Genomic DNA, 72,089 nt, shown 5'->3' on the forward strand with positions numbered 1-72,089 from the left:
CAGCTTAAGACATAATAAATTCGGTAGCTATGATAATCTATAAATGCAGCTAAGACAAATTAAAATATGTATTAACTAAGACACATTTAATTTGTCTCAAACTTAGACACATTAAATCAGCTATTAATATGTATTAACTAAGACATATTTAACACTTTAATTAACATGTTCAGATTAGCACATATTTATTAACTTGAGCTGAACTAACTAAATTAACTAAACGCATTTAATCTATTCCAGCAACTAAAAATGCATAAATTAAAAAAAAAAAGAAATAGAATCGAGCTCAATGAGTTGGGATCGAGCTAAATGAGCTCGAATTAGGTTGCAAGGGTTGCTTGGCTTGATTTTCCATGAACTCTTGAAAAACCCTAATGGCATTTCCCAAAGTTCTACGCCAACTCTAAGAGGGTCTCGGGTCGTGGCCGTATCACCGGTATACTTAGCCACCGGTAGGATACGCAAGACCAGCACCCAAATCACATAACATAAAACCCTAGTGACATGTCACTTGTATCCTAATCTATTCCTAACGTTCGATTGGGATTTCTTGCTTTCCAAATCATTGTCAAATGTGTCTGTAAGGTCGATTACACAATTCATGTATAAATTAAGGGCTAGTTTGGCAATGCTTTTGAGAAGTGCTATGGAAAAGTGCTTTTGGGAAGTGCTTTTGAAAAGTTTGGTTTAAAATTTGAGTGTTTGGTATTGCTGTCAAAAAGTGCTTTTGAGAAATAAAATGTCCATTTTAGACATGATATTATAAAGTAACAAATATGTATTTAAATAATGTTCAAATTAGTTAATATTATGATATTTTAGCAATAATATAAAAATAATTTATTATAACTTATTGTTAATATTTTAATATTTAATATTAATTTTAAATAATTCTAAGTAATTAATATTAATTATTTATTAAATTTAATTAGAATATATAAACTATATTTAAATATTTAAATATAATCATTAAATATTTGTAATTAGATATTGACACAATTGTATTATTTTAAAAATGATTTTTTTAATTAATGATTTTAACACATTTGTATCATTTTATTTTAAAATGTAATTTGAATATATAACTCATATTAGATACTAACATAGCATAGAAAACATAAACCTAACAAATTAAAATATTACATAAATACTAAATTAAAATATTACATAAAGTTTCAAAAGGGATAATATTTATATACCAAATATAAATACTAAAAATTTTACTATAGCATTTACAATTTAAAGTGAATTCATTAAACTAAAAGCTATAGCATCTCTTGTTAATTCCATTTCAAAACCACTTGAATTGTTTGATTCACCGTCATCATCACCATCATCGTCATCGTCATCATCATCACTTTCTCGACCATGTGCATTTTCTGAATCAATAATATTATCATATGCCCTGTTAATATCTCCGTATTCCATATAATCTGCATCATTTCAACTGACATGTTTTCGAATAAATTTGTGTATCGTCATTTTAGCAACAACGATCATCGTTTTCTTTTCAAAACTATAACTTGGCGTATCCCTTAAAATGGCCCATTTTTTTTTTCAAAACACTAAAAGCTCGTTCAATCACACTACGTAATAATGAATGTGAATGATTGAATATCTCTTCTATACTGTAACGCCCCAATTTTCGGGAATTCTTTGAATGTTGGCATAGGTTTAATTATGTTAGTGGGCCTCTAAAAGGCCCAAGCTTAAGATAGAACCCGGCAATTTTAGTTAATTTTTGTTCCATAAGAAAAAGGGGGTGAAATTATGAAATAGAACCTATATGAAAATGTTTGAAAATGCTATAGGCTAAATTGAAGTGGCCAAATAAATAGGAGTGCAAAATAGGAGGATTTGCATGACAAACCTCCCATTTTACATGAAGTGGCCAGCCATCATGTTGTTGTAGACAATATGAGCACTTGATATCCATAATTCATGGTACAAATTGATAATGGGTTAGGTAAATGTTCCATGATAATGGATTAGGTAAATATTCCATGATAATGGGTTAGGTAAATGTTCCATGATAATGGTTTAGGTAAATGTTCCATGATGGACATTTCATGTCTTTTGTATTAAAGAATTAAATGGATGAAATATGAAATTTTATTAAAAGAAAAAGGGGTGAAAAGAACAAAGTTTTGTCCATCTTTGTTCATCATAACCGAAAGTTATAGAAGAGAAAGGAGAGGAGAAAGCTCTTGAATGTTTGGTCACTTGGGGAAGAAAATTGAAGGTAAGTTCATGGTAGTTTGCTTCTATCTTGATGTTCATGAGTTCTTCTTGATTCTAACTTAACTCTTGAAGCATATTTTGGTTTTTGGTTGTGTTGTGAGCATTTGGTCATGAATTAAAATGAAGGAAATGGTTGTTGTTTCATGTTCTTTTGATGAAAAATGGAAGATAGGTGAAGTTGAGCCAAACAAATGAACATGCATGTGCCTTAGATGCTAAAGGGAAAAATCGGCTAACATGTTGTGCTTTAAAATGATGAAATGGAGATTATACTTAAGTAAAATCATAGATATGTGATGATTTATTGGTGATATACATGTTTAAATAACATGCATGCAAGTTATGTGTGAAAGAGTGAATTTGGTAATAAATCTGCTTGGGACAGCAGCAGTAATGTGACTTTGGAAAATCACCATAAATTGTGGGAGATGAGTTAGAAGCTGCATAAATTATGTAATTAAAGCTTAATGAGTCTAGTTTCAAATGGAATAAACAAGAACATATTTTGAATTCTGTACAATGAGAAATTTGATTCGTAATAAAGAGTGGTCAGATTAGTCAAACAGTGAAACATGGGAAACTTTAAGAAAAATCTGGTATTGATTGGCCATACCAAAAATTCTGAAAATTTTATGGATAGAATATATATGAGTCTATTTTCAGGGAAAATTAACGGCACTTGATTTGGAGTTTCGTAGCTCCAGTTATAAATGATTTAGTGACTGTTGCTCAGGAAGACAGCTTGCAGTGAAATTATGATTATGTGGTAAACATTGACAAATTTGTTAATGAGTTGCTTATTGATTTCTTATAAACTTACTCTGATCTGTAGGTGTGATTGGCCGAATATTGTAAGGGGTTAATACATAGTTCGTATTTGAATAGTTAGATTAACGTGTTAGTATTCCAATTGTAGGCAATTCGTGTGTGGATCTCATCAGCATATCGTCGTAAACAGGTGTGTAACTGACACCCTCTCATAGACTAGATTGGCAAAAGCCGAAAAGCTGAAATGCCGAAAAGTCGGTATTTTGGGAATTTGCGAGTGTGTGAATGCTCGTAAGATAGTTGGGTTTGTATATTTGGTAATCTAAAGTAATAAACTGCAGTATGCGCGATTTCGTACATTTTGATAATTTGGGCTTAATGGGCCAAAGATCGGGTTCATGGGCCAACGGGCCCAATTCGGTAAGTATGCGCGGTAAGTGTTCTGATAGTACGTAAATAGTTAGGATATGAATGAAAACCATAAAATCAGCTAAATTACTATAATACCCCTATGTATGGAAAATTACTGTTATACCCTTAGGTGTAAAATTACCGTTATACCCCTAGGGTTAATTTTGACTGAAAAGCATGACGATCTGATTTTGTATGATGTATGCCATGATTATATAACTGTTGCATAGGGACATGGGTTATATTATGGAGGAAGCGTCCTGGTGGCTATGCCACAATTATCTGATCTGGTGGCTCTGCCACATATATCTGTCCTGGTGGCTATGCCACAATTATCTGATCTGGTGGCTCTGCCACATATATCTGTTCTGGTGGCTCTTCCACAATATCTGTATCTGGTGACTTCGTCACAATATCTGGCAGCCTCGCTGCGATTTTTGTGGTGTGTAGCGGTTGGGTGGGTCGAGTTGTCTCCCCACACGGTGTAAGGTTGGTACAGGGGTGTATACGGTTGGATATGGTTGGGTTTCTGCATAAACATGTAATATCCGCTCGTTACGTTTCATTATGGGCCTATGGGCTTTATTCTGAATTCTGTTCTGGGCTAAGGCCAACTTATTCTATTTATGTGGTTTGAGCTGATATAGGCTATGGTTGGGTTAATTTACACACTGAGTTTCCCCAAACTCACCCCTTTTATTTTCATCCACGTAGGTAATCCCCAACCATAGTGGGCTTGGAGCTGTGAGGGAATTCGGAGTGGCCACCGCTCGAAATTTTGATTTTCTTACGTGAACTGGACATCCTTTTAATTACGTTTGAGGTTTTGGGCTTTTAAATGTAATAAGGCCGCTTATTTATTTTTGATGGTTTTTATATGTTTTATTAAGATAGGTAATATTTATATTTAACTGTTGAAATTGGATAGCTTTAAGGCGCGTTTTCAAAAACAGTAATTGATTTCAAAATAACACGAAAACAAGCAAAGCTTCCGCAATGAAGATATTTTCCAAAATTAATCACTTTTCCTAAAAAGGACTTAATCAAATCGGTTTCCTAGAAATATACATGACGTTAAGGTATGGCAATGGCGGTTTGAATGTCTAGGATTGGATCCGAAGGGAGTTTGGTACCTAAGCAGTCCGATGGACTCACCTTCTCTTTTCCGGTTTCCTACCTGGTGCATAGCTTCCATTCACTTTAACCTATAATGAAATCATCTTTTAAAACACTCAGTAAGTTTTCTTTCTAGATCGGAAATGTTTTGAATGCTTCGATGTGGCATGTCGGATCCGGCCATAATGTCTAGGCCGAGTTTGGGGTGTTAGATATACTAGATACCGGTCTACCTCTACGAAATTCAAGTAAATGGTTCAAGATAACCTTTCATTTGAGGATATCTAGAATCAACAAGATAATATTTTCCTACATGTCATAATATAATAAACAATTAATTCAAGAATTTGTTTTATAAAAATTATCAATTAAAAACTTATACTTTATTATTTAAAAGAAATAAATAAATGAAATATCTAACCATTTGGTGGGTGAGGAAATTTGTATTTTGGATCTTGAATTGCATCAAGAAATATTCTAGTGTCATGTGTCGATCCTTCCCATCTAGCCATGACAAAGGTGAAACACATATTAAAATCACACACTGCCATAACATTTTGAATCTGGATACCTTTTCTTCCAATATAGGGAATTTGTTCATTTGGTGGAAGAATAGCGGCAATATGAGTACCATCAATTGCACCTATGGAATCCTGAACAACTAATCATATTAGTCTCATGCATATTTTTAGTCGACCAAAAATATTAAAATATAAAAATATAAAATTAAATTTTAACCTTAAAATGCGGAATATATCTAGAATCATTATGTATTTGTTTGGGTAATGAGCTAAAAAAAGGATCTTCGAATGCAATTAGATCAATGGCCATCCTTGAAACTTTTTCAAGCACAATTGCAAAGTATCGACTTATTGTTGATCTAGACCTTTAAAATCTTTCTCGACATTGGGAAACTTTTGCATCCGTGCCCAAGATGTATAAAAAAATTCCCAACATTTCACTAGAAGATATGTTTCTTGAAGTTTGCAAGTTGTATCTTGTCTCCAAAACTCTCAACAAACTTGTGAATACAATTTTAGACATCCTAAATTTAATCATACAATGTGATTCGTGACTGTCAAGGATCTCTCGGATCCATGTCTCACCTGACTGTTTTGAATCCATGCATGGTTGCTTCAATATATACTTCTCGTAATATAATTGCACAGAAGAAAATGCAACAACAAATAATCGGTTAAAACATTCCATGCGCTGTAAAATCTCTTTCTTTTCCCTTTCATCATCTCTTTCATCACCGTTGGAATTCTCAACTATACTCATCACCTGTGAATAAATTCTATATCCAAAATCATATATAAACAACTATTGATAAAACTAATTTAGTATAAATAAGTAGAACATAAATTTAATATCCAAAAATCAAACATAAACAATTATTGATAAAACTAGCCCTAAGCATAAATAATTAGACCATAAATTCAATATCCAAAGACTAAACATAAACAACTATTGATAAAACTAGATTATCCATAATTAAATAGAATATAAATTCAATATTCAAAAACCAAACATAAGCAGCCATTGATAAAACTAGATTACACATAGATAAGTAGAACATAAATTCAATTTCCGAAAACCAAACATAAATAACTATTGATAAAACTAGTTTAGCATTGTTGTTTAATCACATAGTAGATATCCCTGAACCCTAGAAGATCGAAAAGTTTTCAACTATCTTCCATTTCCGTCTTAAGCCACAGAGCTCTAATCTTGGGATTAATTGGTAAAAACATAATTCGCTTGTCCTTATTGAGTAATAATTTAAGTGAGAAAAAGTATAACTGACTAGCTTCTAGAACTTCTTCCGACATGCTATCAAGCACTTTGAATGCTTGTGGAATACCATATGGATCCATAACAGGAGTCAAACTAGATGTGGCTTGACTTATATTGTCAGCTGCATTGCATAATTTTTCTATTTGACTGGACAATCTTGCAGCCCCTCCAATTTGCTTTGAGGATTTTTTTCTTCCAATTTTAAAATGTGAACTTGATATCTCAGGTGTTTTTCTTTTTTGACCGTTTCCATCAATGTGAACATCATTTGAAATGTGATCATTTGAAATCTGAACATCATTTAAAATGTAAATATCATTTCTCACATTTTCTTCCTCATTCTCTTCAGGTATTTCATTGTTAACATCCTCAAAAAAATCACCACGGAGTGTACCAGAAGAAGGTGCCCATGCTTTATCACCTGTTGCAACTATCCCCATGAACATTTGGTCCAACTTCCCTTCGAATTCAGGATAAATGCTCGATGTTCTAAATTTTTGAGCTTCAGGCACACCTGCATATAAAATGATAGTTTAATAACAGTAATTATCAATAACCTCATAAATAAGAAAAAAACAAAAATATTCAGAATTATTAATGTACCTTTAGCCTACTCTCCCACCAATCATCCAATGCATCAACGATTTTTTTATAGGATTCCACCCTAGACCAGTATCTTCGCCTTTAAGTTTATTCTAAGCCTTCTATTCTTTTTTAGGGCATCCCACCTATTTTCAGGTTGTCTTTGTGAATAAGCCTTGCCCGTTTCTTTCTCAAAGTTGGTCATTATTTTCAACCATCCATATTTTGTGAAATGAGTACTAGGCCTATTGTCTTTCAATATCTCTTTAAAACAAATATCACAAAATATTTCTGTCAATCTCTTATCCCACATTGCTTTGACTTTTTCACCACTAACTTCAACCGCCGAAGTACTCATCTATTGTGTATACGAACATATTCGTTTCAGCGAGTAAAGCAATCAAGAAAATCAAATGTCACATAAATATATTTTTTTACATGTGTATCAAAATCAAGATAGGATCCTAAGATTTTTTTTCTCAATCAAAATCAACTTTCCAAGACCGAAATAATAACCAAGGAAGAGAACACAACTAATAATAGCATCAAACACAATTAAAAAGTCAGTATGAAAAATATTTTATCAATTATTATTTTAAAAAATATAATAAAGGTAAAGAAATGTGAGAGATGATATGCATAATCTTTAGTATCTCAGCTTTTAGGGTATAAAATTATGTAGAAAATAAAATGCTAAGAGTTTTGTAATACATAAACTTGAAGTCTGTTTTTTCTAAAGAAAAATAAAAAAAGGAAAGAAAGTATAATACTACTGTTGATGTCTTTTGAATAGTGAAACCGATTGAGTTATTAGGATTGTGATGCAAAGGTCGAAGGTAACATGAAAAAAAGTAGTAGGAGATGTCATAGAGGTACAGAGAATCTGATTTCTAGGGCATGCTCTAATAGTATAAATTTGAGAAAATTTCAAAGACAATGAATAACCTGATTGTAAAAAGCACATGCAGAATATTAAAAAAATATAGCACATGCAGAATATTAAAAAAATACCTTGTATATATTATCTCTTGTTTCCATTACTCGCTAATTATGAACAATTCTAATGGAATTATTTCATAAAAATTCACCGGTGGAAGAAGAAGAAGAAAAGAGAAACTAACTAATTATTTCATAAGGGCATCTTAGGATTATAATTTTAGGGATACACATGGCCTAATTTTCTAACTAAGGGAACCAATGGTAGGATTTTACCAATAATCCCACCAAAATAACAAGTGCTAATTAAAGAAGTAGCCATTTGCAATATGCCTTTCTGAAATGAAACAAATCAATTACTTTGTTAGGATCACTTCTGGCAAACATGTCTAGCATAAAAAATTGAAAACCCACTCAGACTTTCCAATCTATCTTTTGCGATAAGCAACAGAGGGTGTTGAAAAAAATGTTTAAAAGTTTACTTAGTCTTAAACTTCTTTGCTTTGAAGAACCTATTCTTGATTCCTTTATTAAATTTCACTAAATCAATGCACTCATCTTCAATATAATCACAGCTCAGGAATAGAAGACAACCATGCTATGATAAACTGACCTAGAATTTATCCAATATTGTTACATAAGAATTTTAGGAACCTGCCAGTTGATTATTTAGCACCAAATAGGAATAAGAAAATCCTATCTTCTCACTATTAAGTGGACAATCTTGCAATAATACTTAAAGAGGAAGTCTTAATTTTAGCAATCATAGGTGTCTGGAGATTTAACCAGACTGAAGAAAAATTCAGAATCAGAAAACTAATTGATACAAACATGATAAATCAATTTATGGAAAGGATAATGCCCAATGAATCTATTAAACATGAAGGAAGGAAATGAAGAAACGTAATACGCTCACAAACCTAGGATTTACTTTGTCAAGTCCAAGAACCAAGGGTACAAGCAAAAGAGAAAAGCTAAAAAAAAAAGTAAAAGAACTTTTTTTATCTCATAATTATTTCATAAAATCAAACAATCAGAAAATAACTAAAAACTAAAGCATAATGAACAATTAAAGAGAAGAAGAAGAAAAGTGAAACTCATTGGTGGAGAAGAGGAAAAGTAAGGCTCAGACAAAAGAGAAAAAGGGAAAAAAATGGGTCTTCTAACGTTTATTTGGAAGAAGAAAAAGTAAAGTTGAAAAAGTAAATATTAGCCAAAAGCACTTTTGGCTGAGAAAAAGTTAAAAATTTCTGCTTTTTCATCTGTGAAAAAGTACTTATTTTAAGTTGAAAAATTTTCTAAAATGATGTCTGTTCCTTAATACTTTTAAGGGATAAGCACTTTTTTATTGCAAAAGGCCATTTGAAAAGTAAAGAAGAACGGGGCCTAAAGCATATAAAATACATTTAAAGTAAAGCTTATTTAACATACGAACTTACCTCAGTTACAAAAACGACCAAAATGACCTATTCATCAAATACTTTGTTTTCCTCCCAATCTACACCCAAATTTCGTTTTTCTTGATCTATAATACAACATTTAACTTATTTAATCATCATATTATTCAATTTAGCCCAAAAACACATTATGGAAAAATTTACATTTTTGCCCCTAACTTTTCATCATTTTACAATTTAGTTCCTAGGCTCGTAAAATAAATTTCTTTCAATTTCATCACAACCTAAGCCTAGCGATTGTTATTTATACTCATAACAGCCCACATTTTTCATTTATTCACACTTTTCTACACATTTTATAGGCTTTTACAAATAAGTCTCTATTTGACGTTTTTATCGAAAATCACTTTACAAACATTGTTTATGTAACACCCCTAACCCGTATCCGACACCGGAATAGGGTTACGAGGCATTACCATATGATACATCTCATTCACATACGTTTATACATTCATAATCAAAATCCATTCACAATGTCCCATATAAGGCTTTACGAGACCTTAAAACATGTTTAGAAGTGGTTCGGGACTAAACCGATAACATCTGCAAACTTTAAGAAACTTAGAAAATTTTCTTTAATTACAAGGTCACATGCCCGTGTGAACAGGCCGTGCGCCTTACACGGTTACCAGACACGCCCATGTCATAGACCGTGTGAAAACAGGGCATACATAATGACTTGCACCACACGGCCGGAGACACGCCCGTGTGCCTTGTCCGTGTGAAAACTGGAGGGTTTACTGACTTGGGTCACATGGCCAACGACACGCTCATGTGTTTAACTCGTGCACGAGACTGATTTAAATTCGTAGGGCTAACCTAGGGGACACACGGTCATGTAACATAGCCGTGTGTCGCACACGGCCGAGACACACGCCCGTGTCTCTGCCCGTGTGGACAAAAATAGGTTATTTGAAAAGTCAATTTGCCACCTTACAATCATGCATATAAATCAACCTATTTGGTACCATTTCAAGTCATTTATAAGCAACCAAAACCCACCAAAACATACACATAACATACCATATATAATCAACCATTTTAACTAATCATTTCCATATTCAAATTATACCAAATCATTATGCCAAAATCATCACAACTTGCATATATTCCCTATTCATTAATTCATTATAATATCATCTACTTCATATCACAAAACTCATCGTATCATCACCTCAAACTAAACTAATTCATAAAGCATTATATACATTACATATAACACTTACCAAACACGTAATTCAAGGTAACTTAAATGGTTATACATACTACATTTACAAGCCAAATCTCATGGCTAATATCAAGACTCAAAACATACCAAAATAACACTAGCCTATACATGCCATATACCATATATATACAAGCTTCAAAAGTACCAACAAGATGATTGATAGTGTGATGACGTTTCCTGACGATTCTTGAATCCAAGCTAGCTTCGATGATCTATAAAACATAGACAAATAACACACGGTAAGCTTCATAGCTTAGTAAGTTCGTACCAAAAATACTCAACAGTTCATATTATCTAAATCATCAACTAATAGACACTTAGTGGTTATCATATCATCATTCAATTCTAACCCATAACCATTTATCATGTATATACCATTTCATTAAGCTTCTTACACATAGTATCAACTACCACATAGGTATCTTACATACTTGTACTTTCTCGTATTCATTTATTTCATCCTCACTTCTTTGTTCAATACGTTAAATCGTTCGAGAATCTTTCAATGCTTCAAGAACTCGCACACTTAGTGCATTAATGTTTAGCCGTAGTAATAACGATATTGCACACTTAGTGCCATCATATTGAACCGAAGTTATCTCAGCATTACACACTTAGTGCCACATAAAATCGAAACTATTTCAATTCGCACACTAAGTGCTGTATATAGCCGAAGCTATCTTGAAACGTACACTAATTGCCAAACATAGTAGACTTGTCATCGTACACAGTCGTAGTCACAAATATACAATTTATGCATTATTGAAGCATTAAAAACATAATTATAACAAAATTTATCACGTACGAACTTACCTTGTACTCAGAATGGACGAATCAGATCGATTACTCAATAACCTTCGATTTACCTCGATCTAAATCCGAGTTCTTTCTTTCTTGATCTATATGTATTCAAAATTTACCCATTTAATCACCAATTCATTCAATTTAATTCGCAAACACATAAATGGGCATTTTGCACATTAGCCCTCTAAAGTTACACATTTATTCAATTTAGTCCCTATTTCACAAAAAATACAAATTACACAAAATTTATTTACACCCAAGCCTAGCCGAATTTCCTAGGGACCCCTAGTAGCCCAAAAATTTCATTTATTTCACAATTTAACCCCTCAGTTTACACTTTTCTCAATTTAATCCCCAATATGCATTTTTACTCAAAATCACTTTACAAAACATGTATATCAAGCACCAAGCTTTCATAATTCATCATCATCTATCACAAAACTCAAGCATTCATCAATGGCAACTCACAATTTCATCAACCAATTCAAAAATTGAGGCATGGGCTAGCTAGTACTCAAAGCAACGATCACAAAAACATAGAAATCATCAAAAACCAAGCAAAATACATTCCTCAATCAAGCTCAACCATAGCCGAACCCTAAATGAACTTTTATCTTTTCTTTTCTTATGATTTTCAGTGATAGTGATGATAATTAAAGCATATAATGACTTTGTTTTATTTAATATAACATTAATAATCAAATACCAATTTTACCCCTTTATTAAACCATATAAAAATCACTTAATACAAGCCCATTTATGTCCATCCATCATTCAAATGGTCTAATATCATCATAAGGACCTTTGATTATAAAATCCATAACACTTAAGCACTTTTAACATATGGAATGCCATTTTTACAATTTACGCGATTAAGTCATTTTTATCAAATCGAACACACAAACGCTAAAATTAGCACCAGAAAATTTCACACATATAAAATCACATACTGTAAACACATTAAGTAATATTTTTTGACCTTGGATTTGTGGTTCCGAAACCACTGTTCCAACTAGGGTCTAAACCAGACTAGTACAGTTTAACTAACAATGAACATGCATTTTCTACAATCAAACATCAAAATACATGCACATCCAACATGGGTAAGATTTTAGACTTTAACTTTCTTTCAAATTTGTCCTTGAAATAGCTGAATCAAGTTACAATGATCTCAAAAATATAAAAATCATTAAAAATGGGACAAGAACGGACTTACAATCGAGCTTGAAAGCTTGGCCAAACCCTAGCTATGTCTCATATTCTAATTTTTGGCTATGAGGATGAAATTGAAGAAGATGAAATCCTTTATTTAGTTATTTTAGCTTTATTTACCAAATTACCCATTTACCCCTCACTTAAACTTTGAAATTTTACTTATTCCATGTCCATTTTTGTCGATCCTAAAGTATAATGGTCTAATTACCATTTAAGGACCTCTAATTTAGAATTTCATAACAATTTACTACCTTTAGCCTATAGAACTCAAATTTTGCACCTATTGCAATTTAGTCCTTCTAGTCAAATTGAGTACTCAATCGATAAAATTTCTTAACGAAATTTTCATACAATTATTCTATCATGCTGTAAACCTTAAAGAAATAGTAAAACAAATATTTCTACTTCAAATTTATGGTCCTGAAACCAATATTCTGATTTGACCCAAAAATGGGTTGTTACAATAATAACTTTTAAGGGATCTCTTTAGTTTTAGTTTTTAGGTTAATTTGAAGTTTTAGGTTGCTGCAATTTTCCTTAAATTTCTTTTGCAATTTTCTCTTCTTGTTCCATTGATTCTGCACTTTAAATATTAATAGATTTTAGTGATTTCCTTATTCAAAGTTTGCAATCAAACAATCAAAACGAGGAATCTTATGTTCTCACTCCATCAAAATCATCAAATCAGAGCTTCATCAAATCCAAATTCAAGAAATTTCTAAACCTTCTTAATTTTCGTTTTATTTAATTGCTTAAATGAACATGAAAATGATAGGGTTTTGGTTTATTAAGATAATCATGAACTAATTTTCTTAGGTAGTTGGTTAATTGAAATGTTGAATAATTATCTTAAGGTTTATGGACTAAATTGAATAATTAGACTAAACTGAATAAAAACCAAAACTTAAAATTAACGACTCTAGGTGAAAATATTGATAAGGGAGATTGAGAGGAAATCTTATTGTGTAAGAATTCAATTGTCCCTATTTAGTTTAAGTTAGATCAAGAGATAAATCGAACTAAAATGTAAATTGGGTAAATTATAGATCGAGAGATATTAACTAATTCGATTAGAAAATTATTCTACTAAATTTCCTAATCTAAGAGTTAATTATGAACATGGAAATTAACCAGCTACCATTTTGTCTTGATTATCTCTTTTACAAATTTGGATATCTTTACAATTAGGTCCTTAGATATTAGTTTAGCCTCAAACATTCTATTTATTTTTTGTTGTACTATAGGCTGTTTAGTACTAACTATTTAGACTTTCTAGCTTGCATTCTTATTGCCGTGAATTCAATTTTTTTATCGATCTCTTATGGATTCGATCATTAGGATACTCTGTAAGGTGTTTCATTGTATTTTTTATATAAATATTACAAGTAGACTTGTTATACCAGCAATACACTGCACATGTTATATATCTTTATAATTTTCTCTGTTGAATACATGTACGCTGAAGCGTGATTTTGTCATAATTTTAAAGTTCAATAGTTTTTAATTAAATTCATATGATAAAGTTAAGGTGCAATAACAATGAATTTATTAAATTATTATACTTCTATGAAAATTTTGAGACTAAAAATGTTAAAGAAATGAAATTGTAAAAGACAAAATTATATAATAATAACAATATTACATTTTATCAACCAAACATTTAAATCTTATATTCTAGCTAAATGAATCGAAGTAAATTAATTTTACATTCCACTCGTAACCTTGCATTTTTGTCATCTTATTACGAAACGTAATATTTTGTTGAAGGGAACCAAACTTACCATTGGTTGAAGGGATTAAGGCTTCTTGTTGGCACTCGATGACTAAGATTCAAACTTTGTTGATTAATAACTTCCTCAATTTGTAATTAGACTAGTAGAAAAAAGGCACAATGACAAAATGAGCTCTTAATGTTTATAAATTTTATCTATTTGGCCCTTGTTTTTTTTAAGCTAAATTTAACCTTCAATATTTTTAAAAATGGTTGAATTTAACTATCAATTTTTTTAAAAAGCTATCAATCTTTTCGAAAGAGCTAAATTGTTGTTTTTTTAGGAGAAATGCTAACCAAAATATTAAAATTTTAAACATGGTAGCCTATAATGCAATCCGCGTATACTTCATACAATTTTCTTAAATTTTAAATTTTTATTTTTAAATATTTTTATATTATTTGTTAATATGACATATAAGAGAAATAACAATGTGTCAACATCGTATACTTAAAAATTAATGGTTTAGTTAATATTTTGATAAATTTAACTCAATAAAAAAATGAAAATTAAATTTACAAAAATTGTAAATGTTAACCGCTAATTTGTAATTATCCCATAGAAAATTTTTGGCAAAGCTCGGTCCACAATCAGATCCAGTTGCTCTATCGTAAAAGACGCTGTCGTTTCACCACATCACCGTAAGAAAGCTACTAATCATTCCTTTCTTCTCGTCTCCACTCTTCCTTGAACTCAAACCGGTTTCTTTCCCCTTCGAATGGAAATCGATCCACTTCCAAACGGTAGCGGTTCGAATGCCGCAACAAGCCCCGAAACCGCAGCAACGACAACCGCAATTACCGTCGCATCGAACACGGCGCCGTCCTCGAAATTGAGCCATCTGACGGAATCGTTAAAATTAGAGCACCAATTCTTGCGTGTTCCTTTTGAACATTTCAAGAAAACAATCCGAACCAATCACCGAACAGTCGAGAAAGAAGTCTCTGCCGTTATTTCAAGCGTCACTGACGTGGCTGACTCCGACGAAATATCCAAAGACGATGCCATTTTGAGTCTCACTTCCCTTGTTTCCCGTTTGCAAGGCATCAAGCGCAAGGTAAAAGAAGAGATTTTTTCTTTCTTTCTTTTTAAGTTAATTTAATGTGATCTGTATTGGAATTAGCAAAATTATGTTCCTTTTAACTTTTGGAGGTCTAAAAGGCAGAAAGTAGTTTTGGATATTTTGAGTGAAAAATGGCTATGTTTTTATATGATCTAAAATTAATGAATTTTTATGAAAATGAAGAGAATAATTAATTCGATGTAAAAGAGCTGGACTTGTATGAAAGTTGAAATTTTGACAATTTCACTTAAATTTGATAATATGAATTTGTAGAATTAAAGCAAGAATAAATCTAAAACTCGTCAATTTGTATGGAAAGTTGAAATATCGAATAAGTTGAAGAGTTTTGAATCTTATCTTACTGGATTAGGGGATAAATTATGTTTAATTGCAAAACTGTCTAACCTAAATTAAGTAATGGTCTGTAGAAACCCCTGCCAATATTGTTCACTTTTTTGCTTTACATACGCGCGCATACATATATCTGTTTATCAATCGGCATTTTACGTAATTCAATAATTTTTATTCAATTTAACAAGTATAACCTTTGCAGATTAGTTGGTCGCTGTATTTAGTAGTCACGGTAGATTTATTTTTCTTCTTATCTGAGCAACTGGATTGTATTTTGTGTTTTAGTAATTTATTATCCAAAGTACTGAGTAGCCCTTCTTAAGTCGTTAATGCATAGTGATCTACTAAAGTCTATATGTTCTTTATCATCCAGTTGGAAGAGGGGAGTCATGCAGAGAACTTGCAAGCTCATAGGTGTCGTGCTCGTCTTGATCACTTAGATTCAGCTGATGCTGAGAACCTTTCTGAATGGAATAATGTGCGATTGAAGCGGATCCTTGTGGACTATATGTCGCGTATGTCATACTATGACTCTGCAATGAAGCTGGCAGAAAGCAGCAACATACAGGTACTTTACATGCTTGCTTCATTTCATATAGACATGACAATGTTAGACCTGACATGAAGAAATAACAGTAACACAACATATACCATGTCTCCAAACCTATATATATATTATTAAGGTATCAAATTTATATAAATTAAATACCTTGAATGCGATAATAACATGGTGAAATGTATGCACGAATTCTCAATTCTAATTTCATAAGTTTTCTATGGAGTTAGCCACTAAAAGTATGCTCTGCCTTTTTTTATAATCAGAGAATAAGATAGGACTAACAAGCAGAATTACATTGAATCAGGATGGCATTGTATTTTCTTTATATTAATACATGTTTTAACCTTTTGAATTAGAATGTTTTGTCATTCAGCAGTTATCTAGCTTTGGCTGGACAGTTTTTTTTCCTTAAATGCTCATCACTGAAAACATTCTTGTCATCTTTGCCTGTATCTTCACAACATTTTCCAATTAATTCCTCGTATAACTGTGGAGGTCCAATAGAGGCTTTATGCTTGTTTTGGCATACATTTAGAAGTTACGGCTGTTCATAAGTTTCACATCACATGCAACCTCTCTAGAGAACTAGCTTGGTTTAACCAAGATTCTGCTGTTTTCTTTGAATTAAACATGTCTTTATATAAAAATAAATAAAATTATCTTTTCCATCACCATTTGCCTACAAATATGCTTATACTTAATTGAATGTTTTTGTGCCAGGAACTTGTCGATATTGATGTTTTCCAAGAAGCTAAGAAGGTTATTGATGGCCTTAGAAATCAAGAGGTGGGTCCTGCCCTTGCCTGGTGTGCAGATAACAAATCAAGGTTGAAGAAATCCAAGGTATGCATTCATTCATCCAAGGTATGCATTCATTCATTGTGTCTTCTTAGTTATCATGATCGTTTTCCTCTCTTTGTTCCACTTGATGTTTTAACCTCCACGATTCTCTAAGAGTTAAATATACTTGAGCTGTGATTTTGGATTATCAGCATTATGCTATGTTAAATTTCTCTCTTAACTGCATTCATTAAATATAGATTTTTTTTTTTAATACTTGCTATAAAAAATGTGGGCACCCTTAAACATTTCGACCTGATATTTCAGATTGTATCTAGTATTATATCTCAGATTCAATCATTTTTGTTCTTCTTTTATGAAAGAGCAAATTCGAGTTCCAGTTGAGACTTCAGGAATTCATTGAATTGGTACGAGCTGAGAACTACATGCGCGCTATTTCGTACGCTCGAAGGTACCTTTCCCCATGGGGAGCAACTCATTTGAAAGAATTGCAACGAGTCATGGCAACTTTGGCCGTTAGAAGCCACACTGAATGTGCAAAATACCAGGTGAATTTAATCCCTCTTTAAAATAGACTACTGGTTCAAGTTAGTTTATTTGCTTGTTATGCTCAGTGGAATGACTGGTTAGTTTATTTGCTTGTTATGCTCAGTGGAATGACTGGTTTACAATGCTAAAGATGAAAGAACAGGAAGTGATCGAAGCAAAAATCAAGCATATCAATTGCTTGATTTACATCATCAATGACCTTATAAATGTGGCATATTAGTAATATACAGAGCAAAAGAAAATGTGTAAATACCCCTAAATTCCATGTACTATAGGGTTTGGAGCAATTTAGTTCCTCTAATATTAGGAATTGAGCAAATAAGGACTGTTAGTCGGTGTTAATAGTTTCCGTTGGTTTTATATGACATGACAATTAAAAAGAAAGAAAAATCCAACTCTAAAAGAAGAAACACGTGGCGTATGATTGAGCTTTCTTTATTTGATTAATCCATGCCATTTTGTAATAAAAGAAAATGAATAAATTCGTAGATTGGTTACTGGCTAAGGGAGAAGCAAAAAAAGGGAAAAATGAAGAAGTGCTGAGGGTTTCAATTCTGAAAGTTGGGGACTGAAAACACAATTTTGATTTTATGATTTGGAGTCTCCAAAATCATGGGCTTGGGTTTTAGTTTTGAACAAGAAATCGAAAAACAAGGGTTGGTTTAGGGTTTCACGATTTGGGATTTCTAAAACAACTGTTTCCAATTGGGGTTGCTTTGAGTTGCAGTTAGGGTTCGTAATGATGGATTTCAGATTTCTGATCAGATTTCCAGTGGCTTTCAACTTGATTTCGCACAGATTTTGGGTTGTTGATGCCGTTGCTTCAGTTTGGATTGGGGCCATTAATGATGAATTTCAGATTTTGAGCGGCTAATTGGGTTTCACATTGTTGCTACTGAGTTTTTTTTGGGTGGGTTAATGGGTAACCTCGAGATGCCATAACCCTTTTGTTTTGTTGCCAGTGTTGTAAGAACTAGAAGTCGAATTGGTTGGATCTTTGGTTCCTGGTTGAACCAGATGGCTCAGCCACTTTAAAAAATTTTAAAAATAAATTAATAATTAAACAATTCCATAAAAATATTGAAACTTAGAAAAGAAAAAGAAAAATATATTTACAAAAATTGAAGATAAAAATAAAGGAAAACATAGTAAAAAAGATTCAAATTTTTATTAAAAATTAAAAATAAATAAATAATCTGGTTTTTTTGAATTTTTTTTAACCAGTTTTTTTACTGGTTTGAAACGGTTCTACCTATTTCAATTATCTGGTCTGTCTGGTCTAGTTTTGACAATATTGTGTTTTCTTTTGTTTTCTTTTAAGTCTAATTACGTGGATATTAGGGTAACATTCATAAGGAATGATCCTATAACATTTTGACATGTCTTTTAGAGTTGGATTTTTTTAATTGCCACATCAGATAAAACTAACAGAGACTATTAATGTTGCTATTGATTGTTTGTATTTGCTCACATTCTAACAATAATTGACAAACAATCCTTTAAATGTGGAACATTAGTAATAGACAAACAATCTTGTTTTTGGCACTAATTTTTTGTATTTGGATAATGCAGCTAAAATTTTATTATTTTAGAGCATTACATCTTTTCGCCTAATTTTATTCTGCAGCTCAACAATCCTATTGCTTTCTTTCCATGGTATGTTTGTAGGAATGATAGAAAATTGGAAAGAAAAAATAATGTTCTTTCCACCTATTGCTTGATATGATTGAGAAATGAGGAAAGAAAATTGAAAGTATATTATTTTATCATTTTAGCCTCTTTAAGTTAAGATACTATTATAGCCTCTTTCCACCTCTTGCTTGATATGACTGAAAAATGAGAGGAAAGAAAATCTGTTGTTAGCACCTGTACTTTGACAAAACTTGAGATTTAGTCCTTGTACTTAAAAGGGTAAAAATTAAGTTCTCTTACTTTTTTTATTTAAAAATCTTAGTCCAATTAAAATTGTAAGTATTTTCCATCAATTTGGCATGATGCTTAGGCTGCTGTCATTTTGCGTGGTATATGATATTGATAGACAAAAATAAACATGTTAAATTGACATATTTTAACGAAAACTACCAACGATGATAATGATTGAACTAGGATTTTTAAATTGAAAAAGTAGGAGGATTGATTTTTTAACTTTTAAAGTATACGGGTTAAATCTCAAATTCTATAAAAGTACAGGGACTAACAGCGTATTTTAACCTTCTAAAATATGATAGATGAATTCGTAAATATCCAGTAATATGCACATGGCTCGCACCATTCATTTCTTTCATATTTTCTTTCCAATTTGGAGTGATTTGCTTTTGTTATTAGGTTTAAAAAATGACACTGCTTTATATTTTTTCTTCTCCCTTTTCTTTCCTACCAAGCATTCTAAAAATTCATTTTCTTTCACTCTTTTTCTTTTCTTTCTTTTTTTTATTGGTCAAGAAAGGAACTGCTTTCATAAAAAACAACTAAGTCTTTATCTGATACAAAATAACCCCTTTAGCGTTCACTTCAAGTAGCGGAATAACAGTAGTAGGAGGGGAATTACAAATACAAAAGCAAAGAGAAAATTACAATATGAGGGAGAGGATGTTTGAAAATTACTCCCTAGTTGGGCAAGGGCATATACACATCTGTTCCCTTCACGAAAGATGTGACTCAAGCTCCTAGAATTCAAAGTTTGAAAAGTCCGCACATCTTTCCACTTTTCTGCCCTCTAACATCCTCTAACCTTTTCACTCTACCAAGCACAACCTTAAAGCTCCAGTATGATAGTCTTGTGAGAGCTAATAACGCTTGGGGTTGTAACAAAGCTCATACAATTCTTTTAATCAGGTTTTGTTTGAACCTAAGCAGTGGGACTTCCTGGTGGATCAGTTTAAACAAGAATTCTGCAGGTTATATGGCATGACTCTGGAGCCATTGCTGAATATTTATCTACAAGCGGGCTTGTCCGCTTTGAAAACTCCGTATCCTTGCTGTAACTGCAATTACATAACTACCTATTGTTTAACTTATATTATCTGCCAACTTAGCAGCCTCCGTGTCAGCAGAGTACTCATTAAATCAATTTACGGAGAAGATACAGGAATTTTACTTTTTATGTGAAATGCTTTTTCGAACCAAGTTATCCTCTTTAAGTTTTCAGCATCTTTGTACTGAGGCAAACATGATTTTGAAAACTCCGTATCCTTGCTGTAACTGCAATTACATAACTACCTATTGTTTAACTTATATTATCTGCCAACTTAGCAGCCTCCGTGTCAGCAGAGTACTCATTAAATCAATTTACGGAGAAGATACAGGAATTTTACTTTTCATGTGAAATGCTTTTTCCAACCAAGTTATACTCTTTAAGATTTCAGCATCTTTGTACTCAGGCAAACATGATTTTTCGATTGACATATGATTAGATACTGTTATGAAGATGACTGCACCAAGGAGGACCCATTGTCACAGGACAGCTTCCGGAAGTTGGCCATGCCTTTACCGTATTCCAAGCAGCATCACTCAAAGCTTGTTTGCTACATAACCAAAGAGCTGATGGATACTGAAAACCCACCACAAGTCTTACCTAATGGCTATGTCTACAGCACTAAGGTTCATATTTGACCTCAGAACTGTTTACATTTTCTTCACTCATGTTAATCATATTTCTGGGTAATTTACACTCTAGATTATTGAACTTAGCATCAACTTTCATGCAGTTCTCAAACTTTTAATTTCATCACTGAACTTCTATTATTAATAAATTAGGCCACTTTTGTTAATTCTGTTAAGTTTAATAGAAAATCTTAGTATGCATAACGAGGCTTATTCTTTACATCTTATAAAGATAATGCCTAAAATATGTGGCCTGTTCTTAACATCTCATAATTATAGTGCCTAAAATATTTACCAAGTGTGCATGCGTTGGGTTCTTTTTTTACTGACAGAACACTTTGTTTTCCTTTCTAAAATGAAACCAGAATGCACACCTGGTAAAGGAATTACTTAAAATGTTGGTTGGGCATTATCTTGATGACATAAGAATAAGCCACGCATGTATACATTCAAAGTCAGCATTTTTGTTAAATTCACTTAGTGTAAGTGACCTAATTTGTTATAAAAGTTCAGTAATGTGCTTGAATTAAAGTTAGAGAGTATAGATGAAAGTAGATGTTAGGTTTCGTGTCTTGGAATGTAAATTACCTATATCATTCTCAAAAGTCTTATTGTGATGTCACTTGTGTGGTAGGCTCTGAAAGAAATGGCTGAGAAAAACAATGGTAAAATTACATGTCCAAGAACGGGTCTGGTGTGCAGTTATTCTGATCTGGTTAAAGCATATATCTCATAAATTGGCATGGCTGAAGATGGTAAATAATCCATTTTTTATGAGAATTGTTACGTCAAGTTGTTGGTAATTTCTTGGACCTATCTGTAAATAGGTAACATTCAGAAAATTCTGATTTAAGAACTAATGTGCAAGTTCTTCTTGCACCTCAACTTGTTAGGTTTTGAAGAATTTACCTCGTGTAAATATGCAGAAAACGTGTCTGTTTTTAAATTTACTTGTAATTGTTGTTAACTTGTTACCTGTTTAATAATTAGCCAAGAATAAGTTATAAGCATCATTTCCTGTTTGGTGATTATGCAAAAGGTGTTCTATTCTATTTGTTGTGCTGTATTGAGAGGTTAAGGCTTGCTCATGAGCAAGTTTAGTGTCGGATATGGTTACGCAAAAACACTTTTGAGCCATGCAGTTGATTTTATAGATTGCATTACCTGGGCTTGGTTGACTTCCGTTGAACACTTTGTCGTCCCTAAGTTTCCATACTATCTGGTGCTACATACGCATGGATCCTTAATCTGTCCTCGTCAGAACCATTTTCCCTTTGAATACACGATTGTTACTATTGAACTGTCTCTTCCTGTTATTCTTCAGTCCGAACATTCAAATGACAACTGAACCATAATGCTTTTGCAACAAAGCAGTCCTTAAATAAATGATCCAGAGTCTCCTCTTCCAAATTACACATGAGACAAATCATTCACTCTCATAGATCTCTTTTTCAGTTCAGCACCTAAAGGTAAAGCATTCTTGCAACACTTCCAGGGAAAAACACAGATTCATGTTCCATAATTTCGTCAAATTATATCCATTACCTTTAGAGTCGAGTTCCCATATTTTATCTTCCGCAGGTGATGGTATGCGCTTTTTACTGAAAACTTATGCCTCTGCCTTGGTAGAGAGAAAAACTTCGTTTAACCCGCTTCGTCACCCATCCTTCCCCAAGCTCTTGTAGAACACGGTGGAAGTCCCAAGTTTTAAGGGTAGGATCTATGATTTTGTTATTACTCATTCCTTGATTTCCAACCTGGTTATCTGAAAACAAGAGAAAGGAGTTTGCCTCTATCCCAACTCTAATCACCTCTCCAAATTTGCATGTCAACACCATTTCGACGTGCATCTCTGCATTCCTTGGACTCACATTATAAAAATGTTGTCTGAAAATATTTTCCTGAAAGTAGTTGTTGAGCCAAGTTTCTCGGACATGTGAGCAGTCTCCAGTCTTGTTTACCTAACAACACATCATTTGAAACCTCCAGATTCCTAATTCCTAGCCATCCTATCGACTGGCATAATGTGTCCCAGTTATACATATGTAGTTTCCGTTGATGTAGATCATGTCTCCACCAAAAGCTGAAGTATACAATTAGTATTTTGGTGCCTTGAAGCAGGACATCAAACAAATAGGAATAGAAGACAAAACAGACTGAATTAATGTATATCTACCACCTTGGGAGAGACACGAGGACTTCTAGCTTAGCCAACTTCGCTTTCATCCTTTCAAGAAACAACTGAAAGAATTAACTTCTTATTAGTAATTAATCCCATCTGGATACCCAAGTATTTACTTGGTTCGGTACCGGACATCCATCGTTTATGCTTCGCCAAATCTGAAGGGCAAAAGAACAGGAAGACTTGCATAAGCATCAAAGTTCTGACTTTTTCAAGAGCACGACAAGAGTTTATTGTGGCATTGAAGAACAATAAACACAATTGTAAATAATAGGTGCGAAACTGTAGGACAATCTCTGGCAATTTTTATACCCTGGATTTTGTGTTGCACTTCAACTTTGATTAACAAGGACAATGCATTTTGACAGAAGAGAAATAGGTAGGCGGCAAGGGATCTCCTTGACGTAGGCAACGCTTTGGTGCAAACGATTCTGTTGGGCACCCATGAACAAGTAGTTGATAAGAGATAGTACTAACACATTGGAATATGAGTTGTCGCGGGCGTTCAATAGATCCCATTGTTGTTTCCATAGTACAGAAAAAAAAAGTGTCAACTAACATGACCATATACTTTACACATATCCACCTTAAGTTCACCTAAGAGTCCTTTGCCCTTTTTCTTCTGTCTGGTTGTATGAATAATTTCCGACCCTAACATAATATTATCTACAATATTACGCCCATGGATAAAAGCCTTCTCATAGGGCGTAATCAATCTATTAACCAAAACCTTTGCACATAATTTATATGCAACATCACATAAGCTAATTGGTCATTGTGAGGACTATTACTTTTCGACACCAGGTGATTAATATCTTATTCAATTCCTTAAGCAAGATTGTGCAGTTAAAGAGCTTACAATATTCCAATAATGCTGATAGAAGAAACCGGGTTTGTCATCAATTCCTGGCGCCTTATGTGCTTCTATCTGGAAGACTGTTCTTTGAACCTCTTCCTCAGTAAATGGATGATCCAATAGCTTCCTATGCCCCTGCGACAAACAACGTAAATGTAATCTTGTAAAATTGTATGGACCTCTTGCTAACAATATAATTTCTTTCTGTACTTTGGAACCTTCTTATAATTTGGTGCTTATCAGATTTGGCAAGTTAGATATGGGAGTTGGAATTGAAGTTATAGCTTTTAAAATTCCTCACAAACAAGAGAAGGATATATTACTTCATCGAGCACATCTTCCTTTGCTTTGTTTAAGTTTGAATGTTGTTTTAACCTTGGTCTTCTCAATGAAAATTATTTAATTTAGTCTTTAAATAATAGAATTTTAAGTTAATATATATGATAAAATTGCATGTTGCACTCTTTAAAGAAAAACTCTATATAATCTTTTTAAAGGGTTAAATATAAAATTAGTACTCGAACTTGTCTATTGTTTTTAGATTAGTATTTATAGTTTTTTTTTTTCAAATTGGTACTTGAACTTTTTTTCTATCTACCAGTCTGGTACCTAAACCTAACTACGTTAATTTTTTGCTGACATAGCAGCACTGGCCATTCGCTCGCTACCACATGTCACCCTCTTTGGCTGCAAATTAGACCCCTTTATTATTTTTTCTTTCATTCTCTTTTAATTTTTTTTCCTTTAAAAACATAAAAACTTTTTTTTTCTTTCATCCAAAACAAATCACGATTTCATTCCTTTTTATTTTTTATTTTTTTTTCATTTATTCTCCCTATTCCTCTTCTTCTAACCCTAGTAATTGTCTCCATGGGTCACCGCCATCCATGGCCTTCTTCAGTCGATTCGACCATCAAAACCCTTCTCTTTTCTTCGCCTTCTCAAATCTTACCTTGTATTTTCAAGAAAATTTCTTTAAAGCAAAAAAAAAAAAAAAAAAAAACAAGGTTTGATCCTTGATCTTTGAAATTATTCTCTCCGTCTGTTGATGAAAGACTAAGGAGGCTTCTAGTGAGGCTGAGAGTGAGTTGAGGAGCCAAAGGAAGCAGTAATAGCGTCGTTTCCATGGCAACAACAAAGAATCGATTTTTTTGGAGCCTAATAGAAGTTCTTCAAGTCATGGAGTTAAAAGGTCAGGGAGGGATTGCCCCTGTTATTCATTGGATCCATAAGATTTTTCAGGGTTTTATAAATTTTTGTATTTTTTTTTTAGTTATTGCTCTCTTTTTGGGTTATAAATTTTTTATTTTCAAATAATTTTAAATTCTTGTAATTATTTTTTTAGGTTCTTCCTCTTATTTTGGGATCTTGTTATCATATTAGGCTATTATTTTTTTTCTAGTTGCAATGATGTTGGGTTGAAAATGTTAGTTATTTGTTTGTTCTTTGAATGTATTGAGTTCTTTATTGTTTGTTATTTGTTAATTGAGACCATTATACTAGAAAAGGCTCATTTCCTACTTTATTTACAAAAAATGGGCCACTTTAAATTTTATTTACAAAAATGGGCTAAAAAAACCAAAACGCGCCTACATGGGACGTGAACGTACTTTTTCCTGTTCTCAAATTGAATTTTAAAAAAAGACCATTTTTTTAAAATATTATAAAAATAGACTAATTTTTTGAAAATTTACAAGAATAAGCCTTTACAAAGACCCAAAATGACAACACCAATTTTTTATTTTATTTTAAGGTGTCATCAATTAATATGAATATAAAATTTACAAAATAAATCTTTATATAGACCCAAAGTTTCATTTCTCTTATTCTCTTAAGTAATATAGGATGTGAGATATGTGTATATATAGAGCCATGAATAGGTTTGCAACTTGTTCCTAAACAATATGGGATTTCTTCATCTTTTAACTAATAACATAAGATTAAAAGACTACATTTTATTTTATAATTTTTTACAAAACAATTTCTATTTTTTTATATTTTGTTAACATTTTCTCATAGTATAAAATTATCTTTTGAGATCTTTAATCTTGTTGCATTTTAAAATTGTTAGCATATACAAAAGGACCATTAAAAAAACTTGCACATATGACACTTATACATGCAATAATCTTCTATTCAATTTTAAATGTTTGAAGTTAATATCCATACAATTCTAATTTTTAAAATAATTTTCAATTATTCAAATTTAAAAGTTATACTTTTAATTTTTTATTTATTTTATTTTATATTATGAATGTTTGATTAATAAATAAATGGTGAGTATTTGGTACTCAAATACTATATTTTCTTGTAATTTTAAAAATTGATATATCTTTTTAAATATTTATTTATTTTAATATTTTACTATACTCATTAATTTTTAATCCTAATTTTAATTTAATATTCATCACCTAATGAATGCTGGTAAATTTATTTCAAATGTACTTTGACTAGATAGATAATCTATTTAAACATAGTATATAATTATGTTAAATAAGCTTTTTTATAGAAATATATAATATACATAAAATATAATAATTATTTTTCATATTTTTATATCTAGATTAAATTACATTAGTAGTCACTTAACTTTGATTTTTTGGCTATCAAATTATAAAACTTACATAATGATCACTTAACTATTAGTAATTTTTAAATATTTAATTTTTAATATTTTACCATACTCATTTTATATTTTAGAATTTTTACTTATAGATTTTAAAAGTTTTATTTATAATGTAACAAATGTTAAGTTTTTGTAAAAAATTTAAACTTTATAAGTAAAAAATATAAAATATAGTGTAGCATTTAATCTTATGTTTAATTAAAAGAGAAAGAAATCTCACATTGCTTAGGAACAAGTTGCAAACTATTCATAAGTCTATATAAACACATATCTCATATTCTACATTGCTTAAGAAAAAAGGAAAATGAGACTTTGGATTTATATAAAATCGATTTTGTAAGTTTTATTTCCATATTAATTGGTGACTCCTTATTTTTTTTTAAAAAAAATGTTGCCACTTTGGGACTCAAAATATAAAACTGAGATAAACTCAAACTAGTAGCTAAAAAGAAGAAAAAAAAATGAATACCATTTTTTTTTTTTTTTTGCTCTTTGAGAAAAGAATAGAAAACATGTTTAGCTACCAGGAGAGGAATTGAAATCAGCCATTAAAAGTAAACGTGGTTAGCAAAGAAAAGGAAATTGGAAAGAAGAAAAGTCACCACGAAAAAGAAAGAAGGAAATTTTAAATGATTTTTAATATTTTTTTAGATTATAACATCATCATAACATCATTTATGTCATGTGTCACAGTCTTATTCTGTCTCCTGTCATGAAGTTAACGACATTAGAATCAGGTATTAAACTCATGGACGGAAAAGTTCAAGTACCAATCTGAGACAAAAAACCATAAATATCAATTTGGGAGAAGTGGACAAGTTCGAATACCGATTTTATATTTAACCTTTTTAAAATGATGAAATATAAATTAATAATTAATAAAATTATATTTTAACCTCTCAAAATTTATAATTTAATTTTGACCTCCACTAAAAAAAAATTACAGATTCGCTCCTAGTTGTTTTCATTTTCGATAGAGATAAAATTTTTGGTTTTACTCTTTCTCGTAAAAAAAATTAAATATAAAATAAACTATTTTATTTAATTGTTTTAATTTTTAAGATATAAAATATTAATTTATTTAAAACTAGTTTCTTTTCCATGACATACATGGCTTATTTTTTATACTAATTGTTTAATAATTTTACATTATTTTATATTAAATAAACTTAATAATTGATTACTTTTTTTTAATTTAGTAGACTTTTCTCTATTAATTTCGTATAAAATATACGAAGAATTATTTTTAATACGATACATGTAGAGAACTACATTAACATCTAGCCCATAGTGTTATAGGCTTAAGTGCAAAGCCCGTGACCATGGCACAATATGCGCCCCATGGAGGTCTATCGATATAATGGGGATCATTTAGCCCATGAGAACAAGTCCTATTCAAACAATTGCTGGAGAAGCCTGTCAAATTGAAGCTTGGTTAGCCCAATAATGAAGATATGACAATATAGGCTATTTTTAGTAAATATGAAATCATATCTTGTAGATTTGATTTGGTATGATGTAATCTTGTAAATCCCTAAAATCAAGGGATAGGCTAATCTCGTCTGTCGATGTAACTAGATCTTAACCGTCGGTTTTGGGAGAGCTCAACTATAAATAGAGAGCCTCCCCCTCACTTGTAAATCATCCATTGTAACTTGAATTCTTAAGAGTAATAGGATTCTTTGAGCATTTACTCAAACACCTTTCGTACATTCTTTCTGTGGCTTTTTGTTGTTATTTCGTGGCTTCTTTTGGCACAATTGCTTCCGCTATACAAATTGGTGCCTTGGAGGAATTATAAAAGAATCTTCACTTTTGGAGTAAAGGCTGACTTAGGCGAGTTTGGAACGAACGGATCGCCTAAGGCCGCACTGTTCGCAAGTCGAAAGATCTAGCCCCTTGACAAGTGGTAACCAAGCTATTGGTTACGAAGGCATCGTTGGGATGTCGAAAGAAGTTGTTGATCAGAATGAGCAAATGAAGACTTGTGGGAGGGCTAAAAACAAGTCGTTCAAGGGACATGTTGTCAGTTTTGAAAAATCGAGTGGGTAATCTCGAGGAGCCCGTGAGGGATATGAAGGAGACGTTTGAGTTAGTCGAGGGACGCACAGATGGGTTTGACTCAATGGAAGAGCAACTCAGAGAATTTGTGTTGGATTCTCTCGATGCTAATGCGAAAAAGATGAATGGATTAATCAATTCCACTGCAGAAAAGCTGGCAGAGAGGGATGATACTCTCGAAGATATGGTGTTGGCAATGAAGAAGGAAATTGAAAAGCTTAAGGGGGAGTTCACGATTCACAAAGCTGCTTTGAGTAATGAGATGTTGACTACAGAGGCCAAAGCAACAGACAATGGATGTTTCCAAACCGGAGAAGTTCAAGGGTGCAAGGTCCGTAAGGGATGTGGACAACTTCTTGTAGGAAATGGGGCAATACTTCCGAGCGATGGGCATCGAGGATGATGCCATTAAGGTAAAAACTGCTTCAATCTATTTTACTGATGTTGCTCTCTTGTGGTGGCATCGTAGGTCCACGGATGAGAAACATGGTGGGAATGCAATTGGGACTTAAGAGGAGTTCCAAAGAGAGTTGAAGAAGTAATTTTACCCACAGTATGCCGAGAAGGAGGCTCGGGCTAAGTTGTATCGTCTTACACAACAAGGCACTGTTCGGAAGTAGGTTCAGGCATTTAGCGAGTTGATGCTTCAAATCACTGATTTGAGTGAAGCGTTCTATTGGTTTAAGGATAGGTTAAATCTGTGGGAAAGCATGAGTTGCGTAGGCAATGAATTACCGAACTTACTGTAGCCATGGCCGAAGTATAGTCTTTTGTTGAGCTTAGTCCAACAAAAGATAAGTTCGAGTCATCTAAGCCCAATGGAAAGGGCCTTGGTCAGAGAAACCATGAGAAAGATGAAGAGGGATATAGTGATGATAACAATAGTATCGATAGCATCAGTGGCAATGAGAAACCACGAGATGCGAAGTGGGGATCCAACAACCCAAGAGACAATGGGAAGAGGATAAAATGCTTTCTTTGTTAAGGACCACACATAGAACGAAAATGTCTGAAGAAATAGATGATTTTGGCTATTAAAAAGAAATATGAGCCAGAGGAAGCAAAGCCTGTTGAGAAAAAGACATCAAGGGTCAATTCAATGGTGCTCATTCCTAAGAAAAGGGATGGTGGAGAAGGTTTGATGTTTATAGAGATCAACATTGCAAGTCAGAAGAGGGGTGCTTTTGTTAATACGGAAGCATCAGAATTGTTCATATCAGAAAAGGCTGTGAAGAAACTTGGTCTCTCGATTAAGAAATTAGATAAGAAGATCAAGATGGTAAATTCTGAGGAAGCCCCAACTGTGGAAGTAATTCAAAATGTAGAGCTACAAATCAATGAATGGAAAGGAAAGGAAGAATTTGAGGTAATCCAATTAGATGATTATGATTGTGTGCTTGGCTTAAACTTCCTTGACAGGATTCAAGCAGTTCTGTATCCACGGGCTAGTCAAATTCATATTGTCCCCTGTCCGTTATCAAAAATCATTGTGCCGGTGCAACGGGATATGAAGGTTGAGACCAAGGTGTTGTCGTCAATCCAACTAGTCGAAGATGTTTCGTGTAGGAGAAACATTGACTCGATAGAATGAAATACTACGAAAGCCCTTTTCAAAAAGTTAGTAGAGCATGAGATCGATATGAGGTCTATGGATTCGACTGTAGAGCCACCACCTTTGGGAAATGTGGGTTGTATATCAAACTTCGAGGGAAAAGAAGCGATGCAAAAATAGTCGAAACGAGTAAATGTTGCGTGTAAAGTACATTGCAAACACTCTGCTAGTGTTTTGAGTGTTTTGAATTTGGACTTGTTGGCTTGACAAGATCATAGGGGCCCTTTCAAAGTTCTTAAACAAGGAAGTCAAGGGACTGTGGGCGGTATGAAGCCAATATGTGAGAATTAAGGGTATTCCAATGGGAACAAGCCAAAATTAGGGCAAGTTAGAGCGGAGACTTCTTGCCAACGAGTACAACGGTTCAAGTTAATAGGTGACGGAAGCCCTGGTAAAAGTTTAGAAGGAAAGGACTACCGATCGCAAGATAAGTTGGGAAAAAGCCAAGGCAACGAGAGAGTTCCGAGGTGAATCAGGTCAATGCTTTTTTGAAGGCGCAACGAGGGCGTTGTGAGAATAGGTGGGGGAGAATGTCACTGGCCAAAGTGCAAAACCAATGACCATGGCACAAGATGCGCCCCATGCAGGTCTATCGATAAGATGGAGATTATTTAGCCCACGAGAACTGGCCTGATTCAAAGAACTATTGGAGAAGCCTGTCAAATTGAAGCCTGGTTGGCCCGATAATAAAGATATGACAACATAGGCTATTTTTAGTAAATATGAGAATCATATCTTGTAGATTTGATTTGATATGATGTAATCTTGTAAATTTTTAAAATCAAGGGATAGGCTAATCTCGTCCGTCAATGTAACTTGATCTTGACCGTCGGTTTTGGGATAGCTCAACTATAAATAAAGATCCTCCCACTCACTTGTAAATCATCCATTGTAACTTGAATTCTTAAGAGCAATAGAATTTTTTTAGCATTTACTCAAACACCTTTCATGCATTCTTTTTGTGGCTTTCTGTTGTTCTTTCGTGGCTTCTTTTGGCACAATTGCTTTTGCTATACAAATTGGTGCTTTAGGGGAATTTTAAAAGAATCTTCACTTGTGTTGTAAAGGCTGACTTAGGCGAGTTTAAAACGAACGGATCACCTAAAGCCGCATGGCTCGCGAGCCGAAAGATCTAGCCCCGTAACAATAATACATACTCTTTGCTGTAAAACCCATACGATCTTTTTGAGTGATACTTCTCCATTAAAATTTCATATTGTTGAGCGATAACTCATTCCTTAACTAACTCTATGGTTAGATATTGAAACAACATATCTAAATGTTGCCAATATTGGTTTATAAATAAATAATATTGTTAAAATATTTTATTATTTTATACTTGGTTAAAAAATTTTATTATAAAAATATACAATAATTAAAATGAAGATATTTAAAATTGTGATAAGAACAAAATTCAATGGACTTAAGCAACCAAAAGACCATAAAAATGGCATATTAAAAGAGGATAATACCACATATAACGTTGTATATATATTTTAATAATATTCAATACCATACATCAATGTGTTTTATAACTTTTATAAAATGATTTTTTCCTTTGAAAAATATTAAAATGACCATAAAATTAGAAACATTTTAAAATTTTTAAATTTATGAAAGCATGTAAAATTAATTTAATTTATACTAACATCAAATGGACCATCACTTCTATTGAGTATATATATTAATAGATTCATAGTTATTGCAGTAATTGTCAACTGTTTATAAAAATAGGCTTTTAATAAATCTTAACAGTGCTTACTATTCAACAAAAAAGAAAAAATATCCATCCATACAAAACCCCCAAGTTCTTATTGCAAAACACGGCTGATCACTAAGGACTTCAACACATACCAATCTACGCCTCCGCTTAATTTGATTCACTGCGTCTAGAAGCCCGATTACTATTATCATCATCATTGTAAATCGGGCTCCGATCCTCCCTTGGGACTGGGCTCGGGCTACAACTCTGGCCGTTTTCTTTTGTAGAACTCCTATAAGCCCTGTCCTCAGCATCAGCTTCATGATCTGGGCTTTGGCTCCTTTCCCTGGGGCTGTACTCGGAGCCATTGGTGTGCCTCCGATCTCTCGGGGAAGGACTACCTCCCTCTTGTGGGCTTCTTTCGTCGAGAGTTGGACTATGCTTCCGGCCTCTGGGTGGCAAAGGAGAACTCCTGTGGGACTTAGGACTCCTCGATCTTCTATCATCGCGCTCGAAACCTCGTTCTCTCTTCACAGGTGTTCTCGATCTACTGCAGAAAGTCAAGATTCAGCACAACAATCAGTTTTAACAAAACCAAAACAATTCTGCCAATTAAATCTTCCTTGACTCTTATTACTTGCATAAGAACTTTAATCAGACATGACAATCCATACATTCATTCCATTTTAATATATTTTGGTCATGTCTAATCACGTTGAAAGTATTTTATATAAAAAGATTTACTAAAGTTAATATTCGTATTATATAAATTAAGACACTAATGTTATATTCATATTATATTTTTTTCGTGTTGTGCTTCATTTTTTACCCATGTCATATTTATGTAGTGTAAATGTGTAATATTGTTCCAATTTTAATGCAAAACAAAAATAGCAAATTCCAAAGTGCATTTTAGTCGAAGGCAATTCATATTTTAAAAGAGGAACAGTAAATACAAACCTGTTGCTACGTCCCCTACTGTAACTGCGGCTTCTGCTTCTTCCACGGCAAGGACTAGGTGAGCGTGAGTAACTGCGAGGTCGACGGCTGCACCAGTATAGTTGTTTCTCAAGTAAACAAAAAAAGTAGCTTAAATATGATAACTGGTTAGAATAAGAACAGAACAGATGAGAAGGAAGAAAGGTGAGGACCTCAGTTTCTTTGGACTGTTTTGACAATTTCTTTCGATATGGCCTCGATCACCACAGCGATAACACTTATTCTTCCAATCCCCAGCTTTGCAATCACGAGCCCAGTGACCGTCAATTCCACAGTTGAAGCAGCGCCCTGCTCCAGGAGCAGGACTTCTTCCAGGGTAATCACGAGACCCACCAAAGCCACGAAGCACCTAAATTGTAATTCAAATCAGATTGGATGGTAAAATAATATTTGATTAAAAGACTCTACAAAATCCAGGACAAGAATGAGAACAAATAATGCAAAGCAACAAAATAAAATAATGCAGTTCTGGCATCACCTTCAAATGACACTCGGAAACCAGTTTCTCTCATATGTTGATTCTAATGTAGAAAGCAAGAAGCAAATAATATCCCAAAGGGTATTTATGTAAATATCTTTCTTCTAGACCAGAGGTAATATATATTAAATTAGTCAACGGCCAACATCAATCACCTTTGACCTTTTCAATATCATTTAGGTATTAACATAAAAAAAAAAAAAAAAGGTAGCAAAATCTCTGTTATGTGAAAAGCAATCAGAAAACTCACCCCCTTGGCAAATTCAACAACTATACGGCTTCCATCAAGGTCTCTACCATTCAATGAATATCTTGCATCATCAGCATCTCTAGGGTCACTGAATTCCTGTTATCAATGAGCAAGACAACATAGACACACTGATGCACAAACAATGAAGAAAAAGATCCAAGTAAAACCATCATATTTACAACATATGTTAAAGAAATTTATGGATAAGGAAGACAAGCAGTTTCGGTTTAAATTGAGTAAAGAATACATACAACGAATGCATAGTCGCGCTTCATATCCACATCACGTATTCTGCGTAAAGGGGTGCCAGAAACAGAAAGGCCATCAAGACACAATTATCGAAGGGTTGAGAGTTCGCCCCTCAGAGTTGAATCAAAAACACCACTTTTGATATTGTTCCATTTCGATAAAAACAGGCAATAACACTAGAAAGACTGGCCAAATCCACCATGGACCCTCTCACCATAGACCTCCATGTTAGGCAAAAGCCAAGAGACCTTCAACAAGATCATTGAAGTTAAACCACACACACAGACATGTGGAGGGTGCAATATTCTCACTCATGTTTTATATGGAATACCAGACGTCCAGCACTACAACAAGAGCTCATGAAGGACTCTAGTATCTCCTACTTCATTGTCACTACGTCCTGAACTTATCCTAATGACCAACAAATACGAAAGAATAAAAAGATCATGAACACCCAAATTGATAAAAATGGAACACTAGAAAAAACCAAGAACACCTAAATGGAGAAAAAAGAACGAAACACTTGAAATATGCAATAAAATTTAACTAACCTAAACCACTACTAGATGCAATGATTACGAATTTTACGAATTTCTTAAACATAATAAAAGAATAGATTACCTCCCATATCTGCTAAACATGTCCTCAAGATCACGTGACCTTGTCCTCGAAGACAAGTGACCAACATAAAGGCGTGTACCACTACCGCGGCGGTCATCATACCTAGGCATTTCTCTTTCCCTGCAACAAGCATTTCAATAAGAACCAAAAAGACAATGGCATGGTTCTAGTCTATCTTTTGCTATTCCCATATAGAATATATAGAAAGTTCAAATTTTTATAATGATCTAGAAAGAAAAGAACTGAAAAAATGGAGATTAATGATGATATTTTAAAATCTTCAATGCCAGAGAATCTAATATGGTTGTAAGACCTTGTGTTTTTAATGCAGTGATTATACACATTGCAAAACAAGAAAAAGAAATGCTAATTTTTCCCCAAAATCCTTAATTTGAACATGAAAAAGAACACCTTTGAGTATAATTTAAAATTTAAGATTTCACCCTGTGTTTGGATAAATATTATTGAAGGAAAGGAAAGTAAAGAAAAGAATGGAATGGAATGGAAGGTTAAAGAAAGGAAATGATATATTTATTTTTTGTTTGGATTCTTAAAATTAATAAAGGAAAGGAAAGTGATTTTAATATTTCTTGTTTGGGTAAACTATGGAAAGGAAAGGAAAGGAAATTATTTATTTTGAATGAAATTTCCAATTCTATCCCCTGCATACATAACAATACTAAAATTAAATTAAAATTATAAAACACTAATATTCTTCATAGAAAAATAATTAAAGTGTTACCCAATAATACAAATGAAGTTGCTACCAATTCAGAAAAGAGAAGCTAATAATCTAACAAAATGTAAAACATTAGTTATCATAATTACATGAGTTGATTATTTTGACAAAGCCCCAAATGTTTGGTTGGCGGCTAATATTCAAGTTTACAAGGATAATAATGAATAATGAAATGCTTTGATCTCTGCTAAAGCCTGAAGTTAATACTAGAAGGATAAGTCCGATGTTCAATGGTCTGTAGGTAGAAAGATGATCGAATAAGAAGTTTTGAGAAAAAAAGAGGTTAAAAATCAAAATTTTACCTAATATAAAAATTTAAAAATTTCCTTTCACTTTACCCCAAATTGGGTATTAAAAAATAGAGGAAAGGAAGGGAAAATGAGAGATTCTCAACTCCCTTTGCTTTCCCTCCCTTTTCTAAAATCAAATTATCCAAACAAGGGGAAGATGATTCTTATCCCTCATTTCTAACAGCCCTAAACAAGAAATATTCATGTAAAGAAGATGATTCTCACTCCTATCAGGACTTCTACACACACACACACACATATCATTTGCTTGGAATCTAATGGCATAAAAAATCAAGTACTAAAAGCGAAAACCAATCAGTACCAAAAAGGCCTCGCAAATACACATCATAAAACAGGAAAAATACTATCCCCCCACCCCCCGAAATCCTTAATTTAAACATTAAAATTGAATACCTAATTTTCAGATTTCAATTTCTAACACCCTAAAGTCCTAAACAAATAATTGTTAAATTAGCAATATAAATCATATAACCAAAAACTATAAACAAACAAATAACATGCATGCCAAAAAAAAAACATAAAGAAGCGGCAAATTCAAATTCAAATATAAAATGCTCGAGAATCTCTCAGATCTATAATAAATAATCGATAAATTGGGGACGTAAGAGTACAAGGATTCAAAGAAATATAAAAGAAAAAGAAAAGAGAACTTACAATGAAATTCAAGAGGGAGGTGAAGAAAAGAGAAGATTAAAAAAAATAACCTTGATTTTTCGAAGAGAGCTAGAGCTTAAACGCATCGGGTTTTTTTTCTATGATTACGGCCTGGGCTGGAACCTATGGATAAGGATTCAGTCAACAGTCAACACTAAAAAATGAGAGATGCTGTAATTACCAAAAGAGCCCTACTGACATTCGCGGAATTACAATAATGATCAATCAGCTTTAAAATTATAGAATGTGTGGGTGCGGTGTTTCGGGCTGTCCAAACAAATGATCCGTTGAATATTAGAAGGATAATTATTGAAGCAATACAAGACAGATAAATTAATAATTTTATTTATAATGAGGATTAGAAGTAGAATTTTATATTATTTATATTTCTTATATTTATAATTTGAGATTTACGAGAAGTATTGTGAATAGTTGATTGATGTATATTTTTCTCCTTCTTTTTACTTCCATTATTATTTATTTCATAATTTATTATTGTCGAAACCATCCTTTTTATTTAAAAATTTTTAAGTTTAAAAGAAATGGGGAATCGACTTTGATAAAAAGAAATATAGAGTTGCCACCGATCTTTTGTTTTGGTGTGATCGGATCACCTAAGGATTTGGTTATTTTAATAAAACATTTTTGGTTTACTAAAACATTGATTCTGGTCTACGAAAATATGAGAAAACGGGCTCGGGAGTCGGTTACGTATGAGGAAGGATTAGCACCCTCACTACGCCCAAAATTGGTACCAAACCGATTAAATACTGTCCTTATGTCTAAAATTAAGAATGTTTTTGAAATGTGGTTCTTTTTTAATAACATTTGAATAACCCGAGTTGGTTGCCAAAAATCTTCTTGTTTCGACGTCCGAAAATTTTAATTTGAAAATCACAAAATGATGCTCAACTATTTAGTTTAACGGAAAACCGAAACCCAGCACAATAGGGCACGAATTCTCGAATTTCCAAACATTGACCATTGCCTCACCTTAGAAAACACGAGTGAAATTTCGAAGAGATATTCAATTATTTTGAACAAACGGGAGATTGCGACCCAGCACGATAGGGCACTATTCCTCGAATTGCCAATCATCGAACATTTCTTTCGTTTTAAAGAGTTTTTGGAAAAAGTGAGTGAAATTCCGAAGGGATCTTCGATTGTTTCGAACAAATGAAAAAGCGCAACCCAGCACGATAGGGCACGATTCTCAAATTGCCAAACATTGAACATCACCTTCGTTTTGAAAGATTTTTAGGAAACCTGAGTGAAATTTTGAAGGGATATTTGATTATTTTAAGCAAACGAGAAATTGCAACCCAACACGTTAGGGCACGATTCCACGAATTGCCAAATATCACACATCGCCTTCGTTTAAGGGGTTTTAAAAGACATAAGTGAAATTTTGAAGTGATATTCGATTATTTTGAGCAAATAAGAAATTGCAACCCAACACGTTAGGGCACGATTCCGCGAATTGCCAAATACCAAATCTCGTCTTCTTTTTAAAGAATTTTTGAATGATTATAAAACTAGCTTAAAACGTATTAACTCGATTTGAAATAAGACGAAATTAATCATAAAATTTGGGTTTTATAGAACCACATTTCAAAAATCAAGTGGAGCGATGAATGGGGTAATATGCGTGCGCATGAAAAAAATGAAGGTAATTCAATTATTTAATCGGCTAACAAACACTTAAACAACTAAGCATAACTAGCTTGGAAATATAATTTGATTTCAATCATGCATGAGGAATAGTTAACATGGAAATAAGAAAAATGAACAAATAATGTGCCACAACGACATGCATGACATAACATAAAATGATTACTACTAGATGCACAAAACAAAATGCAAATCGAAGAAACAATATGGCATAAAACTATTTTAAGACAATGATAAGTACATGACACATATTATATGAATTGATAAATCGATAAATAAAGAACATTTGTAAAGACAAGCTTAATAAACACACGCAATCATTAAAATATATGTATCGTAGAATGAATATTTTCAAAGCACATAATGTATAAATTGACAAATTTGCATAGAAAATAAGAATATAATTATTAAAATAGATATTATAGAATACAATTTTGAATTAAGTCATACATAAAATGTTTTAAAAACGAATTCATTTGAAAATTGACAAAGCACGTGATGACTTAAATAATATATATAACGTGAAAGGATAATAAAATACGTGATGAGACGTAATACACAAAATAGATTTACAAATATATACGTACAAATTTATTGTAAAAGAAATCATGAGATTAATAATAATATAAGTTTTAAGTTAGTCTAAAAATATACACAGGCCCTTATATCAAAACATTTAAAATAATGGGCTATATATAAAACATAAAAGCCATATAATATAAAGGAATATTCAAAAATAATAATAATTTTATAATTACAAAAAAAAATGAAGTTTCAAAATTATTTCAGTATATACATAGAGAAAGTACATGATATATCACGAAGCGAAAGTGTTTTAGATAAAAACTATTAAAGTAAAAAGTGTATTAATATATATACATGTAAATTTAAAAGTAAATATATGTCGATAACATAGAGATAATAATATATATATATATATATATATATATATATATAGGTTTAGTAATGTGTGTGAATCAAATACATGTGCTAATATAAATGGATATAAAATAACTTGAATCCCATGTAAAACATATATATAAAGCATATTTGAATAAAAATATTAAAATACATAAATAGAGTCAAAGCCATTATATGTATAAAAATATATTAACTTTATTATAATATATACGTATATGTATAATAATACAAAGGAAATAAACATTTAAAATGTACAAAATGTGATGTTAACATTGCAAAAAAAGTTTACAATGATGAAATAACAATTACTCAAAGTTGTTTAAAAATTAAAAATGATTAATTAAGAACACAAAGGGCTATGAACTAAGAGGGTTTAATTAGAAACAATCCAAAACCAAAGGGATAATTTAAAAACAAAACAATAAAAGAAATGACCAATATGCGATGCGCGCAAATGCACAGGGGCTCGATCTGGAAATATTCTAGGCTCCCAAAACGCAACACCCATGCGGACCAAAATACAAACGCACACAAATTATGGGTAAAATTTAAAAGAAAAAAATACGAATATTAACTGATTTGGAAATGGGGCGAAAGGGAAAGGACCAAGCCTGTAAATAACCCTCACCGCGAAAACGCGCGGGTCCTTGGGCACCTGGGGACGGATCGGGTCAGGGTCTCTAAACGGTGTCGTTTTAAAGCTACAAACTATGCTTTAAACGGCACCGTTTCGCATCACCGAATAAAAGAGGATAAAGCCCTTGAAAACCCTAGGCATTTCAGTCATAACAATGGGGAGAGGGGGGAACCCAAAGGTTCTGCGCCGTTCGGCCATAGTTTCATCACTGCGACGATGAATGACGACCTTCGGTGACCCCCTTTTGCTCCTCTGTTTACTCTAGCGTGGTGTTCATCGATTTAAGCCTTGAAATCCCATTTTCGACTTCGATTTCAGCGAAGGAGACAAGGTCTCCGATGGCTCGTATGCGAAGGTAAGTCCTTTTCCCTTCACTTTATTTGCTTTCGAATAAAAAAAACAACACAAAACGGAGAACAATAAAAAAAGAGGAACGCCCGCAAATCTAAATCGGAAAATCACCTTCGAATAGGTGGCCTTTTCTTTGTATTCAATATGCAAATAGTGTCTGTTTGTATTACGTTCATATTGCTTGCGTTCGTTCCAAAAAAAAAAAACCAATTTACAATCGAAATCAATAGGCTTTATAGCCGAATGTAAAAAAAATAAAATAAAATACAATTATTCTTTCTTCGTATTTTTGCTGCTTTCGTTTGTTCTCTTTTGCAGGTACGAGTACGTGGCTGTGCGTTGGCCCTTGGCGTGAGGTGTACGGAAGGTGGACGTGGCATACGAGGACTGCGTGCTGGTCGTACGGCGCTAAAGGCTCGGCGTGGCTGCTGAGTGGCGCTTAGGGTTTTCCCTTTCTCTTTTGGTCGAAAAGAGTTTAGGATGGCTAGGCATAGTTAGGCTTTAGGGTATTGGGCCTATATTTGGGTCCTGGGCATTGGTTTGGGCTTGCAATGATTTGCTTTGTAAAAGGACATTAAAATGGGCTGTTTGTGTTTTAAACTTTTTGTTTATTAATTTATTTTATATTTTGTTTTGGTCTTTTATGTTTGTCTGGGCCGGGAAAATTTGGCCCACTACAGCTGCCCCTCTTTGCTCATTGTCATGTAACGAGAATAGAGCAAAGACTATAAAAAGGACCAAATTTGCCCGGTCTGGCTAAGTCTCAAAATTTTGATCCTCATCTTCCCCAAAGGTATTCTGATGTCTTCAGGAGTGTCAAATTGGCTATCCTTAATTTGCTTCTTGGAAACTCGGGAACACCAATCTGTTATTTTTGATCTGCTCTCTGCTAATACAGAGATGCCAAATCTGTCATCTTCGATCTGCTCTCTGTCAACACAGAGATGCCAAATCTACTATCTTCGATCTGCCCTCTGACAATACAGAGATGCCAAATCTGCTATCTTTGATCTGCTCTCCGCCAATACAGAGATACCAAATCTGCTATCTTCGATCTGCTCTCCACCAATACAGAGACGCCAAATTTGCTATCTTCGATCTGCTCCCTGCCAATACAGAGACGCCAAATCTATTATCTTTGATCTGCTCTCTGCCAATACAGAGACGCCAAATCTGATATCTTTGATCTGCTCTTCACCAATACAGAGACGCCAAATCTGCTATCTACGATCTGCTCTCTGCTAATACAGAGACGCCAAATCTGCTATCTTCGATCTGCTCTCTGCCAATACAGAGACGCCAAATCTGCTATCTTCGATTTGCTTTCCGCCAATACAGAGATGCCAAATCTGCTATCTTCGATCTGCTCTCCACTAATACAGAGACGCCAAATTTGCTATCTTCGATCTGCTCCCTGCTTATCTTCGATCTGCTCTCTGTCAACACAGAGATGCTAAATCTGCTATCTTTGATCTGCTCTCCGCCAATATAGAGACGCCAAATCTGCTATCTTTGATATGCTCTCTGCCAATACAGTGACGCCATGTGACATCCCAAAATTGACCATAGTCGGGAAGTGGTTTCGGGACCGCTAAACCAAGTCACCGACATGTTCGAACGTAATATTTATTGTCTAGAATATGTGAAAATGCATGTGTGAATTTTGAATTCTTTGATTTAGTTAATTTGATTGTGAATTGAAAGAAAAAGGACTCATGTGAAAGGATTTAAATAGATGTGGCTAATTTTAAGAGATTAATAAAAGGATGAAGTAAAATAAATGGACTTGCATGTCAAATAGCCCATTCCTAAGGGTAGTGGCCGGCCATGTCAAGAGTGATGGGCAAGGAAAACATGTTTCAAACATGTTTAGCTAATGGATTATGCTTGAAAGAATAAAGAAATGAAATTGAAAAAATAGGGATATGATGAAAACAAAAGAAAAAAAAAGTGTTCATTCTCTCATTTTCTCCTTGCTTGGCGAATATACTAAGAAGAAAGGGGGAAAAAGCTTGAGAAAAATCAGCCATGGGAGCTTACTAGACTAAGGTGTTTTGATACAAGAAGGTATGTTTTATGCCACTCTTGAAAATGCATGCATGATTTGGAGGATTGGTTCAAAATTTTCCTTGAATCTCAAATCGAAACTAAGTTGTTAGGTGAGTTAAATTTGACCATGCATGTTGTTTTCCTTGGTGAGTGTTTTGATGTTGTTGTGATGAAAGCATGGAGATGAGTGAGTTCGAATGTTTAACAAAAGGAAATTTTGTGCCATTGAGTTCTTGTTGTTATGTGTGTGTGTGCATGAGTATTGGCCATGCATGTTGTCTTCCTTGGTGAGTGTTTTGATGTTGTTGTGATGAAAGCATGGAGATGAGTGAGTTGAATGTTTAACAAAAAGGAAATTTTATGCCATTGAGTTCTTGTTGTTATGTGTGTGTGTGCATGAGTATTCGACCATATGGGGTATAAATGGGCATAGGTGTTAAATACCTTGTATTGGAAACTTTGATAAATAAGTAGCAATAAATTAAGATGAGATTGAGTAAATTTTCAGCTTAGTTGTGTTAAGTATTCGCAATAACCATAATAATGCATGTGAATGCCGTATGTTTGTGTTTGATGGAGAGGTAAATTGTTTGATTTAGCTCAAGAGCAAAGGGAACTAGATTGGACAAAGGAAAGGAGAAAGCAAACGAGTAGCCGATTTGGAACCGTTCTACCCCAAACAAAGTAAGTCATTAAGCACATATGTTTGATATTGCTTAAATGATTGGAAAATCTATGCAATTGTGTTTAATGGAATGCTATATATGTATAAATGAAATTGTATGTGTATGGAGTGAGGATAATTGTTGAATGTAAAAGAAATAGTGGAATGTGTAGAAAGTTTGCTTTCGGCACTATGTGTCTTGGGCAATACGTGTGTATGGTGACGAGATTGGCACTAAGTGTGCGTCTTGGAAATATATGGCACTAAGTGTGCGTCTTTGGAAATATAAGGCACTAAGTGTGCATGCTGGAAAAATATAACACTATGTGTGCAAGTTTGGAAAAATACTGACCTTTGGGTGTGCGAGCTCGAAGGGTATGGCTTGTGTGTGCGGGCTTAAATTGCGTGGCACTAAGTGTGCGAAATCGAGTAGTAAGCACTGTGTGTGCGTACTCTATATATATGGAGGTGTGTCTCCATTGAATTGAGTATGGACAGCGGATCGGGTAAGTACCTCGAGCCCATGACGAATAGAGAATACGTTCATGCTTGGGTTTGAATTTGGTAAGCCTTAAATCTATGTGATGATTGAAATTGTATGGTTGTCTTTGGAAAATGAGTTAATGTGTAAAAATGTTTCGATTATCTTGTTGTGTAGAATATGAAATGTGGATGTATGACTTGGTGCGAGATTGGACCGAAAGGTCCGAGGTATTATGGTATAGATTCGATATGGATGAGTACCTAGCCTCGTTTGTCGTACATGTTGTAGTAACTTTATCGGTGGATTGATGAATGCTTATGACTTCTTGAGTTGTAAACTCACTCGGTGTTTTCTTGTCACCCATTTTAGGTCTCTCGGACTCGTATTGTTTCCGTGATCGGGACCGTCGTTGAAGTCATCACACCGGCTGAAATCTTGTGGTATTGTTTTCGTTGTTGAAGAACATTTGGCATGTATAGGCTATTATATTTTGTCGAATTGTGGGTTGTAAACTTTAAGCCATGTGAAAATGGCCTATGTGGTCGTCGAGTGGGATGCTAGAACCTATAGCCACGAGTCTTAGAAACTCTAATTTTGATAAGGTGGCCATAATTTGTGTCATGTATGATGGATGATTAAGGCCAAGGAAAGATTCATGAAATTGGCATAGTCTACTGCAGTAATTGTCGCGGACAGCAGCAGTGAGATGAGATTGAAAAATCACTAAAAATAGTAGAAGCAGAATTAAATAGTGAGTAAATTATGAAATTGAACCTTGATGAATCTATTTTTATATGGACGAAATGAAACGACCATATGAGCAGTATACTGAGAAATATTAAAGTTCTCGTGAGACAGGGCCAGAACGGTTTCTGGGTCCCCTGTCGCGACTTTGAAAATTTACCATAAATTATCCAGAAAGAATTAGGAGTCATGCCTTATATGTACAGATTCCATTTTGAGTCTAGTTTCATTAGAAACAAACGGAACCAGTATTAAAGCCCTGTACAGAGAGATATTCAAGTTGTAACGCGCGAAGGTCAGAGCAGTCGATCCCTGTAACATGGGTGACTTTAACTAATAAACTGTACCAATTGCCCCAACCAAAAATTCTAGAAATAAATCCATGGATGGGTATGTGAGTATAAATTCAGGAAAATTCTGAAACCAGTTTCGAGTTTTGAAACTCGAGATATGATTTTAAGGCGACGGTGACGCAGTTTTCCAACTTGTTGGTAATGTCAAATTGGTTGGTACCTTGAGAGGATTTGGCGTTAACCCTCGTGTCCGACACCGTGACGGTCACGAGTTAGGGTGTTACAATTTTATTGGTATCGAGCTATGGTTTAGTCACTTCTAGGACTACCATAGGCGTGTGAGTCTAGCTATACATGCCAAATTGTTAGTGCTTAATAATGTGATGACTTGACGGTTGAAATTTTTGTTTTGATTAGCGATGGAACCCGGATAGAGACCCTTGGCGGATGACGTTGAAAGTGTAGCGGCTGCTCTGCGCAAGGGACACCGCTGTTGAGCCTCGGTCATCCACGAATAATCAAAATGAAGGGCGAAACAAGCCTTCTTCACCATGATGAATGAGTGGGTCGCATAATATGCCCGAACCAATCCTTTGTCCAACCATTCCCGAATTTAAATAATCCACCCCAAGAGCCCGTAATGCCATCGATTCTTGATCCCGTGAGGCTGAGTAAACCACCGTGGACTTGATTAGGAAGCGTGGGGCCGAGGAGTTTAAGGCCATAGTTACCGATTTATGCCGAAAGGGCCGAGTTCGCTTGATAACACCATTAGAGTGTTTGATGAACTGTCATGCACACCGATGAATGTCTTAAGTGTGCTATATCTTTGTTGCGAGACTCACCTACTATTGGTGGAGGACCTTGGTTTCCATAGTCCCAAAGGAACAAGTTACTTGGGATTTCTTTCAAACGAATTTCGGAAGAAATATATTAGTCAACAGTTCATCGATCGAAGCGTAAGGAGTTCACGGAACTCAAGCAAGGCCATATGATCAGATGTCGAATCTGAACATGAGTTCGTAAGACTTAGTCGGTATGCTTTCGGGAGTGTGTGGCTGATGAGGTTGCTATGTGCAAAAGATTTCAAGAAGGATTGAATGAAGAGTTAAAGTTACTAGTGGGAATTTTGGAGATAAAAGAGTTCGTGACACTAGTCGACGAGCTCGCAAGGCGGAAGAACTTGGGAAGGAGAAGAAGAAGGCTGAATTTGAAGCAAGAGATTACCGTAAAAGATCAACGAGTAAAGCTCCGTTCTCATTGTAAAGAGGTTCGTGGAGGACACCAAGAAGTCGAGGGCATTGGGAATTTCTATTAGAGCCAGACCATTGACGGACTCTGAGCTACATCGGTAGCTAGTGTGGGCAATAATCGTCAAGAGAGACCGAATGTCCCCAATGTGGAAAACGACACCTAGGTGAATGTTGGGGTAAGTCTGTTAACCGGGCCTGTTACGGATGTGGTTCGAAGGACCACTTCATTAGGGATTGCACGGAGCTAGATGAGAAGAATAAGATGCAAGGTGCGAGATCTAGTGGGGCGACAGCTAGAGGTAGACCCCCGAGGGTTTCAGGAGGTAGGGGTGGTAATCAGAGGGGAGCCACCGACACTACTGTTCGATCCGAGACCCGAGCTCCAGCTAGAGCATATGCCATCCGCGCACGAGAGGAGGCATCCTCCCCTGACGTTATCACTGGTACTTTTACTCTCTTTGATACTAGTGTGATTGCATTGATTGACCCCGGCTCTACTCATTCATATGTATGTGAAACTTTAGCATCCAGTAAGACTCTACCTGTTGAGTCTACTAAGTTCGTAATTCGAGTGTCAAACCCTTTGGGTCAATACGTACTCGTTGATAAAGTGTGCAAGAGATGCCCCCTAATAATTCGAGAATCTGCTTTTCCTACCGATCTAATGCTTCTACCATTTGATGAATTCGATGTTATTCTTGGTATGGATTGGTGACCGTACATGATGCAAGAGTGGATCGCAAAAGGAAAACCATTGATTTGAGGAGTGCAAATAATGAGGTAGTCCGAGTCGAGTCTCATCGATTTAAAAGGAGTGCCGCGATAATATCTTCTATGACCGCCGGAGATATGTGAAAAAGGTGTGAAACATACCTTGCGTATGTGTTGGAAAGTAAAGAGACGGAAAAGAAACTCGAATCGGTATCAGTGGTTTGTGAGTATTCAGATGTTTTTCCGGAGGAGTTACCGGGATTGCCACCGGTTCGAGAAGTGGAATTCGCATCGGTTGTACCGCACTACGCCGATCTCAATAGCTCCGTGTCGTATGGCATTAATGGAGTTAAAGGAATTGAAGGTTCAATTGCAAGAATTGACGGATAGAGGTTTCGCTCGATCGAGTTTTTCTCCATAGGGCGCACCAGTATTGTTTGTGAAAAAGAAGGACGGAAGCATGAGGTTGTGCATCGACTACCGTCAACTCAATAAAGTGACGATAAAGAATAAATATCCGTTGCCACGAATTGACGATTTGTTTGATCAATTAAAGGGAGCCTCGGTGTTTTCAAAGATAGATTTGAGGTCGGGATACTATCAGTTGAGGGTCCGAGAATCGGACATACCCAAAACCGCTTTTAGAACAAGGTACGGTCACTACGAATTCTTGGTGATGCCGTTTGGGCTCACTAATGCCTCTGCGGTGTTTATGGATTTAATGAATAGAATTTTCAGGCCATATTTGGATTGGTTCGTAATTGTATTTATCGATGACATTTTGGTCTATTCGAGAGATGAAACCGAACATCTTTGAACACCTAAGGCTAGTGTTGCAAATCTTACGAGATAAGCAGTTATACGCAAAGTTCAAGAATGTGAATTTTGGTTGAAAGAAGTTAGCTTTTGGGGCACGTGGTGTCCGTGATCGGTGTCGAGGTGGACCGAACAAAATTTCGACCATAGTCAATTGGAAACCTCCAAGGAATGTTAGCGAAGTTAGGAGCTTTTGGGGCTTGGTTACTACCGACGGTTTGTAAAAGGATTCTCGATGATAGCCACACCCATGACAAAACTACTTCAGAAAGATGTCAAATTTGAATGGACGGAAAAGTGTCAGAAAAGTTTCGACCAATTGAAAACCCATTTGACGAAAGCTCCGGTTCTAGTACGGCCGAATCGGCAAAGAGTTTGTCATCTATAGTGATGCCTCCCTACTTGGGTTAGGTTGCGTATTGATGCAAGAAGGTCGAGTTGTGGCCTATGCGTCGAGACAATTAAAGCCACATGAGAAAAATTATCCAACCCATGATCTCGAATTGGTCGCCATCGTATTCGCCTTTAAAGATATGGCGACATTACTTATTTGGTGAGAAGTGCCATGTGTATTCGGATCACAAAAGTCTCAAATATTTGATGACTCGAGAGACTTAAATCTGCGACAAAGACGATGGCTCGAGTTGTTAAAAGATTATGAACTCGTCATTGATTATCACCGGGAAAGGCTAATGTGGTTGCGGATGCCTTAAGTCGAAATCACTTTTTGTTTTCTGAGCGATGAATGTACACTTGTCTATCCTACCCGACAATGTGTTAGTAGCGAATTAAAGGCCAAACCATTGTTGGCTCATCAAATTCGGGAAGCTCGAAAGTTGATGAGGAGTTGCTTGCAAAACGGGTGAGTGTGTTCGAACAAGGAATCGAGTTTCAAATTGATGATGACGATTGTTTGAGGTTCGAAGTCGTCTGTGTGTTCCAAAGAATTGAACTTATTTCGATAATTCTAAATGAAGCCCATTGTAGCCGAATGGCAATCCACCCCGAGTACGAAGATGTACAACGATTTGAAACGTCGGTTTTGGTGGCATGGTATGAAACGAGACATCTCTGATTTTGTTTCGAAATGTTTAATATGTCAACAAGTGAAAGCGGAACATCAAGTGCCATCGGGATTACTTCAGCCGATCACGATACCCGAGTAGAAATGGGATCGAGTCACAATGGACTTTGTATCCGGACTGCCATTGTCAGCAAGTAAGAAGGATGCGATTTGGGTCGTAGTAGATAGATTGACTAAGTCGGCTCACTTTGTCCCCGTATGTACGGATTTTTCAATGGACAAACTAGCCGAATTGTACGTTTCTCAGATTGTGAGACTACACGGGGTGCCTATTTCCATCGTGTCGGATAGAGATCCGAGATTTACCTCGCGATTTTGGAAGAAGTTGCAAGAGGCTTTGGGTACCAAGCTGCATTTTAGCACTACTTTTCATCCCCAAACCGATGGTCAATCCGAACGAATAATTCAAATCCTGGAGGATATGTTGAGATGTTGCATCCTTGAGTTTAGTGGTTCATGGGAAAGATATTTGCCTTTGATTGAATTCGCTTATAACAATAGTTTTCAATCAAGTATTAAGATGGCGCCTTACGAGGCCTTGTACGGGCGTAAATGCCGTACACCATTGTTTTGGACCGAGCTCGGTGAGAACAAAATTTTTGGAGTGGATTTGATTAAAGATGCTGAACAGAAAGTAAAAGTAATCCGTGAAAATCTGAAGATAGCCTCCGATCGTCAAGAAGTCGACGCGGATCTAAAACGAAAAGACATTGAGTATCAAGTGGGAGATAAAGTGTTTCTTAAAGTTTCGCCTTGGAAGAAGATACTCAGATTCGGCCGTAGGGGCAAATTGAGCCCGAGGTTCATCGGGCCATATGAGATATCCGAACGAGTCGGTCCAGTCGCGTATCGTTTGATTTTGCCCCCTGAGCTCGAAAAGATTCACAATGTTTTCATGTCTCGATGCTTGACGATATAGGTCGATCCATCGCACGTAATTGCTCCATCGAGATTGAGATTCACCTAATTTGAGCTATGAAGAGGAACCGGTTCGCATTATGAGGCGTGAAGTAAAAGAGTTGCGCAATAGGAAAATACCGTTAGTGAAGGTGTTGTGGCATAAACACGGAATGGAAGAAGCCACTTGGGAGCTTGAGGACTCTATGAAAGAGCGATACCGAGCCTATTCACCGGTAAGATTTTCGGGACGAAAATTTCTTAAGTGGGGAGAGTTGTGACATCCCAAAATTGACCATAGTCGGAAGTGGTTTCGGGACCGCTAAACCGAGTCACCGACATGTTCGAACGTAATATTTATTGTCTAGAATATGTGAAAATGCATGTGTGAATTTTGAATTCTTTGATTTAGTTAATTTGATTGTGAATTGAAAGAAAAGGACTCATGTGAAAGGATTTAAATAGATGTGGCTAATTTTAAGATATTAATAAAAGGATGAAGTAAAATAAATGGACTTGCATGTCAAATAGCCCATTCCTAAGGGTAGTGGCCGCCATGTCAAGAGTGATGGGCAAGGAAAACATGTTTCAAACATGTTTAGCTAATGGATTATGCTTGAAAGAATAAAGAAATGAAATTGAAAAAAATAGGGATATGATGAAAACAAAAGAAAAAAAAAGTGTTCATTCTCTCATTTTCTCCTTGCTTGGCCGAATATACTAAGAAGAAAGGGGGGAAAAAGCTTGAGAAAAATCAGCCATGGGAGCTTACTAGACTAAGGTGTTTTGATACAAGAAGGTATGTTTTATGCCACTCTTGAAAATGCATGCATGATTTGGAGGATTGGTTCAAAATTTTCCTTGAATCTCAAATCGAAACTAAGTTGTTAGGTGAGTTAAATTTCGGCCATGCATGTTGTTTTCCTTGGTGAGTGTTTTGATGTTGTTGTGATGAAAGCATGGAGATGAGTGAGTTCGAATGTTTAACAAAAAGGAAATTTTGTGCCATTGAGTTCTTGTTGTTATGTGTGTGTGTGCATGAGTATTCGGCCATGCATGTTGTCTTCCTTGGTGAGTGTTTTGATGTTGTTGTGATGAAAGCATGGAGATGAGTGAGTTCGAATGTTTAACAAAAAGGAAATTTTGTGCCATTGAGTTCTTGTTGTTATGTGTGTGTGTGCATGAGTATTCGGCCATATGGGGTATAAATGGGCATAGGTGTTAAATACCTTGTATTGGAAACTTTGATAAATAAGTAGCAATAAATTAAGATGAGATTGAGTAAATTTTCAGCTTAGTTGTGTTAAGTATTCGGCAATAACCATAATAATGCATGTGAATGCCGTATGTTTGTGTTTGATGGAGAGGTAAATTGTTTGATTTAGCTCAAGAGCAAAGGGGAACTAGATTGGACAAAGGAAAGGAGAAAGCAAACGAGTAGCCGATTTGGAACCGTTCTACCCCAAACAAAGTAAGTCATTAACACATATGTTTGATATTGCTTAAATGATTGGAAAATCTATGCAATTGTGTTTAATGGAATGCTATATATGTATAAATGAAATTGTATGTGTATGGAGTGAGGATAATTGTTGAATGTAAAAGAAATAGTGGAATGTGTAGAAAGTTTGCTTTCGGCACTATGTGTGCGGGCAATACGTGTGTATGGTGACGAGATTGGCACTAAGTGTGCGTGCTGGAAATATATGGCACTAAGTGTGCGTGCTGGAAATATAAGGCACTAAGTGTGCATGCTGGAAAAATATAACACTATGTGTGCAAGCTGGAAAAATACTAAGACCTTTGGGTGTGCGAGCTCGAAGGGTATGGCAATGTGTGTGCGGGCTTAAATTTGCGTGGCACTAAGTGTGCGAAATCGAGTAGTAAGCACTGTGTGTGCGTACTCTATATATATGGAGGTGTGTCTCCATTTAATTGAGTATGGACAGCGGATCGGTAAGTACCTCGAGCCCATGACGAATAGAGAATACGTTCATGCTTGGGTTTGAATTTGGTAAGCCTTAAATCTATGTGATGATTGAAATTGTATGGTTGTGCTGGAAAATGAGTTAATGTGTAAAAATGTTTCGATTATCTTGTTGTGTAGAATATGAAATGTGGATGTATGACTTGGTACGAGATTGGACCGAAAGGTCCGAGGTATTATGGTATAGATTCGATATGGATGAGTACCTAGCCTCGTTTGTCGTACATGTTGTAGTAACTTTATCAGTGGATTGATGAATGCTTATGACTTACTGAGTTGTAAACTCACTCGGTGTTTTTCTTGTCACCCATTTTAGGTCTCTCGGACTCGTATTGTTTGCGTGATCGGGACCGTCGTTGAAGTCATCACACCGCTAAAATCTTGTGGTATTGTTTTCGTTGTTGAAGAACATTTGGCATGTATAGGCTATTATATTTTGTCGAATTGTGGGTTGTAAACTTTAAGCCATGTGAAAATGGCCTATGTGGTCGTCGAGTGGGATGCTAGAACCTATAGCCACGAGTCTTAGAAACTCTAATTTTGATAAGGTGGCCATAATTTGTGTCATGTATGATGGATGATTAAGGCCAAGGAAAGATTCATGAAATTGGCATAGTCAATCGCAGTAATGTCATGCGGACAGCAGCAGTGAGATGAGATTGAAAAATCACTAAAAATAGTAGAAGCAGAATTAAATAGTGAGTAAATTATGAAATTGAACCTTGATGAATCTATTTTTATATGGACGAAACGAAAAGACCATATGAGCAGTATACTGAGAAATATTAAAGTTCTCGTGAGACAGGGCCAGAACGGTTTGTGGGTCCCCTGTTGCGACTTTGAAAATTTACCATAAATTATCCAGAAAGAATTAGGAGTCATGCCTTATATGTACAGATTCCATTTTGAGTCTAGTTTCATTAGAAACAAACAGAACCAGTATTAAATCCCTGTACAGAGAGATATTCAAGTTGTAACGCGCGAAGGTCAGAGCAGTCGATCCCTGTAACATGGGTGACTTTAACTAATAAACTGTACCAATTGGCGTGACCAAAAATTCTAGAAATAAATCCATGGATGGGTATGTGAGTCTAAATTCAGGAAAAATTTACAAAACCAGTTTCCGAGTTTTGAAACTCGAGATATGATTTTTAAGGCGACGGTGATGCAGTTTTCCAGCCTGACTGGTAATGTCAAATTGGTTGGTACCTTGAGAGGATTTGGCCGTTAACCCCTCGTGTCCGACACCGGCGACGGTCACGAGTTAGGGGTGTTACACGCCAAATCTGCTATCTTCGATCTGCTCTCCGCCAATACAGAGACGCCAAATCTGCTATCTTTGATCTGCTCTCCGCCAATACAGAGACGCCAAATCTGTTATCTTTGATCTGCTCTCTGTCAACACAGAGATGCCAAATCTGCTATCTTTGATCTGCTCTCTGCCAATACAGAGACGCCAAATCTGCTATCTTCGATCTGCTCTCCGCCAATACAGAGACGCCAAATCTGCTATCTTCGATCTGCTTCTAACAATACAGAGATGCCAAATCTGTTATCTTCGATTTGCTCTCTGTCAACACAGAGATGCCAAATCCGCAGGATTCGCCAATGTCGCTACACTGTTTTCTAAAGACATGATGTGTAGAATGAGTTTCCTGTATCTGTGTATGTCAAATAACTAGGATGCTATGATCGAGATGAATCAAATGTCCCTAACTAGATGTGGGGTTTATGTCAAATAATTAGAATGCTATGATCGAAATGAATCAAATGCTCCTAACTAAATGAATGATTATGAATGTAGAAATGTCATGAGAGTGATTCCTTTTTAAATGCTTAAGGTGTCATTGCTCATAATTCACCCAGGTTCTATCATTGATGTGCTATCACGCCCTCTTGCTTAGCCGTTATCTTCAATAAAAAATTTGAAGAAATAGTCACAATTAGGACTCTTCTTTTTCGAATGTTTCCAACTTTGAAACTGATTAGTCCTGATTAGTGGCCCTGTTTCAGGTCCTTGTACTATTTAGAGACTTTTCAGAGTAATATGCATAACATCTTTTGTGTGAATATTACATGTCAAAAATCACGATTTCAACAAAAATACTCGAAAGAGATTATCATAACGGACTAAGTGGAATTTTTTTGAGTAAAACTCGAAGTGAATACATCAAACAAGATAGCAAATCTGCTAAAGTAAAAAAATAAGAATGAAAAAAGAGGTGCCCCAGATATCGCAACACAAGTTTCACTATTCCAATTTCTCAAAGGCTCCTTCGAACCGAATGTGTATTCAGGAGATCCTGCATATTTTGTTGATGCTCCAAGGTGTACTGTTCTTCTGTCTTGCTGATTTCGGGAGGACAAGACTACCATATGCCCCATATTCAAAATTTGAGCTGCCCGTTTTTGGGTTTTCAACTCAAAAGCCCCATTGGTCTCAAAGTGCCCTTTGCGGGTTTTCACCTTGTCCTCTCCATCTTTTTTTTTTTTAGATTTCAGAGCTCCCTTTGCGGGTTTTCACTCTGGCCTCTCTTTCTTCAGGTAAAATACTTCTTGACCGAATCTGAGTTTACAGGATTGGGCAAGTTTTTAGAATCAATGCTCCTCCGGATAAAACTTTCTTCACCACGTAAGGCCCTTCCTAATTAAGCATCTATTTCCCTCGAAAATCCTTCTGTATGGGAAGGATCTTTTTTAAAACCAGGTCTCCTTCATGGAATTCTCTAGGGCGAACCTTTTTGTCGTAAGCCGGCATCATTCGCTTTTGGTGAATCTGACCATGACGGATAGCTCTTAGCCTCTTTTCCTCATTTAGGTTCAATTGATCATATCGAGACTGGATCCACTCGGCTTCTTCCAACTTTAACTTCGACAACACTCGAAGAGACGTGATCTCGACTTCGATCGGCAACACTTCTTCCATTCCGTAGACCAAAGAGAAAGGGGTTGCCCCAATTGAGGTTTTAACTGACATTCGATAAGCAAAGAGGGCAAACGGTAATTTCTCATGCCAATCTCTGTAGGTTTCGGTCATCTTTCCCACGATTTTCTTAATATTTTTATTGGTTGCTTCCACTGCCCCATTCATCTTCGGGCGATATGGTGACGAGTTGTGATGCCTGATCTTAAATTGGCTGCAGACTTCCGCTATTGTACTGTTGTTCAAGTTTAATGCATTGTCAGATATGATCCTCTCCGGCATTCCATATCGACATATGATCTCTTTTTTCAGGAACCTACTCACTGCTGATTTTGTAACACTAGCATAAGAGGCGGCTTCTACCCATTTGGTGAAGTAGTCATTAACCACAAAGATGAACCGATGCCTATTGGAAGCTTTCGGTAATATTGGTCCAATCACATCTATGCCCCACATAGAGAATGGCCATGGGGAAACCATGACATGCAGCGGTGAAGGAGGCACATGAATTTTGTCTCCGTAGATTTGGTACTTATGGCATCTCTTGGCGTAATTGACACAGTCTCCTTCCATGGTGGACCAATAGTACCCGAATCTCATAATTTTCCTGGCCATTGGAAAACCATTAGCGTGTGTCCCACAGACGCCTTCATGGACTTCTTCTAAGATTTTCTTAGCTTCTACAGTGTCTACGCATCTTAATAGCACCTGATCCTTTCTCCTTTTGTATAGGATCTCCCCATTTAAGACGTAGTCGATGGCCAATCTTCTCAGCGTTTTTTTGTCATTCTCGCTTGCTTGGTCCAGGTATTCACAATTCTTCACGTATTGCAATATATCGTGATACCAAGTATGATCATCTTTTTCTTCGCCTTCTCCAATATTATAACAGTGGGCCGGAGTTTCATAAATACTCATCCGGATGGGTTTGACATCTTCTTGTTTGTTCACCTTGATCATGGAAGCTAAGGTAGCCAAAGCATCAGCTATCTGATTTTCGTCTCGTGGAAGGTAGTGGAAGGTAATGTCCTCAAACTCTTTAACCAATTCCAGGACCAGTTTTCGATAATCGATCAACTTGGGGTCTCTGGTCTCCCATTCTCCCTTGAGTTGATAAATCACTAGCGCAGAATCCCCATACACCTCTAGCATTTTAATCTTACATTCTATGGCTGTACGGATTCCCATGATGCACGCTTCGTATTCTGCCATGTTATTCATGCAATCAAAATCCAAATTATTAGTGAATGGATAATGATCTCCGTTTGGGGACACCAAGACTGCCCCAATTCCATTACCCACAGCATTTGACACCCCATCGAAGTTCAGTTTCCAAGGAAGTTCTTCCAGAGCACTCTCTTCAGTGGTAGCAACACACATTAGGTCTTCATTTGAAAAGTCAAAGTTCAAAGGCTCATAGTCTTCCAAAGCTGTACTGGCCAGAAAATCTACTATTGCACTTCCTTTTACTGCTTTCTGGTTCACATAGACTATATCAAATTCAGAAAGCAGAATCTGCTATCGGGCCATCCTTCCATTCAAGGTTGTTGATTCCATCATGTACTTTAAAGGGTCCAATTTTGATATGAACCAAGTGGTGTGATACAACATATACTGCCTCAGCCTTCGGGTTGTCCAAATTAGGGCACAACACAACTTCTCTATCGGAGGGTACCTTGTCTCACATTCCGTGAACTTTTTACTAAGATAGTAAATAGCCTTCTCTTTCCTTCTTGACTCATCATGTTGACCCAATACGCATCTCATGAAATTCTCAAATGCTGCCAAATACAGTATCCATGGCTTGTCGGGGTTAGGTGGCATTAGCACCGGAGCGTTGGATAAGTACTGTTTGACCTTGTCGAAGGCCCTTTGGCATTCTTCATCCCATTCACCTGGGTTATGTTTCTTGAGGAGGCGAAAGACAGGGTCACATTTCTCGATCAGTTGTGAAATGAACCGAGTAATGCAATTTAACCTTCCTAGAAAGCCTCGAACCTCCTTCTAGGTACGCGGCGGAGATAGTTCTTGTATGGCTTCGACTTTGTCTGGATCGATCTCAATCCTTTTCTAGCTAACCACAAATCTGAGCAACTTTCCAGACTTGGCTCCAAAGGTACATTTGGCGGGGTTAAGTTTTAGCTGAAACTTCCTCAACCTCAAGAACAATTTCCTCAAGACTTGTATGTGCTTTTTCTCCATCTGAGACTTTGCGATCATATCATCTACATAAACCTCGATTTCTTTATGCATCATGTCATGAAACAGGGTTACTATGGCTCTTTGGTAAGTTGCCCCCGCATTTTTCAGTCCAAATGGCATCACTTTGTAACAGAACGTCCCCCACATAGTTACAAATGTGGTCTTCTCCATATCTTCAAGATGCATCTTGATCTGGTTATATCCAGAAAAGCCATCCATGAATGAAAACAGTGAGTGTCCTGCCGTGTTGTCCACTAGGGTGTCAATATGAGGCAGTGGGAAATTGTCTTTCGGGCTGGCTTTATTCAAATCTCTGTAGTCCATACACATTCGTACTTTTCCATCTTTTTTAGGGATGGGGACGATGTTGGCTACCCAATCTGAGTATTTTACCACCTTTAGGAATCCGGCGTCGAACTACTTTCAAACCTCTTCTTTTATTTTTAGCAAAATATCGGGCCTCATTCTTTGGAGTTTTTGCTGAACTAGCTTACATTCTTCCTTTATGGGGAGTCGGTGTACCACGATATTAGTGTCCAACCCAGGCATATCTTGGTATGACCATGTGAAGACATCTTTGAATTCTTGAAGTAATTCAATGAGGTCTCACTTCATCTCCGTAGTGATACATGTTCCGATCTTCACCTCTTGTCCTTCTCCTAAGCTCACAATTTCAACTGATTCTTTGTGAGGTAGGATTTGTTTCTCATCTTGTTCTACCATCTTCAACAAATCAGGAGATAGGTTACAGCCTTGGTCATCTTCAAAATCCTGAGAATCCTCTATACACACATCTCGATCGAAAGAAAATTCTGAGTCGCTAGCAATATTACTCGTATCATTAATATCTGGGGACCTGTTATGAGGATGAAGACAGATACAAAGAATCAAAAGAATTCAAAACATTTATTTGCGTGGTATGATTATGGATGACGAATGAAAGAATATTTAGAAGAATGTTTCAAGAATAAAAGAATCCGAAAGTAATCATTTGTATGGTTATGAATGAAATTGAAAGGATGAGAGAACATTTGCTCAAAAATGATAATAACCGTACATTTTATTGAAATAACGTTTTTAAACATCAGCCTATTTCACAAAAGATTCTTATTACTCCTAGGCCTAGAGCAATAAGTGTGTTTTGGACATTACTCTGAATCCGTTCTAAAAACTACAGGAATCTCTTCTGCAGTCTAGTTATCCAGAACACTTCTAGGTGTATAGGGGCAAATGCACGACAAATTTTCTCTTCCAGTCTCCTCTTCGTACATGACGTTGATGTCCAAGCTTTCTAGCCTTTCTTCTATAGCTCCCGTCATTGGCGTGTCTTTCTCGGGACGAATGATTCCCCCGGACACAAATGTTTTCAATATATGGGGAAATGTCATTGGTTCCCATTTGATTTTCTCTCTCATTAACCGTGCTCTCCTTCTTTCTTGCTTCTTTTCTAGCTCCCTCCTCCTTTGTTTCACATCTGACTTAAATCCTAAGCCGAAGTGGTCTCTCTTTTCCTTCAGCATTGGCGTTTCAACCCTTCCTTGTAGATGTCTCCCAAGTCCTCTTCCGGGTAGGGCCCTTTTTCCAATCGTCAACTAGAGGCTCATCCTTGTGGTTTTGGACAATTTTGGCACCAGAATCTTGCTTCCCTCGGCGATGAAGGTCGCGTTAACAAATTCCAAAGATCGAAATGAACATTCGATTGCTTCGTTATCTGTCTCCAAATAGGGCGCATTATTGCTCACAGTTGCAATGATATCCTCCTCAGCCTTGATCTTTATCAACCTCCCCTCCGATACTAGCTTCAATTTTTGATGCAACGAGGAAGGCACTACCCCAGCTGAATGTATCCAGGGCCTCCCCAACAAGCAATTTTATGAGGGCTTGATATCCATTACGAGGAAATCCACCTCATACGTGTTTGGTCCGATCTGAAGAGGTACCTCGATTCTGCCCATCACCTTTCTCTCTGTGCCATTAAATGCTTTCACGATGTTCTGGCACTCCTTCATGTGAGACTTGTCTATAGGTAACCTATTTAATGTGGTCAATGGTAGGACGTTCAAAGCCGACCCATTGTCAATCAGTACGCCTAACAGCGTATACCCTTTACAGCGCGTGGTGATATGCAAAGCTTTAGTCGACCCCATGCCCCCCGAGTGGTATCTCATCATCATTGAAAAAGATATAGTTTTCGGCACTGATGTTGCTAACCAAGTGGTCCAACTTGTTAACAGAGATATCATTGGCAATGTATATTTCATTCAGGACCTTCATCAGCGCGCTACGATGAACTTTCGAGCTTAGAAGTAAGGCCAGCACCGAGATACGGGCTGGTTGTCTGTGTAGCTGTTCTACCACACTGTATTCGCTATGCTTTAGGAATTTTAAAAAATCTTTGGCCTCTTCTTCGTTAACTGGCTCGTTAACAGGCTTGGTTGCTTTCTCCTTCATTTCCTCGACCACTGGGGCTTTTCCTTTTGTGGGTTATGCCTTCTCATTTGCCGTATCGTAACGTCTCCCGCTACGTATATAGGAGCCTCTATCTTGGTTCCCTTTTAAAGCGTCGACCGGGCTCTCCTTTCCTGGCATGGTCACACTGCATTCATAATTCCATGAGACCTTTTTGCTGTCTTTGTAGGGGAAGACTGCAGGTCTTTGGATTATACCCTCGGTGGCATTTGTACTCCAGCTTCACTATTTTTGGGTCTTGATATGATGACCACGGGGTAGTTGTCTGTTTGATTCTGCACCTTCGATTCTCCCTCCGATGCGCATATATCTCCCTTTACGGGGTTTTTGGCTTCTTCATAAAACTCAATTTCCTTATTGTTCATCATGTTTTGCATTAAGGCTTTGAACTCCACGCAATCTTGGATTTCATGCCCCACCTCGTCGTGAAACTCACAGTAGTTTCTCTCTTCTTCGGATTCTTCTCTCGAATCCAACGGGATCAATCCTCTCTTGGCCATCTCCTTCCATACCCGCCTCAACGGGGTCCTAACTTCTGCCACCTCATACTTGGTCTTCTTGTTCCTACCTTCACTTATCCCATTCACTCATTGGTGGGTATGATTGGAGAGTGGGTTTCTTGCTACATTGGGTGTGGCTGGGTCGTCAAATCTCATGATCCCCATCTTAATGAGTCTTTCAACTACTTTCTTAAACGCATCGCAGTTTTTGATAGAGTGCCCGGTGATTTCCGCGTGGTATTCACATTGGGCGTTTGTGTCATACCATTTGGGATACGAGGGCTGCAGTGGCTTCAGGTAGAAAGGGGACACCACATGGGCATTGAATAGGTTCTGGTACAACTCCCTATACGTCATGGGTATAGGGGTGAATTGTGGCCTTTCTGTGTTCTCCCTCGCGTTGGATTCAGAGCTTTGCTGATTGGTGGTCACCGTCTTGGGTTGATTTACGGTGAATGACTTGGATTGACCCTTGTTGAATGTGCTCGTGTTGTTCACTTCATTGTCTCTTTTCCTCGGGACTGACTTCCTGGCACTCTCTCCCGGTTCTATCTTGTCGCTCCTCACAGCATTTTCGATTATTTCCCCCGTCATCACTATGTCGGAGAAGCTTTTGGTGGCGCTTCCCAACATATAAGTGATAAAAGGGGCCTTCAAGGTGTTTATAAAGAGCATCGTCGTCTCCTTTTCTAGAAGTGGTGGCTGAACTTGTATGGCCACCTCTCTCCATCTTTGTACGTACTGTCTGAAGCTTTCATTCGATTTCTTCTCCATGTTCTGGAGAGTGATTCTGTCAGTGGTCATGTCTATCACATGATTGTATTGCTTCATAAAGGCCTGGGCCAGGTCCTTCTACGAGTTAATTTTAGAGCGGCTTAATTGGTTGTACCACTTAGGCGCCGTCCCGACCAGACTATCTTGAAAGCAGTGGATTAATAGCTAGTCATTGTTAACATATCCCGTCATTCGCCTGTAGAACATAGTGATGTGGGCTTCAGGGCAGCTTGTTCCATTATATTTCTCGAACCCGGGCATTTTGAATTTGGGGGGAAGAACTAACACTGGGACCAAACTCAGGTCCTTGGCATCAATCCCTTGATGATGATCCTCGCTCTCCATGGCTTTGAATTTCTCCTCAAGCCATCTACACCGTTCTTCCAATTATTTTTACGAATCCATCCTCGCCTTTTCTTCTTCAGCAACTTCATCCAAATCGAGAATGGGAGGATAGTTCGGGTTGTTGACAAAGTTAGAGCCTGAGACGGTTTGGAAATTCATCGGTAATGAAGCTTCGTCCTGAACCTGCTGGGGCATGATCGTGACAGATGGTTTCGATAGATTAATCTCGGGCTTCATCGGTACATGTGTCAGAGTGAAGCCAGGGGGTGTTGAGGATCTTCATTAGTTTCCTCGACTTTGTCCATAGGGCCCTTTCCCTTATCTGTTCCTACCAACAGCAATTGGGATAACTGACTCATCATTTCCCTCTGGGACTCCATCATTTGCTCTTTTATCTCTCGCTGAATCTTGGCTAGTTGCTCTTGCATCTGAGACTGCATTTGTTCTTGCATGTCCTTTTGCATTTGCTCCAATTTCTCGAGTCTCTTATCTATTGATTTTTTCCTTGTACCGTAGGGGTGCGTGGTTGGTTGGTTTTCGTTGGTTTCTAGGTTACTGAAAATTAATTAATTAGAAAACTCTTATGGCCTTTAATGCATAATGATATGATGTAATGCAAATGCATGAATGCAAATGAGGCATTAATTTTGATTCAATTGCCCTTAGAAAATTTCACTTGAAAATAAACTCTTTCAAATAAAATTTCGCTCTAACACTCAAAGTCCTAATTTTTCTAAGCAATAAGGCCAGCTCTTGTCCGCGATCCAACTCCAACTCATACTTCACGCTCAGTGTGTCCGCCTGAACCACTAAAATTTACAAGTAGTCAACTACCTCCCGAATCTGGGATATGGCTTCCCCCATAAGGTAATCTCTTTTTTTGACTTGGTCTTGCGCATGGTGAAGCTGCTCTTTCCAATGATCCTCGTTTGCCTCGAGAAACTGGATCCGTATATCATAGTTTTGTAGTGACGCCTCTAACTCTTCTATTTTTCCTTTCATTTCTTCTATCTTGCTCAAGCTTGCCCTCAATTCCATTATGGTGTTGCGGTTTCGGTACTGATGCAGAGACTTCTCGAGTTCTGCCACTCTAGCCCTTAATTCACCTCGCTCATTTCTGCTCTTCGATAGACTCTTTTCCAAATCTTCGTTTCGTGCTTGAGCTTCTCGAAATTTCCTTTCCCACCGGTCGGTGTTGGCCTTTTCTTTTAGAATTTTATGGCGCCATTGTTCGGAAGTCTTACCTAAACCCGCAGTCCTCATAGATAGGCGCAGCTTCTTGTAGTCCGTCTTCAAGCTGTCTAGATCCTCATCGGCCTTAGTTTTTCCTTTTCTCCACTTCTCAGCCTTTGACCTCTGAACATCAGCGTCTAATCTCAGGTGGATCTTCTCTTCCTCCAATTGTTCGATCTTCTTCCCAAGCTCCAAACTCTTCTTCTCGAAATCTTGCCTTATAATCTCTAATTCTGATGGAGCGACTTGTAATTGTTCCCCGATAGGTCGAGCAATCTCCAAGCTTGGCCTAGGAATATTATCATTAACCCTCTTTTTAAACCACTCGTTATACTCGGGCGTTATCATGGAACCGACGGCTAACCTCTTCATCCAACAAGTTTGCTTCCAAGCATCCGATAACTCCCGAACTCTCTTCTTATAGTGAGCGCCCTTGAAAGAGAATTCACTCTGAGCAAGTCCGTAGGTTATGGGTACAAACTACCTCGACTTATATTGCCTCAAGGCTAGCAATGGAGTATACCCGGTAGCTCCCCAAATTCTTAACAACAGCACTCAATCAAAGTTACCACATCGGTACATGATCTCATCAGGAACCATCCAATAAGCTCTCTACTCAATATCTCCCTCCTTGAGGTTCTGAAGAATGTCCATCCACTTCTCCTCCGAGATATCCTCTCTCCTTTGTATAGCTGCCTCTTTTTTTAATGGGGAATAATCTTCGGAAAAGACCCGATAGGAAACCTTGTCTACCTTCCAAAAATGCCCGTGAAACCATGCCATCAACAACTGTGCACATCCAATAAACTGCCCCTCGCCTGTCTTCTGACATGAGCTCAAAGATCTGAACGTTTCTGCCAATATCGCCGGTATCGAAGTGATTCTTTTTTCAAGTCGATCGAGTACGTCAATGACTGCCTCATCCACGTGCCTCAAAGCCTTAGGAAAAATTACCAATCTGTAGATGTTTAAGGCGAAGATGTCGACCCTCTTTCTTTCATCTGGATGCTTCAAGATCAAATCTCGCAAATTCTCCCAAGGGATACATTTACTGTCTCCTTTTTGCTGAATCCTAGCAGTAACCCAAGGTTCGCTCATCCCAGAAATGCTTATCAATTTCTTCACGAAGGTCTGACTACTAAAAACTCGGGCATATGTCTTCCGGACCTGAATTTTTGGACACCTAAGCAGCGTAGTGTATTCCTCCATGGTAGGTACCAAATCCACTTCTCCAAAAGTGAAACATTTGTACGCAGAATTCCAAAACTGCACCAAGACTCAGAACAAATGCTTATCCACTCTAATGTCTAGCAGGTAGGATATGTCATCATAGCTTTGGTAAAATAACTGCTTGATCCCTTCATCCCAACTAGCCCAAATGTCTCTCAACTCTTGCAGCTTATTCTGTACTACATTGACGCGAGTGAAATCCTGCAGCTCCGATGCATACCCTTCTGCCAAGCTATCCCCCCTCTCTGATTGTAGCCTCTCCGACCATGCACGAATGGCTGTATTATCCTCGACTTTACTAAGAAATTCATTCTCCATGTCAAACTTTCTAACTTAGTAATTGAATACGGATTAACACCTCCTTTAGTATGCAATGTCACGCAATCAAAACAAAACACCAGTTAGTATCAAATAATAGCGATAGAATGCAAGCACATAAACGATAATTATAACGCATATATTGGTAAGTACTAGGGCTTGACGCGCTTCACCCAAGGATAGCTCTTAAGGTCTCTCTACATGTGGCTCGGTTCTAGAGTAAGGGTACCCGAACCAGTAGATTCCTCAATCCTCACCCATTATAGGCTCATATAGATCGAGTTCGGTTCGGGGGGATACATTTCCCTATGACCATGTAGAGATGAAAATCTCACGAAATCATAGGTACGGATGTACCTCGGAAGCAATCCACTAGCCCATGCGGAGGTGAAAACCTCACGAAAGCGTAGTTTTTTACTCCCACTTAGAAGGTGTGACCACAGCGGTCATGCAATGAAATGCAATATTATTCTAAAACCTGAACCGACCATGCAAAAAAATTCATTTGAAAGAACATGATTTTTAAAATAAGTTTTTGGATTTTTGACAGAAAGACAACAAATAATTGATTTTATGGCTAGACTCTCTTATTCGGTCCCTAGTGGAGTGGCCAAGCTGTCGAAACCACCCTTTTTATTTAAAAACTTTTAAGTTTAAAAGAAATGGGGAATCGACTTTGATAAAAAGAAATGTGGAGTCGCCACCGATCTTTTGTTTTGGTGTGATCGGATCACCTAAGGATTTGGTTATTTTAATAAAACATTTTTGGTTTACTAAAACAATGATTCTGGTCTATGAAAATATGAGAAAACGGGCTCGGGAGTCAGTTACGTATGAGGAAGGATTAGCACCCTCACTACGCCCAAAATTGGTACCAAATCGATTAAATACTATCCTTATGTCTAAAATTAAGAATGTTTTTGAAATGTGGTTCTTTTTTAATAACATTTGAATAACCCGAGTTGGTTGCCAAAAATCTTCTTGTTTCGACGTCCGAAAATTTTAATTTGAAAATCACAAAAGGACGCTTAACTATTTAGTTTAACGGAAGACCGAAACCCAAAGACAAGAGGGGCACAATTTCTAATTTCCAAACATTGACCATTGCCTCACCTTAGAAAACACGAGTGAAATTTCGAATAGATATTCAATTATTTTGAACAAACGGGAGATTGCGACCAAGCACGGTAGGGCACAACTCCCTAAATTGCCAATCATCGAACATTTCTTTCATTTTAAAGAGTTTTTAGAAAAAGTGAGTGAAATTTCGAAGGGATCTTCGATTGTTTCGAACAAATGAAAAAGCGCAACCCAGCACGATAGGGCACGATTCTCAAATTGCCAAACATTGAACATCACCTTTGTTTTGAAATATTTTTAGGAAACCTGAGTGAAATTTTGAAGGGATATTTGATTATTTTAAGCAAACGAGAAATTGCAACCCAACACGTTAGGGCACGATTCCACGAATTGCCAAATATCGCACATTGCCTTCGTTTAAGGGGTTTTAAAAGACATAAGTGAAATTTTGAAGTGATATTCGACTATTTTGAGCAAACACGAAATTGCAACCCAGCACGTTGGGGCACGATTCCGCGAATTGCCAAATATCAAATCTCGTCTTCGTTTTAAAGAATTTTTGAATGATTATAAAACTAACTTAAAACGTATTAACTCGATTTGAAATAAGACGAAATTAATCATAAAATTTGGGTTTTATAGAACCACATTTCAAAAATCAAGTGGAACGATGAATGGGGTAATATGTGTGCGCATGAAAAAAAAAATGAAGGTAATTCAATTATTTAATCTGCTAACAAACACTTAAACAACTAAGCATAACTAGCTTGGAAATATAATTTGCTTTCAATCATGCATGAGGAATAGTTAACATGGCAATAAGAAAAATGAACAAATAATGTGCCACAACGACATGCATGACATAACATAAAATGATTACTACTAGATGCACAAAACAAAATGCAAATCAAAGAAACAATATGGTATAAAACTATTTTAAGACAATGGTAAGTACATGACACATACTATATGAATTGATAAATCGATAAATAAAGAACATTTGTAAAGACAAGCTTAATAAACACACGCAATCATTAAAATATATGTATCGTAGAATGAATATTTTCAAAGCACATAATGTATAAATTGACAAATTTGCATAGAAAATAAGAATATAATTATTAAAATAGATATTATAGAATACAATTTTGAATTAAGTCATACATAAAATGTTTTAAAATGAATTCATTTGAAAATTGACAAAGCACGTGATGACTTAAATAATATATATAACGTGAAAGGATAATACGTGATGAGACGTAATACACAAAATAGATTTACAAATATATACGTACAAATTTATTGTAAAAGAAATCATGAGATTAATAATAATATAAGTTTTAAGTTAGTCTAAAAAATATACACATGTGCCCTTATATCAAAACATTTAAAATAATGAGCTATATATGAAACATAAAAGCCATATAATATAAAGGAATATTCAAAAATAATAATAATTTTATAATTACAAAAAATGAAGTTTCCAAAATTATTTCAGTATATACATAGAGAAAGTACATGATATATCACGAAGCGAAAGTGTTTTAGATAAAAAAAACTATTAAAGTAAAAAGTGTATTAATATATATACATTTAAATTTAAAAGTAAATATATGTAAGATAACATAGAGATAATAATATATATATAGGTTTAGTAATGTGTGTGAATCAAATACATGTGCTAATATAAATGGATATAAACTAACTTGAATCCCATGTAAAACATATAAACAAAGCATATTTGAATAAAAATATTAAAATTCATAGATAGAGTCAAAGCCATTATATGTATAAAATATATTAACTTTATTATAATACATACGTATATGTATAATAATACAAAGGAAATAAACATTTAAAATGTACAAAATGTGATGTTAACATTGCAAAAAAGCTTACAATGATGAAATAACAATTACTCAAAGTTGTTTAAAAATTAAAAATAATTAATTAAGAACACAAAGGGCTATGAACTAAGAGGGTTTAATTAGAAACAATCCAAAACCAAAGGGATAATTTAAAAACAAAACAATAAGAGAAAGGACCAATACGCGATGCGCGCAAATGCACAGGGGCTCGATCTGGAAATATTCCAGGCTCCCAAAACGCAGCACCCATGCGGACCAAAATACAAACGCACACAAATTATGGGTAAAATTTAAAAGAAAAAAAATGCGAATATTAACTGATTTGGAAACGGGGCGAAAGGGAAAGGACCAAGCCTGTAAATAACCCTCACCGCGAAAACGCGCGGGTCCTCGGGGCACCTGGGGACAAATCGGGTCAGGGTCTCTAAACGGTGTCGTTTTAAAGCTACAAACCATGCTTTAAATGGCACCGTTTCGCATCACCGAATAAAAGAGGACAAAGCCCCTGAAAACCCTAGGCATTTCAGTCATAACAATGGGGAGAGGGGGGAACCCAAAGGTTCTGCGCCGTTCGGCCATAGTTTCATTACTGCGACGATGAATGACGACCTTCGGTGACTCCCTTTTGCTCCTCTGTTTACTCTAGCGTGGTGTTCGTCGATTTAAGTTTTGAAATCCCATCTTCGACTTTGATTTCAGCAAAACGAGGTCTCCGATAGCTCGTATGCGAAGGTAAGTCCTTTCCCCTTCACTTTATTTGCTTTCAAATAAAAAAAAAACAACACAAAACGAAGAACAATAAAAAAAAAGGAACGCCCGCAAATTTAAATCGGAAAATCACCTTCGAATAGGTGGCCTTTTCTTTGTATTCAATATGCAAATAGTGTCTGCATTTGTATTATGTCAGATTATTTATGCGTTCGTTCCCCAAAAAAAAAACCAGTTTACAATCGAAATCAATAAGCTTTATAGCCGAATGTAAAAAAAATAAAATAAAATACAATTCTTCTTTCTTCGTATTTTTGTTGCTTTCGTTTGTTCTCTTTTGCAGGTAAGAGTACGGGGCTATGCGTTGGCCCTTGGCGTGAGGCATACGAGGACTGCGCGCTGGTCGTACGACAGTAAAGGCTCGGTGTGGCTGCTGAGCGGCGCTTAGGGTTTTCCCCTTCTCTTTTGGCCGAAAAGAGTTTAGGATGGCTAGGCATAGTTGGGCTTTAGGGTATTGGGCCTATATTTGGGTCTTGGGCATTGGTTTGGGCTTGCAATGATTTGGTTTGTAAAAGGACATTAAAATGGGCTGTTTGTGTTTTAAACTTTTTGTTTATTGATTTATTTTATATTTTGTTTTGGTCTTTTGTGTTTGTTTGGGCCGGGCAAATTTGGCCCACTACAATTATCACCGTAATTTTATTAAAGAGTGATAGTTCTTTTGTATCGATGATTAAAGTTATTTTCTATATAAATTTATCCTCCATAATTTTTAAGATTTTAGACGACTTAGATAACAAGATGTAAAGTTTTATAATTTCTTTTATTTAATGTTTCATTTTTAATTAATTTTTTAATTAATTAAGTCATAATTAATTATAATTGTTTTGATTAACTTATTTTATTTCAATATTATTAAAATGGTGAGATATTTGATATAGGCAAGAATCTTGATTCTTGTTCTTAATATTTGTTTTATTATCATAAAAGTTATTTAGATATGATAAGGAATTTCAAGATATTCAATAAAATTTTTTCAATGAATCAATAAATCTTTTAATATTAAACCATATCGGCTTCTTTTGATTTTGAATTAGTTGATTGGTATAATATTTATCTTTTTTCATAAATTATGTAGAATCTAGTAACTTTTAACCGGTTAAGTTGATGTGTCACATGTGGAGAACAAAATAACGTGAATGGCAAATTATATATCATCATTTTGAAATTATTATTTTTATTCTTTTCAAGCTATTTATATATTATAATATTATAGTAATTTCTCTCACCATCAAAAGTGGAAAAATAAACATGTACAACAATGCTATTCAAGAGTTCCTAAAAAATAATTTAAAGGGTTGATAATTTTGTTATCAAATATGATATGAATAGTCATTGCTCATGTACTTTTCATACACTTGGATATTCTATTAACTCTATTAATATTCCTTAGAAGGAATTAAACATTATGTCTTGTAGATTACTAACGGTGCATTCTATCATTAGGGATTAAAAACATTTTATTATTCGGTAATGAAACAAATCAATTATTTGCCTTAAAAAATAATTTAAGGCTTTAAAAGAGTTAATATATTATTATCCCATGTTAAATGTGATAATGAAACATGTTAATCTATTGTAATACAAAGCTCTGTAAGAGCTAATATATTGTAATCTAAAAACTAAAGTAATAATTAATGTATTATGTTGTAGTCATTCTAAAAAAATTATGGTTTAAAATGATATTGATTATAATGATTATTATATTGAGATTATGGATGAGGAGAAGATTAATTTCTATATATTAAATTTATTAGATTTTAGTAAAAATTTTGTATTGGAAAACTACCTTCTTTTCTCTAGTTCCTGCTATGCATATATTAGTAGAGTTAAATCACATGCGTTGGTAAATCAGAAGCTTACATTAGCATTGTTGAATCAAATGAGATAGTAAACCTGAAGTTTACTAGTTCAAATAGTTTTAATTACTTGACACGATTGGTTAGACCACCCCCAATCAATAATTGGTGCGAAAAATGAGAATTTATTTGAATATTTGTTATAGAACCTGAAGATTTTTAATTTAAAAATTTGTCAAGTGCTGCTTATTTTCAAAGAAAATTGTTTATTAAAACCTTACTAGCAAAAGTTGATATTGAATATCTTGCATTCTTAAAAGAAATACAATCCTATTTATCCAACAATTGAATATTTTGATATAATTTTGGTAGATGCATTTCCAAGATAATCACATGTGAGTTATAAACTTGCAACTTATCACTTGCAAGATTACTTGTTAGATAATTAGTTTAACAACAAAAGTTTCAAATCATGCGATTGAAAAATTCTTTTTAATGCTAGTGAGACTCTATCTCATGCTTTTGATGATTATTATATGCTAGTTGATTAAATGCCTCCAATTAATAGCTAGACCACCACTTTGGAGAACAAAACTTATGTATTTGTATGGGGATATAATATTTTACATGCATCATCACTTATACCATTATACCTATAAGTTATAACAAATACTCCCCATTACAATTAGCTTTAGGTCAAAGTCAAATATTTTCTGTTTTAAATTTTTTGAATCTGCGATATATGTTCAAGTTGTTCCATTATAATGCGCAAAATGAGTATTCAAAGAAAGTTGAGAATAAATCTTAGGTACGAATCTCCTTGTGCTATTAGATATTTTGAACAATTTAGAGATTCAATTATGACTTGATTTGGTAATTACTATCCTGGTTTGATAGTTTTCCCAACATTAGTGGAGAGAAATAATATTTGGATGAAATAATTACTTGAAATGAATTATCATTATCCAGATCATTGTAGAAAGTAATTTGAACTAAAGGTTTAAAAGATAATTCACTTTATTGCAAATTAACTGTAAAATGCATTTATTGACCTAATAAGAATAATCGAATGTTATATACCAACTAATATTTTGATTTGAACTAAAGTCTCAGTAAGACAACTTGTTAGAATAAATAAAGTAATGCATGCTTGAAGCATAAAAGATCAACAGGTTCCAAATATTAAAAATAAAAAAAATTCTCGTAAAAGAAATTTATAAGTTTACATGGTGATACAGTAGAGGTGGGTGATCCTGAAGAGCCCCAAGACATGACTAATCATTAAAACTGTAGAAGAGATTCATGTACATGAAATTGAAGATGAAAATAGTAAAAAATAAAGAGATCTCAATAAGATATGTTACTACGAGAAAATATGGAACCGAAATGAAAAGTTATCAATAATGATTTGGCGTGCAATATTATGGTCAAAATAATGAAAGAAAATGACGATCTTGAATAAATCTATCGAAACAAATATGATATAGGTTAGGTTGGCCAAAATGGAAAGATGTAAATTCAACTAGAATTTACTTTCAAATCATGAAGTTTTTGAATCAATAGCCCAAACATCTAAAGGTGTAAAGCCAGTAGGATAATAATTGATACTGTTATGAAAACAAAATAAGAACAATGAAGTTTTTCGCTAAGTTTTGACATTGATTATAAAATTATATAATATTATTTTGTTGTGAATATAATAACTTTTAGATATTTTATTAGTTTTGCATTTCATAAAATTTGATATATGTCTAATAGTTGTTTTTACAACCTTTTATATAAGTTACTATATAGTAAAATTTATATTAAAATTTTTAAAGGATTTAGAATGCTAGAAGCATGTAGAAATTTTCGAGAAATTCATCAATATGTTTACTTAAATATTTCTATTAGTTGAAATGATTTGAACATATGTATTCTTTTAGAAGGATCATGATCAAAGTTTGCTCACCACGACTTTCAAAAGAATGATGATATAAATATTTAGTAAATTCATTCAAGTTATCATTTGAAAATCTAGCATTAAATATTGGAATACGTAGAATATGAGATATTATGTGATGTTTTCATGAAAGGGATTAAATACGTGTTGTACTCTTTTTCCTTAACCAATGTTTTGTCCCATGGGTTTTCTCAGTAAGGTTTTTAATGAGTTAACATGTTATGCATATTATAGATATATGTATTTTTTTCCTTCTCCAATAAATTTTTCCCACATTAGTTTTATCTTAATAATGTTCTAACGAGGCATAATATTTATCAATGGATATCTAATATGAAGTGTTACAAATTTTTATTATTATAAAGTTAGTATCTATTAAGATAAGAAGTTTATGTACTTTAAGATTCTAATGTCCACTAAAAGTAGATTTTTATATAATTTATACTTATATTTATAAATAGATTGGATGTTTTTACCCTTGAATGATAATCGACGAACTACACTTGATCCACAAGTGGGCTACAGGATTAGCTTGAGCAAGCTTGTCGATGATGATCTTCTTTGAAACCATAGCAACTTTGAACTTTGACTTTTTTGAGAAATGAAAGGTAGTGATTATCCCACCGAGCGTGCTAGAAATTTGCACACACGAATTTTGATTCGGAAGTTGACTTGAAATTCAAAGTTAAATTTATTGATAACTTTGAAAGAAAAGTTACAATCTTTGGAAATTTAGTGAATACAAAGAAATGTCCTTTGATTATTCTCTCTGGTTTGGCTTCAGTTCAAGGTTCGTCTAAATTGATGTTGGATGGATATAGATTGCTTCAAGTGTTGTGTTGACTTGCTTATCTTCCACAATCGACGTGGCAAATTAGGCTTTTTCGATGCACTTAAGGAGCTTTTTCTCAAGCAAAATAAAGTTTTTAGCATAGTTTTTTGTTATTTTCATTATTTTCATATTTTCGAGTAATAAGTGAAAATGTCTTATTTTTGCCTTTTTTTTTTACCTAAATTGGCAAATAGTGTCATTTGGAGGCCTAACGTGTGTTTGAGTGCTATAAGAACATGTTGAAGGTCGAAAACAAGCGAGAACGACACCTAGGGAAAGCGTATTGCGATATCTAACCCTTGGGATTGCGATACCTCTGACAATGTAGAAGACCAAGGACTACCTTCAGTGGTATCGCGATATCCCCTTGGGTATCACGATATCCACCTCTCAAGGAAGACCCCAAGTTTCAACACTGCTCGAGATATCGCAATATCCTCTTCTGGGTATCGCGATATCACCTTCATCAAGAGGACAAACTTGGACAAAAAGGGCAACCTTTGTCTATCCGACCCACCAATCACACAAGCCCTTGTATGGGCATTTTTGGAATTGAAAAGTCATTAGAATACACTTCAAAACAACTAAAAATTGCTGCGGAAGAGAGAGACGCACATTGGCTTAGTTTTAGGTTTAGTTTTCTCTAATTTT

At 35.3% G+C, this 72,089-nt stretch overlaps 2 protein-coding genes across 5 annotated transcripts; one reads left to right on the top strand and one right to left on the bottom strand.

Moving 5' to 3' along the window:
* The first annotated feature begins 14,901 nt into the window (after positions 1 to 14,901).
* On the top strand, positions 14,902 to 22,291 carry LOC108486547 (protein MAEA homolog). 3 transcript variants are annotated; one of them, XM_017790660.2, is made up of 7 exons: positions 14,902 to 15,384; positions 16,115 to 16,309; positions 17,021 to 17,164; positions 17,464 to 17,649; positions 20,486 to 20,619; positions 21,064 to 21,250; positions 21,888 to 22,291. In XM_017790660.2, the coding sequence occupies exons 1-7, from the start codon at positions 15,046 to 15,048 to the stop codon at positions 21,987 to 21,989; spliced, it is 1,287 nt and encodes a 428-aa protein (XP_017646149.1). In that variant the 5' UTR covers positions 14,902 to 15,045; the 3' UTR covers positions 21,990 to 22,291. The 3 variants fall into 3 exon arrangements, with proteins under 3 accessions (XP_017646149.1, XP_017646151.1, XP_017646150.1); XM_017790662.2 differs by having other exon boundaries at positions 20,507 to 20,619; XM_017790661.2 differs by having other exon boundaries at positions 14,903 to 15,384; positions 17,021 to 17,143.
* Positions 22,292 to 32,311: 10,020 nt separating this feature from the next.
* Positions 32,312 to 36,770, bottom strand: LOC108484047 (serine/arginine-rich splicing factor RS2Z33-like). Of its 2 annotated transcripts, none has more exons than XM_017787665.2 (7): positions 36,644 to 36,770; positions 34,890 to 35,009; positions 34,271 to 34,310; positions 34,020 to 34,115; positions 33,444 to 33,640; positions 33,253 to 33,339; positions 32,312 to 32,842 (listed from the first exon to the last, which is right to left on the bottom strand). In XM_017787665.2, exons 2-7 carry the CDS (start codon positions 34,997 to 34,999, stop codon positions 32,461 to 32,463), a joined length of 912 nt encoding a protein of 303 aa, XP_017643154.1. In that variant the 5' UTR covers positions 35,000 to 35,009; positions 36,644 to 36,770; the 3' UTR covers positions 32,312 to 32,460. The 2 variants fall into 2 exon arrangements, with proteins under 2 accessions (XP_017643154.1, XP_017643153.1); XM_017787664.2 differs by having other exon boundaries at positions 36,594 to 36,743.
* Positions 36,771 to 72,089: the final 35,319 nt, after the last annotated feature.

Source organism: Gossypium arboreum, chromosome 4 (assembly GCF_025698485.1).
Source record: "Gossypium arboreum isolate Shixiya-1 chromosome 4, ASM2569848v2, whole genome shotgun sequence".
Lineage (NCBI taxonomy): Eukaryota > Viridiplantae > Streptophyta > Magnoliopsida > Malvales > Malvaceae > Gossypium > Gossypium arboreum.

What these genes read in the sequence shown, in the direction of transcription:
- LOC108486547 (XM_017790660.2), top strand. Translation starts at nt 15,046, where the DNA reads ATGGAAATCGATCCACTTCCAAACGGTAGCGGTTCGAATGCCGCAACA. An exon ending in CAGAAAGCAGCAACATACAG is followed by an intron (nt 16,310 to 17,020) that starts GTACTTTACATG and finishes TTTTTGTGCCAG; the next exon opens with GAACTTGTCGATATTGATGT. An exon ending in CTGAATGTGCAAAATACCAG is followed by an intron (nt 17,650 to 20,485) that starts GTGAATTTAATC and finishes TCTTTTAATCAG; the next exon opens with GTTTTGTTTGAACCTAAGCA.
- LOC108484047 (XM_017787665.2), bottom strand. Translation starts at nt 34,999, where the DNA reads ATGCCTAGGTATGATGACCGCCGCGGTAGTGGTACACGCCTTTATGTT. An exon ending in TTGTTGAATTTGCCAAGGGG is followed by an intron (nt 33,641 to 34,019) that starts GTGAGTTTTCTG and finishes ATTACAATTTAG; the next exon opens with GTGCTTCGTGGCTTTGGTGG. An exon ending in AACAGTCCAAAGAAACTGAG is followed by an intron (nt 33,340 to 33,443) that starts GTCCTCACCTTT and finishes ATACTGGTGCAG; the next exon opens with CCGTCGACCTCGCAGTTACT.